Below are 72,089 nucleotides of genomic sequence, written 5' to 3' on the forward strand. Positions count from 1 at the left end.
CCCTGGAAGACCAGAAGTAGTTTCCGATGCACATCTGGAGGCATTCTTTAATCTATGGCCTATCAGAGTGTTGATAAAACACAGAAATAGCATCGGGATTGAATACAACAGTCACCATGCGCACTTTCCTCCATGGGAGTAATGTCTCAAACAGTTTACGCTTTGATCGTTCCCTGGAAGACCAGTAGTGGGTTCCGATGCACATCTTCTGACATTCTGTATTGTGTGGACTATCAGAGTGTTGATGCAACACAGAAATAGCATCGGGATTGAATACAACAGTAACCATGCGCACTTACCTCCATAGGAGTAATGTGTCAAACAGTCTACGCTTTGATCGTTCCCTGGAAGACCAGAAGTAGTTTCCGATGCACTTCTGGAGGCATTCTGTAATCTGTGGATCTTCAAAGTGTTGATGAAACACAGAAAGTGCATCGGGATTGTATACAACAGGCACCATGCAGGCTTTTCTCCATGGGGGTAATGTCTCAAACGGTTTACGCTTTGATCGATCCCTTGAAGACCAGTAGTAGATTCCGATGCACATCTGGAGTCATTCTGTAATCTGTGGACTATCAGAGTGTAGATGAAACACAGAAATTGAATTGGCATTGAATACAACAGTCACCATGCGCAATTTCCTCCATGAGAGTAATCTCTCAAACAGTCTACGCTTTATCGTTCCCTGGAAGTTAATGTAATAGTTTCCGATGCACATCTGGAGGCATTCTGTAATCTGTGGACTATCAGAGTGTTGATGAAACACAGAAACTGCATCGAGATTGAATACAACAATCACCATGAGCACTTTCCTCCATAGGAGTAATATCTCAAACAGTCTACGCTTTGATCGTTCCCTGGAAGACCAGAAGTAGTTTCCGATGCACTTCTGGAGGCATTCTGTAATCTGTGGATCTTCAAAGTGTTGATGAAACACAGATATTATATCGGTATAGAATACAAAAGTTACCATGAGCACTTTCCTAAATGGGAGTGATGTCTCAAACTGTCTACGTTTTGATCGTTCCCTGGAAGACCAGTAGTAGTTTCCGATTCACATCTGGAGGCATTCTGTAACCTGTCGACCTTCAAAGTGTTGATGAAACACAGAAATTGCATCGGGATTGAATACAACAGCCACCTTGCGCACTTTCCTCCATGTGAGTAATGTCTCAAACAATGTACGCTCTGATCGTTCCCTGGAAGACCAGTAGTAGTTTCCGATGCACATCTGGAGTCATTCTGTAATCTGTGGACCTTCAAAGTGTTGATGAAACACAGGAATTGCATCGCGATTGAATACAACAGTCACCATGCGCACTTTCCTACATGGGAGTAATGTCTCAAACAGTCTACGATTTGATCGTTCCCTGGAAGACCTGTAGTAGTTTCCGATGCACATCTGGAGGCATTTTGTAATCTGTGGACTATCAGAGTGTTGATGAAACACAGAAATAGCATCGGGATTGAATACAACAGTCACCATGCGCACTTTCCTACATGGGAGTAATATCTCAAACAGTCTACGGTTTGATCATTCCCTGGAAGACCAGTAGTAGCTTCCGATGCACATCTGGAGGCTTTCTGTAATCTGTGGACCTTCAAAGCGTTGATGAAACACAGAAAATGCGTCGGGATTGAATACAACAGTTATCATTCGCATTTTCCTCCATGGGAGTAATGTATCAAACTGTCTAAGTTTTGATCGTACCCTGGAACACCAGTAGTAGTTTCTGATGCACATCTGGAGGCATTCTGTAATCTGTGGACCTTCAAAGTGTTGATGAAACACAGAAAGTGATTGATTACAACAGTCACCCTGCCCACTTTCCTCCATGGGAGTAATGTCGCAAACAGTCTACGATTTGATCGTTCCCTGGAAGACCAGTAGTAGTTTCCGATGCACATCTGGAGCCATTCTGTAATCTGTGGACTATCTGAGTGTTGATGAAACACAGAAATTGCATCGGGATTGAATACAACAGTCTCCATGCCCACTTTCCTCCATGGGAGTAATGTCGCAAACAGTGTACGCTTTGGTCATTCCCTGGATGACCAGTAGTAGTTTCCGATTCACATCTGGAGGCATTCTGTAATCTGTGGACCTTCAAAGTGTTGATGAATCACAGAAATTGCATCGGCATGGAATACAACAGTCACCGTGCGCACTTTCCTCCATGGGAGTAATGTCTCAAACTGTCTACGCTTTGATCGTTCCCTGGAAGACCAGTAGTAGTTTCCGATGCACATCTGGAGGCATTCTGTAATCTGTGGACTATCAGAGTCTTGATGAAACACAGAAATTGCATCGGGATTGAATACAACAGTCACCATGCGCACTTCCCTCCATTGGTGTAATGTCTCAAACAGTTTACGCTTTGATCGTTCCCTGGAAGACCAGTAGTAGTTTCCGATGCACATCTGGAGGCATTCTGTAATCTGTGGACTATCAGAGTGTTAATGAAACACAGATATTGCATTGGGATTGAATACAACAGTCACCATGCGCACTTTCCTCCATGGTTGTAATGTCTCAAACAGTTTACGATTTGATCGTTCCCTGGAAGACCAGTAGTAGTTTCCGATGCACATCTGGAGGCATTCGGTAATCTGTGGACTATCAGAGTCTTGATGAGACACAGAATTTGCATCGGGATTGAATACAACAGTCACTATGCGCACATTCCTCCATGGATGTAATGTCTCAAACAGTTTACGCTTTGATCTTTCCCTGGAAGACCAGTAGTAGCTTCCGATGCACATCTGGAGGCTTTCTGTAATCTGTGGACCTTCAAAGCGTTGATGAAACACAGAAAATGCGTCGGGATTGAATACAACAGTTATCATTCGCATTTTCCTCCATGGGAGTAATGTATCAAACTGTCTAAGTTTTGATCGTACCCTGGAACACCAGTAGTAGTTTCTGATGCACATCTGGAGGCATTCTGTAATCTGTGGACCTTCAAAGTGTTGATGAAACACAGAAAGTGATTGATTACAACAGTCACCCTGCCCACTTTCCTCCATGGGAGTAATGTCGCAAACAGTCTACGATTTGATCGTTCCCTGGAAGACCAGTAGTAGTTTCCGATGCACATCTGGAGCCATTCTGTAATCTGTGGACTATCTGAGTGTTGATGAAACACAGAAATTGCATCGGGATTGAATACAACAGTCTCCATGCCCACTTTCCTCCATGGGAGTAATGTCGCAAACAGTGTACGCTTTGGTCATTCCCTGGAAGACCAGTAGTAGTTTCCGATTCACATCTGGAGGCATTCTGTAATCTGTGGACCTTCAAAGTGTTGATGAATCACAGAAATTGCATCGGCATGGAATACAACAGTCACCGTGCGCACTTTCCTCCATGGGAGTAATGTCTCAAACTGTCTACGCTTTGATCGTTCCCTGGAAGACCAGTAGTAGTTTCCGATGCACATCGGGAGGCATTCTGTAATCTGTGGACTATCAGAGTCTTGATGAAACACAGAAATTGCATCGGGATTGAATACAACAGTCACCATGCGCACTTCCCTCCATTGGTGTAATGTCTCAAACAGTTTACGCTTTGATCGTTCCCTGGAAGACCAGTAGTAGTTTCCGATGCACATCTGGAGGCATTCTGTAATCTGTGGACTATCAGAGTGTTAATGAAACACAGATATTGCATTGGGATTGAATACAACAGTCACCATGCGCACTTTCCTCCATGGTTGTAATGTCTCAAACAGTTTACGATTTGATCGTTCCCTGGAAGACCAGTAGTAGTTTCCGATGCACATCTGGAGGCATTCGGTAATCTGTGGACTATCAGAGTCTTGATGAGACACAGAATTTGCATCGGGATTGAATACAACAGTCACTATGCGCACATTCCTCCATGGATGTAATGTCTCAAACAGTTTACGCTTTGATCTTTCCCTGGAAGACCAGTAGTAGTTTCCGATGCACATCTGGAGGCATTCAGTAATCTGTGGACCTTCAAAGTGTTGATGAAACACAGAAATTGCATCGGGGTTGAATACAACAGTCACCATGCGCACTTTCCTCCATATGAGTAATGTCACAAACAATCTACGTTTTGATCGTTCCCTGGAAGCCCACTAGTGGTCTCCGATGCACATCTAGAGGCATTCTGTAATGTGTGGACTGTCAGAGTGTTGATGAAACACAGAAATTGCATCAGGATTGAATACAACAGTCACCATGCGCACTTTCCGCAATGCGAGTAATGTGTCAAACAGTTTACGCTTTGATCGTTCCCTGGAAGACCAGTAGTAGTTTCCGATGCACATCTGGAGGCATTCTGTAATCTGTGGACTATCAGAGTCTTGATGAGACACAGAAATTGCATCGGGATTGAATACAACAGTCACCATGCGCACTTTCCTCCATGGGTGTATTGTCTCAAACAGTTTACGCTTTGATCGTTCCCTGGAAGACCAGTAGTAGTTTCCGATGCACATCTGGAGGCATTCTGTAATCTGTGGACTATCAGAGTGTTGATGAAACACAGAAATTGCATCGGGATTGAATACTACAGTCACCATGCCCACTCTCCTCCATGGGAGTAATGTCGCAAACAGTCGACGCTTTGATCGTTCCCTGGAAGACCAGTAGTAGTTTCCGATGCACATCTGGAGGCATTCTGTAATCTGTGGACCTTCAAAGTGTTGATGAAACACAGAAATTGCATCGGGATTGAATACAACAGTCACCATGCGCATTTCCCTCCATATGAGTAATGTCACAAACAGTCTACGTTTTGATCGTTCCCTGGAAGACCAGTACTAGTTTCCGATGCACATCTGGAGGCATTCTGTAATCTGTGGACTATCAGAGTGTTGATGAAACACAGAAATAGCATCGGGATTGAATACAACAGTCACCATGCGCACTTTCCTCCATGGGAGTAATGTCTCAGACAGTTTAAGCTTTGATCGTTCCCTGGAAGACCAGTAGTGGTTTCCGATGCACATCTTCTGACATTCTGTATTGTGTGTACTATCAGAGTGTTGATGCAACACAGGAATAGTATCGGGATTGAATACAACAGTGACCATGCGCACTTTCCTCCATAGGAGTAATGTCTCAAACAGTCTACGCTTTGATCGTTCCCTGGAAGACCAGAAGTAGTTTCCGATGCGCTTCTGGAGGCATTCTGTAATCTGTGGATCTTCAAAGTGTTGATGAAACAAAGAGGGTGCATCGGGATTGTATACAACAGGCACCATGCAGGCTTTTCTCCATGGGGGTAATGTCTCAAACAGTTTACGCTTTGATCGTTCCCTTGAAAACCAGTAGTAGTTTCTGATGCACATCTGGAGGCATACTGTAATCTGTGGACTATCAGAGTGTTGATGAAACACAGAAATTGCATCGGGATTGAATACAACAGTCACCATGCGCACTTTCCTCCGTGGTTGTAATGTCTCAAACAGTTTACGATTTGATCGTTCCCTGGAACACCAGTAGTAGTTTCCGATGCACATCTGGAGGCATTCGGTAATCTGTGGACTATCAGAGTCTAGATGAGACACAGAATTTGCATCGGGATTGAATACAAGAGTCACTATGCGCACATTCCTCCATGGATGTAATGTCTCAAACAGTTTACGCTTTGATCGTTCCCTGGAAGACCAGTAGTAGTTTCCGATGCACATCTGGAGTCATTCTGTAATCTGTGGACCTTCAAAGTGTTGATGAAACGCAGGAATTGCATCGCGATTGAATACAACAGTCACCATGCGCACTTTCCTCCATATGAGTAATGTCACAAACAATCTACGTTTTGATCGTTCCCTGGAAGCCCACTAGTGGTTTCCGATGCACATCTAGAGGCATTCTGTAATGTGTGGACAATCAGAGTGTTGATGAAACACAGAAATTGCATCAGGATTGAATACAACAGTCACCATGCGCACTTTCCGCAATGCGAGTAATGTCTCAAACAGTTTACGCTTTGATCGTTCCCTGGAAGACCAGTAGTAGTTTCCGATGCACATCTGGAGGCATTCTGTAATCTGTGGACTATCAGAGTCTTGATGAGACACAGAAATTGCATCGGGATTGAATACAACAGTCACCATGCGCACTTTCCTCCATGGGAGTAATGTCGCAAACAGTCTACGATTTGATCGATCCCTGGAATACCAGTAGTAGTTTCCGATGCACATCTGGAGCCATTCTGTAATCTGTGGACTATCTGAATGTTGATGAAACACAGAAATTGCATCGGGATTGAATACAACAGTCTCCATGCCCACTTTCCTCCATGGGAGTAATGTCGCAAACAGTCTACGCTTTGATCATTCCCTGGAAGACCAGTAGTAGTTTCCGATGCACATCTGGAGTCATTCTGTAATCTGTGGACCTTCAAAGTGTTGATGAAACACAGGAATTGCATCGCGATTGAATACAACAGTCACCATGCGCACTATCCTACATATGAGTAATGTCTCAAACAGTCTACGCTTCGATCGTTCCCTGGAAGACCTGTAGTAGTTTCCGATGCACATCTGGAGGCATTTTGTAATCTGTGGACTATCAGAGTGTTGATGAAACACAGAAATTGCATCGGGATTGAATACAACAGTCACCATGCGCACTTTCCTCCATGGGAGTAATATCTCAAACGGTCTACGGTTTGATCGTTCCCTGGAAGACCAGTAGTAGTTTCCGATGCACATCTGGAGGCATTCTGTAATCTGTGGACCTTCAAAGTGTTGATGAAACATAGAAAATGCCTCGGGATTGAATACAACAGTCATCATTCGCATTTTCCTCCATGGGAGTAATGTATCAAACTGTCTAAGTTTTGATCGTACCCTGGAAAACCAGTAGTAGTTTCTGATGCACATCTGGAGGCATTCTGTAATCTGTGGACCTTCAAAGTGTTGATGAAACACAGAAAGTGCATCGGGATTGATTACAACAGTCACCATGCCCACTTTCCTCCATGGGAGTAATATCGCAAACAGTCTACGATTTGATCGATCCCTGGAAGACCAGTAGTAGTTTCCGATGCACATCTGGAGCCATTCTGTAATCTGTGGACTATCTGAGTGTTGATGAAACACAGAAATTGCATCGGGATTGAATACAACAGTCTCCATGCCCACTTTCCTCCATGGGAGTAATGTCGCAAACAGTCTACGCTTTGATCATTCCCTGGAAGACCAGTAGTAGTTTCCGATTCACATGAGGAGGCATTCTGTAATCTGTGGATCTTCAAAGTGTTGATGAATCACAGAAATTGCATCGGCATGGAATACAACAGTCACCGTGCGCACTTTCCTCCGTGGGAGTAATGTCTCAAACTGTCTACGCTTTGATCGTTCCCTGGAAGACCAGTAGTAGTTTCCGATGCACATCTGGAGGCATTCTGTAATCTGTGTACCTTCAAAGTGTTGATGAAACACAGAAATTGCATCGGGATTGAATACAACAATCACCATGCGCACTATCCTCCATGTGAGTAATGTCTCAAACAGTCTACGCTTTGATCTTTCCCTGGAAGACCAGTAGTAATTTCCGATGCACATCTGGAGGCATTCTGTAATCTGTGGACTATATGAGTCTTGATGAAACACAGAAATTGCATCGGGATTGAATACAACAGTCACCATGCGCATTTTCCTCCATTGAGGTAATGTCTCAAACAGTTTACGCTTTGATCGTTCCATGGAAGACCAGTAGTAGTTTCCGATGCACATCTGGAGGCATTCTGTAATCTGTGTACCTTCAAAGTGTTGATGACACACAGAAATTGCATCCGGATTGAATGCAACTGTCACCATGCGCACTATCCTCCATGTGAGTAATGTCTCAAACAGTCTACGCTTTGATCGTTTCCTGGAAGACCAGTAGTAGTTTCCGATGCACATCTGGAGGCATTCTGTAATCTGTGGACTATCAGAGTCTTGATGAAACAAAGAAATTGCATCGGGATTGAATACAACAGTCACGATGCGCACTTTCCTCCATTGGTGTAATGTCTCAAACAGTTTACGCTTTGATCGTTCCCTGGAAGACCAGTAGTAGTTTCCGATGCACATCTGGAGGCATTCTGTAATCTGTGGACTATCAGAGTGTTAATGACACACAGATATTGCATTGGGATTGAATACAACAGTCACCATGCGCACTTTCCTCCATGGTTGTAATGTCTCAAACAGTTTACGATTTGATCGTTCCCTGGAAGACCAGTACTAGTTTCCGATGCACATCTGGAGGCATTCGGTAATCTGTGGACTATCAGAGTCTTGATGAGACACAGAAATTGCATCGGGATTGAATACAACAGTCACCATGCGCACATTCCTCCATGGATGTAATGTCTCAAACAGTTTACGCTTTGATCGTTCCCTGGAAGACCAGTAGTAGTTTCCGATGCACATCTGGAGGCATTCTGTAATCTGTGTACCTTCAAAGTGTTGATGAAACACAGTAATTGCATCGGGATTGAATACAACAATCACCATGCGCACTATCCTCCATGTGAGTAATGTCTCAAACAGTCTACGCTTTGATCTTTCCCTGGAAGACCAGTAGTAATTTCCGATGCACATCTGGAGGCATTCTGTAATCTGTGGACTATATGAGTCTTGATGAAACACAGAAATTGCATCGGGATTGAATACAACAGTCACCATGCGCATTTTCCTCCATTGAGGTAATGTCTCAAACAGTTTACGTTTTGATCGTTCCCTGGAAGCCCACTAGTGGTTTCCGATGCACATCTGGAGGCATTCTGTAATGTGTGGACTATCAGAGTTTTGATGAAACACAAAAATTGCATCAGGATTGAAAACAACAGTCACCATGCGCACTTTCCGCAATGCGAGTAATGTCTCAAACAGTTTACACTTTTATCGTTCCCTGGAAGACCAGTAGTAGTTTCCGATGCACATCTGGAGGCATTCTGTAATCTGTGGACTATCAGAGTCTTGATGAGACACAGAAATTGCATCGGGATTGAATACAACAGTCACCATGCGCACTTTCCTCCATGGGTGTAATGTCTCAAACAGTTTACGCTTTGATCGTTCCCTGGAAGACCAGTAGTAGTTTCCGATGCACATCTGGAAGCATTCTGTAATCTGTGGACTATCAGAGTGTTGATGAAACACAGAAATTGCATCGGGATTGAATACTACAGTCACCATGCTAACTCTCCTCCATGGGAGTAATGTCGCAAACAATCGACGCTTTGATCGTTCCCTGGAAGACCAGTAGTAGTTTCCGATGCACATCTGGAGTCATTCTGTAATCTGTGGACCTTCAAAGTGTTGATGAAACACAGTAATTGCATCGCGATTGAATACAACAGTCACCATGCGCACTTTCCGACATGGGAGTAATGTCTCAAACAGTCTACGCTTTGATCGTTCCCTGGAAGACCTGTAGTAGTTTCCGATGCACATCTGGAGGCATTTTGTAATCTGTGGACTATCGGAGTGTTAATGAAACACATAAATTGCATCGGGATTGAATACAACAGTCACCATGCGCACTTTCCTCCATGGGAGTAATATCTCAAACAGTCTACGGTTTGATCGTTCCTTGGAAGACCAGTAGTAGTTTCCGATGCACATCTGGAGGCATTCTGTAATCTGTGGACCTTCAAAGTGTTGATGAAACACAGAAAATGCCTCGGGATTGAATACAACAGTCATCATTCGCATTTTCCTCCATGGGAGTAATGTATCAAACTGTCTAAGTTTTGATCGTACCCTGGAACACCAGTAGTAGTTTCTGATGCACATCTGGAGGCATTCTGTAATCTGTGGACCTTCAAAGTGTTGATGAAACACAGAAAGTGCATCGGGATTGATTACAACAGTCACCATGCCCACTTTCCTCCATGGGAGTAATGTCGCAAACAGTCTACGATTTGATCGTTCCCTGGAAGACCAGTAGTAGTTTCCGATGCACATCTGGAGCCATTCTGTAATCTGTGGACTATCTGAGTGTTGATGAAACACAGAAATTGCATCGAGATTGAATACAACAGTCTCCATGCCCACTTTCCTCCATGGGAGTAATGTCGCAAACAGTCTACGCTTTGATCATTCCCTGGAGGACCAGTAGTAGTTTCCGATTCACATCTGGAGGCATTCTGTAATCTGTGGACCTTCAAAGTGTTGATGAATCACAGAAATTGCATCGGCATGGAATACAACAGTCACCGTGCGCACTTTCCTCCGTGGGAGTAATGTCTCAAACTGTCTACGCTTTGATCGTTCCCTGGAAGACCAGTAGTAGTTTCCGATGCACATCTGGAGGCATTCTGTAATCTGTGTACCTTCAAAGTGTTGATGAAACACAGAAATTGCATCGGGATTCAATACAACAATCACCATGCGCACTATCCTCCATGTGAGTAATGTCTCAAACAGTCTACGCTTTGATCGTTCCCTGAAGACCTGTAGTAATTTCCGATGCACATCTGGAGGCATTCTGTAATCTGTGGACTATGTGAGTCTTGATGAAACACAGAAATTGCATCGGGATTGAATACAACAGTCACCATGCGCACTTTCCTCCATTGGGGTAATGTCTCAAACAGTTTACGGTTTGATCGTTCCCTGGAAGACCAGTAGTAGTTTCCGATGCACATCTGGAGGCATTCTGTAATCTGTGTACCTTCAAAGTGTTGATGAAACACAGAAATTGCATCGGGATTGAATGCAACTGTCACCATGCGCACTATCCTCCATGTGAGTAATGTCTCAAACAGTCTACGCTTTGATCGTTCCCTGGAAGACCAGTAGTAGTTTCCGATGCACATCTGGAGGCATTCTGTAATCTGTGGACCTTAAAAGTGTTGATGAAACACAGAAATTGCATCGGGATTGAATACAACAGTCACCATGCGCACTTTCCTCCATGGGAGTAATATCTCAAACAGTCTACGGTTTGATCGTTCCTTGGAAGACCAGTAGTAGTTTCCGATGCACATCTGGAGGCATTCTGTAATCTGTGGACCTTCAAAGTGTTGATGAAACACAGAAAATGCCTCGGGATTGAATACAACAGTCATCATTCGCATTTTCCTCCATGGGAGTAATGTATCAAACTGTCTAAGTTTTGATCGTACCCTGGAACACCAGTAGTAGTTTCTGATGCACATCTGGAGGCATTCTGTAATCTGTGGACCTTCAAAGTGTTGATGAAACACAGAAAGTGCATCGGGATTGATTACAACAGTCACCGTGCCCACTTTCCTCCATGGGAGTAATGTCGCAAACAGTCTACGATTTGATCGTTCCCTGGAAGACCAGTAGTAGTTTCCGATGCACATCTGGAGCCATTCTGTAATCTGTGGACTATCTGAGTGTTGATGAAACACAGAAATTGCATCGGGATTGAATACAACAGTCTCCATGCCCACTTTCCTCCATGGGAGTAATGTCGCAAACAGTCTACGCTTTGATCATTCCCTGGAGGACCAGTAGTAGTTTCCGATTCACATCTGGAGGCATTCTGTAATCTGTGGACCTTCAAAGTGTGGATGAATCACAGAAATTGCATCGGCATGGAATACAACAGTCACCGTGCGCACTTTCCTCCGTGGGAGTAATGTCTCAAACTGTCTACGCTTTGATCGTTCCCTGGAAGACCAGTAGTAGTTTCCGATGCACATCTGGAGGCATTCTGTAATCTGTGTACCTTCAAAGTGTTGATGAAACACAGAAATTGCATCGGGATTGAATACAACAATCACCATGCGCACTATCCTCCATGTGAGTAATGTCTCAAACAGTCAACGCTTTGATCGTTCCCTGGAAGACCTGTAGTAATTTCCGATGCACATCTGGAGGCATTCTGTAATCTGTGGACTATACGAGTCTTGATTGAACACAGAAATTGCATCGGGATTGAATACAACAGTCACCATGCGCACATTCCTCCATTGGGGTAATGTCTCAAACAGTTTACGCTTTGATCGTTCCCTGGAAGACCAGTAGTAGTTTCCGATGCACATCTGGAGGCATTCTGTAATCTGTGTACCTTCAAAGTGTTGATGAAACACAGAAATTGCATCGGGATTGAATGCAACTGCCACCATGCGCACTATCCTCCATGTGAGTAATGTCTCAAACAGTCTACGCTTTGATCGTTCCCTGGAAGACCAGTAGTAGTTTCCGATGCACATCTGGAGGCATTCTGTAATCTGTGGACCTTAAAAGTGTTGATGAAACACAGAAATTGCATCGGGATTGAATACAACAGTCACCATGCGCACTTTCCTCCATATGAGTAATGTCACAAACAGTCTACGTTTTGATCGTTCCCTGGAAGACCAGTAGTAGTTTCCGATGCACATCTGGAGGCATTCTGTAATCTGTGGACTATCAGAGTGTTGATGAAACACAGAAATAGCATCGGGATTGAATACAACAGTCACCATGCGCACTTTCATCCATGGGAGTAATGTCTCAAACAGTTTACGCTTTGATCGTTCCCTGGAAGACCAGTAGTGGTTTCCGATGCACATCTGGAGGCATTCTGTAATCTGTGGACCTTAAAAGTGTTGATGAAACACAGAAATTGCATCGGGATTGAATACAACAGTCACCATGCGCACTTTCCTCCATATGAGTAATGTCACAAACAGTCTACGTTTTGATCGTTCCCCGGAAGACCAGTAGTAATTTCCGATGCACATCTGGAGGCATTCTGTAATCTGTGGACTATCAGAGTCTTGATGAAACACAGAAATTGCATCGGGATTGAATACAACAGTCACGATGCGCACTTTCCTCCATTGGTGTAATGTCTCAAACAGTTTACGCTTTGATCGTTCCCTGGAAGACCAGTAGTAGTTTCCGATGCACATCTGGAGGCATTCTGTAATCTTTGGACCTTAAAAGTGTTGATGAAACACAGAAATTGCATCGGGATTGAATACAACAGTCACCATGCGCACTTTCCTCCATATGAGTAATGTCACAAACAGTCTACGTTTTGATCGTTCCCTGGAAGACCAGTAGTAGTTTCCGATGCACATCTGGAGGCATTCTGTAATCTGTGGACTATCAGAGTGTTGATGAAACACAGAAATAGCATCGGGATTGAATACAACAGTCACCATGCGCACTTTCCTCCATGGGAGTAATGTCTCAAACAGTTTACGCTTTGATCGTTCCCTGGAAGACCAGTAGTGGTTTCCGATGCACATCTTCTGACATTCTGTATTGTGTGGACTATCAGAGTGTTGATGCAACACAGAAATAGCATTGGGATCGAATACAACAGTGACCATGCGCACTTTCCTCCATAGGAGTAATGTCTCAAACAGTCTACGCTTTGATCGTTCCCTGGAAGACCAGAAGTAGTTTTCGATGCACTTCTGGAGGCATTCTGTAATCTGTGGATCTTCAAAGTGTTGATGAAACACGGAACGTGCATCGGGATTGTATACAACAGGCACCATGCTGGCTTTTCTCCATGGGAGTAATGTCTCAAACTGTTTACGCTTTGATCGTTCCCTTGAAAACCAGTAGTAGTTTCCGATGCACATCTGGAGGCATTCTGTAATCTGTGGACTATCAGAGTGTTGATGAAACACAGAAATTGCATCGGGATTGAATACAACAGTCACCATGCGCAATTTCCTCCATGAGAGAAATCTCTCAAACAGTCTACGCTTTATCGTTCCCTGGAAGTTAATGTAATAGTTTCCGATGCACATCTGGAGGCATTCTGTAATCTGTGGACTATCAGAGTGTTGATGAAACACAGAAACTGCATCGAGATTGAATCCAACAGTCACCATGAGCACTTTCCTCCATAGGAGTAATGTCTGAAACAGTCTACGCTTTGATCGTTCCCTGGAAGACCAGAAGTAGTTTCCGATGCACTTCTGGAGGCATTCTGTAATCTGTGGATCTTCAAAGTGTTGATGAAACACAGAAATTATATCGGTATAGAATACAAAAGTTACCATGCGCACTTTCCTTCATGGGAGTGATGTCTCAAACTGTCTACGTTTTGATCGTTCCCTGGAAGACCAGTAGTAGTTTCCGATTCACATCTGGAGGCATTCTGTAACCTGTCGACCTTCAAAGTGTTGATGAAACACAGAAATTGCATCGGGATTGAACACAACAGCCACCTTGCGCACTTTCCTCCATGTGAGTAATGTCTCAAACAGTTTACGCTCTGATCGTTCCCTGGAAGACCAGTAGTAGTCTCCGATGCACATCTGGAGTCATTCTGTAATCTGTGGACCTTCAAAGTGTTGATGAAACACAGGAATTGCATCGCGATTGAACACAACAGTCATCATTCGCATTTTCCTCCATGGGAGTAATGTATCAAATTGTCTAAGTTTTGATCGTACCCTGGAACACCAGTAGTAGTTTCTGATGCACATCTGGAGGCATTCTGTAATCTGTGGACCTTCAAAGTGTTGATGAAACACAGAAAGTGCATCGGGATTGATTACAACAGTCACCATGCCCACTTTCCTCCATGGGAGTAATGTCGCAAACAGTCTACGATTTCATCGTTCCCTGGAAGACCAGTAGTAGTTTCCGATGCACATCTGGAGCCATTCTGTAATCTGTGGACTATCTGAGTGTTGATGAAACACAGAAATTGCATCGGGATTGAATACAACAGTCTCCATGCCCACTTTCCTCCATGGGAGTAATGTCGCAAACAGTCTACGCTTTGATCGTTCCCTGGAAGACCAGTAGTAGTTTTCGATTCACATCTGGAGGCATTCTGTAATCTGTGGACCTTCAAAGTGTTGATGAATCACAGAAATTGCATCGGCATGGAATACAACAGTCACCGTGCGCACTTTCCTCCGTGGGAGTAATGTCTCAAACTGTCTACGCTTTGATCGTTCCCTGGAAGACCAGTAGTAGTTTCCGATGCACATCTGGAGGCATTCTGTAATCTGTGTACCTTCAAAGTGTTGATGAAACACAGAAATTGCATCGGGATTGAATACAACAATCACCATGCGCACTATCCTCCATGTGAGTAATGTCTCAAACAGTCTACGCTTTGATCGTTCCCTGGAAGACCTGTAGTAATTTCCGATGCACATCTGGAGGCATTCTGTAATCTGTGGACTATACGAGTCTTGATTGAACACAGAAATTGCATCGGGATTGAATACAACAGTCACCATGCGCACTTTCCTCCATTGGGGTAATGTCTCAAACAGTTTACGCTTTGATCGTTCCCTGGAAGACCAGTAGTAGTTTCCGATGCACATCTGGAGGCATTCTGTAATCTGTGTACCTTCAAAGTGTTGATGAAACACAGAAATTGCATCGGGATTGAATGCAACTGCCACCATGCGCACTATCCTCCATGTGAGTAATGTCTTAAACAGTCTACGCTTTGATCGTTCCCTGGAAGACCAGTAGTAGTTTCCGATGCACATCTGGAGGCATTCTGTAAACTGTGGACTATCAGAGTCTTGATGAGACACAGAAATTGCATCGCGATTGAATACAACAGTCACCATGCGCACATGCCTCCATGGATGTAATGTCTCAAACAGTTTACGCTTTGATCGTTCCCTGGAAGACCAGTAGTAGTTTCCGATGCACATCTGGAGGCATTCTGTAAACTGTGGACTATCAGAGTCTTGATGAAACACAGAAATTGCATCAGGATTGAATACTACAGTCACCATGAACACTTTCCTCTATGGGAGTAATGTCTTAAACAGGCTACGTTTTGATCGTTCCCTGGAAGACCAGTAGTAGTCTCCGATGCACATCTGGAGGCATTCTGTAATCTGTGGACTATCAGAGTGTTGACGAAACACAGATATTGCATTGGGATTGAATACAACAGTCACCATGCGCACTTTCCTCCATGGTAGTAATGTCCGAACAGTTTACGCTTTGATCGTTCCCAGGAAGACCAGTATTAGTTTCCGATGCACATCTGGAGGCATTCTGTAATCTGTGGACTATCAGAGTCTTGATGAGACACAGAAATTGCATCGGGATTGAATACAAAAGTCACCATGCGCACTTTCCTACATGGGTGTAATGTCTCAAACAGTTTACGCTTTGATCGTTCCCTGGAAGACCAGTAGTAGTTTCCGATGCACATCTGGAGGCATTCTGTAATCTGTGGACTATCAGAGTGTTGATGAAACACAGAAATTGCATCGGGATTGAATACAACAGTCACCATGCTCACTTTCCTCCAATGGAGTAATGTCTCAAACAGTCGACGCTTTGATCGTTCCCTGGAAGACCAGTAGTAGTTTCCGATGCACATCTTTAGGCATTCTGTAATCTGTGGACCTTCAAAGTGTTGATGAAACACAGAAATTGCATCGGGATTGAATACAACAGTCACCATGCGCACTTTCCTCCATATGAAAAATGTCACAAACAGTCTACGATTTGATCGTTCCGTGGAAGACCAGTAGTAGTTTCCGATGCACATCTGGAGGCATTCTGTAATCTTTGGACTATCAGAGTGTTGATGAAACACAGAAATAGCATCGGGATTGAATACAACAGTCACCATGCGCACTTTCCTCCATGCGAGTAATGTCTCAATCAGTTTACGCTTTGGTCGTTCCCTGGAAGACCAGTAGTGGTTTCTGATGCACATCTTCTGACATTCTGTATTGTGTGGACTATCAGAGTGTTGATGAAACACAGATATAGCATCAGGATTGAATACAACAGTCATCATGCGCACTTTCCTCCATGGTTGTAATGTCTCAAACAGTTTACGCTTTGATCGTTCCCTTTAAGGAGAGTAGTAGTTTCCGATGCACATCTGGAGGCATTCGGTAATCTGTGGACTATCAGAGTCTTGATGAGACACAGAAATTGCATCGGGATTGAATACAACAGTCACCATGCGCACATTCCTCCATGGGTGTAATGTCTCAAACAGTCGACGCTTTGGTCGTTCCATGGAAGACCAGTAGTAGTTTCCGATGCACATGTGGAGGCGTTCTGTAATGTGTGGACTTTCAAAGTGTTGATGAAACACAGAAATTGCCTCGGGATTGAATACAACAGTCACCATGCATACTTTCCTCCATTGGAGTAATGTCTCAAATTGTCTACGATTTGATCGTTCCCTGGAAGACCAGTAGTAGTTTCCGATGAACATCTGGAGGCATTCTGTAATCTGTGGACTATCAGAGTGTTGATGAAACACAGAAATTGCATCGCGATTGAATACAACAATCACCATGCGCACTTTCCTCCATTGGTGTAATGTCTCAAACAGTTTACGCTTTGATCGTTCCCTGGAAGACCAGTAGTAGTTTCCGATGCACATCTGGAGGCATTCTCTAATGTGTGGACTATCAGAGTCTTGATGAGACACAGAAATTGCATCGGGATTGAATACAACTGTCACCATGCTTACTTTCCTCCATGGGTGTAATATCTCAAATTGTCTACGATTTGATCGTTCCCTGGAAGACCAGTAGTAGTTTCCGATGAACATCTGGAGGCATTCTGTAATCTGTGGACTATCAGAGTGTTGATGAAACACAGAAATTACATCGGGATTTAATACAACAGTCACCATGTGCACTTTCCTCCATTGGTGTAATGTCTCAAACAGTTTACGCTTTGATCGTTCCCTGGAAGACCTGTAGTAGTCTCCGATGCACGTCTGGAGGCATTCTGTAATCTGTGGACTATCAGAGTGTTGATGAAACACAGAAATTGCATCGGGATTGAACACTACAGTCACCATGCCACCTCTCCTCCATGGGAGTAATGTCTCAAACAGTCGACGCTTTGATCGTTACCTGGAAGACCAGTAGTAGTTTCCGATGCACATCTGGAGGCATTCTGTAACCTGTGGACCTTCAAAGTGTTGATGAAACACAGAAATTGCATCGGGATTGAATACAACAGTCACCATGCGCACTTTCCTCCATATGAGAAATGTCACAAACAGTCTACGTTTTGATCGTTCCCTGGAAGACCAGTAGTAGTTTCCGATGCACATCTGGAGGCATTCTGCAATCTTTGGACTGTCAGAGTGTTGATGAAACACAGAAATAGCATCGGGATTGAATACAACAGTCACCATGCGCACTTTCCTCCATGGGAGTAATGTCTCAATCAGTTTACGCTTTGGGCATTCCCTGGAAGACCAGTAGTGGTTTCCGATGCACATCTTCTGACATTCTGTATTGTGTGGACTATCAGAGAGTTGATGAAACACAGAAATAGCATCGGGATTGAATACAACAGTCACCATGCGCACTTTCCTCCATGGGAGTAATGTCTCAACAGTTTACGTTTTGATCCTTCCCTGGAAGACCAGTAGTAGTTTCCGATGAACATCTGTAGGCATTCTGTAATCTGTGGACTATCAGAGTGTTGATGAAACACAGATATTGCATTGGGATTGAATACAACAGTCACCATGCGCACTTTCCCCCATGGTTGTAATGTCTCAAACAGTTTACACTTTGATCGTTCCCTTTAAGGCCAGTAGTAGTTTCCGATGCACATCTGGAGGCATTCTGTAATGTGTGGACTATCAGAGTCTTGATGAGACACAGAAATTGCATCGGGATTGAATACAACAGTCACCATGCGAACATTCCTCCATGGGTGTAATGTCTCAAAGAGTCGACGCTTTGATCGTTCCCTGGAAGACCAGTAGTAGTTTCCGATGCACATGTGGAGGCGTTCTGTAATGTGTGGACTTTCAAAGTGTTGATGAAACACAGAAATTGCCTCGGGATTGAATACAACAGTCACCATGCTTACTTTCCTCCATGGGAGTAATGTCTCAAATTGTCTACGTTTTGATCGTTCCCTGGAAGACCAGTAGTAGTTTCCGATGAACATCTGGAGGCATTCTGTAATCTGTGGACTATCAGAGTGTTGATGAAACACAGAAGTTGCATCGGGATTGAATACAAGAGTCACCATGCGCTCTTTCCTCCATTGGTGTAATGTCTCAAACAGTTTACGCTTTGATCGTTCCCTGGAAGACCAGTAGTAGTCTCCGATGCATGTCTGGAGGCATTCTGTAATCTGTGGACTATCAGAGTGTTGATGAAACACAGAAATTGCATCGGGATTGAACACTACAGTCACCATACCACCTCTCCTCCATGGGAGTAATGTCGCAAACAGTCGACGCTTTGATCGTTCCCTGGAAGACCAGTAGTAGTTTCCGATGCACATCTGGAGGCATTCTGTAATCTGTGGACCTTCAAAGTGTTGATGAAACACAGAAATTGCATTGGGATTGAATACAACAGTCACCATGCGCACTTTCCTCCATATGAGTAATGTCACAAACAGTCTACGTTTTGATCGTTCCCTGGAAGACCAGTAGTAGTTTCCGATGCACATCTGGAGGCATTCTGTAATCTGTGGACTATCAGAGTGTTTATGAAACACAGAAATAGCATTGGGATTGAATACAACAGTCACCATGCGCACTTTCCTCCATGGGAGTAATGTCTCAAACAGTTTACGCTTTGATCGTTCCCTGGAAGACCAGTAGTGGTTTCCGATGCACATCTTCTGACATTCTGTATTGTGTGGGCTATCAGAGTGTTGATGAAACACAGAAATATAATCGGGATTGAATACAACATTCGCCATGCGCACTTTCCTCCATGGGAGTAATGTCTCAACTGTTTACGCTTTGATCCTTCCCTGGAAGACCAGTAGTAGTTTCCGATGCACATCTGGAGGCATTCTGTAATCTGTGGACTATCAGAGCGTTGATGAAACACAGATATTGCATTGGGATTGAATACAACAGTCACCATGCGCACTTTCCTCCATGGTTGTAATGTCTCAAACAGTTTACGCTTTCATCGTTCCCTGGAAGACCAGTAGTAGTTTTCGATGGATATCTGAAGGCATTCGTTAATCTGTGGACTATCAGAGTCTTGATGAGACACAGAAATTGCATCGGGATTGAATACAACAGTCACCATGCGCACATTCCTCCATGGGTGTAATGTCTCAAACAGTTTACGCTTTGATCGTTCCCTGGAAGACCAGTAGTAGTTTCCGATGCACATCTAGAGGCATTCTGTAATCTGTGGACTATCTGAGTGTTGATGAAACACAGAAATTGCATCGGGATTGAATACTACAGTCTCCATGCCCACTTTCCTCCATGGGAGTAATGTCGCAAACAGTCTACGCTTTGATCATTCCCTGGAAGACCAGTAGTAGTTTCCGATTCACATCTGGAGGCATTCTGTAAACTGTGGACCTTCAAAGTGTTGATGAATCACAGAAATTGCATCGGCATGGAATACAACAGTCACCGTGCGCACTTTCCTCCGTGGGAGTAATGTCTCAAACTGTCTACGCTTTGATCGTTCCCTGGAAGACCAGTAGTAGTTTCCGATGCACATCTGGAGGCATTCTGTAATCTGTGTACCTTCAAAGTGTTGATGAAACACAGAAATTGCATCGGGATTGAATACAACAATCACCATGCGCACTTTCCTCCATGTGAGTAATGTCTCAAACAGTCTACGCTTTGATCGTTCCCTGGAAGACCTGTAGTAATTTCCGATGCACATCTGGAGGCATTCTGTAATCTGTGGACTATATGAGTCTTGATGAAACACAGAAATTGCATCGGGATTGAATACAACAGTCACCATGCGCACTTTCCTCCATTGGGGTAATGTCTCAAACAGTTTACGCTTTGATCGTTCCCTGGAAGACCAGTAGTAGTTTCCGATGCACATCTGGAGGCATTCTGTAAACTGTGGACTATCAGAGTCTTGATGAAACACAGAAATTGCATCGGGATTGAATACAACAGTCACCATGCGCACTTTCCTCCATTGGTGTAATGTCTCAAACAGTTTACGCTTTGATCGTTCCCTGGAAGACCTGTAGTAGTTTCCGATGCACATCTGAAGGCATTCTGTAATCTGTGGACTATCAGAGTCTTAATGAAACACAGATATTGCATTGGGATTGAATACAACAGTCACCATGCGCACTTTCCTCCATGGTTGTAATGTCTCAAATAGTTTACGATTTGATCGTTCCCTGGAAGACCAGTAGTAGTTTCCGATGCACATCTGGAGGCATTCGGTAATCTGTGGACTATCAGAGTCTTGTTGAGACACAGAAATTGCATCGGGATTGAATACAACAGTCACCATGCGCACATGCCTCCATGGATGTAATGTCTCAAACAGTTTACGCTTTGATCGTTCCCTGGAAGACCAGTAGTAGTTTCCGATGCACATCTGGAGGCATTCTGTAATGTGTGGACTATCAGAGTGTTGATGAAACACAGAAATTGCATCAGGATTGAATACAACAGTCACCATGCGCACTTTCCGCCATGCGAGTAATGTCTCAAACAGTTTACGCTTTGATCGTTCCCTGGAAGACCAGTAGTAGTTTCCGATGCACATCTGTGGGCATTCTGTAATGTGTGGACTATCAGAGTGTTGATGAAACACAGAAATTGCATCGGGATTGAATACAACAGTCACCATGCGCACTTTCCTCCATGGGAGTAATGTCTCAATCAGTCTACGCTTTGATCGTTCCCTGGAAGACTTGTAGTAGTTTCCGATGCACATCTGGAGGCATTCTATAATGTGTGGACTATCAGAGTGTTGATGAAACACAGAAATTGCATCAGGATTGAATACTACAGTCACCATGAACACTTTCCTCCATGGGAGTAATGTCTCAAACAGTCAACGTTTTGATCGTTCCCTGGAAGACCAGTAGTAGTTTCCGATGCACATCTGGAGGCATTCTGTAATCTGTGGACTATCAGAGTGTTGATGAAACACAGATATTGCATTGGGATTGAATACAACAGTCACCATGCGCACTTTCCTCCATGGTTGTAATGTCCGAATAGTTTACGCTTTGATCGTTCCCAGGAAGACCAGTAGTAGTTTCCGATGCACATCTGGAGGCATTCTGTAATCTGTGGACTATCAGAGTCTTGATGAGACACAGAAATTGCATCGGGATTGAACACTACAGTCACCATGCCACCTCTCCTCCATGGGAGTAATGTCTCAAACAGTCGACGCTTTGATCGTTCCCTGGAAGACCAGTAGTAGTTTCCGATGCAGATCTGGAGGCATTCTGTAATCTGTGGACCTTCAAAGTGTTGATGAAACACAGAAATTGCATCGGGATTGAATACAACAGTCACCATGCGCACTTTCCTCCATATGAGAAATGTCACAAACAGTCTACGTTTTGATCGTTCCCTGGAAGACCAGTAGTAGTTTCCGATGCACATCTGGAGGCATTCTGTAATCTTTGGACTATCAGAGTGTTGATGAAACACAGAAATTGCATCAGGATTGAATACTACAGTCACCATGAACACTTTCCTCCATGGGAGTAATGTCTCAAACAGTCAACGTTTTGATCGTTCCCTGGAAGACCAGTAGTAGTTTCCGATGCACATCTGGAGGCATTCTGTAATCTGTGGACTATCAGAGTGTTGATGAAACACAGATATTGCATTGGGATTGAATACAACAGTCACCATGCGCACTTTCCTCCATGGTTGTAATGTCCGAATAGTTTACGCTTTGATCGTTCCCAGGAAGACCAGTAGTAGTTTCCGATGCACATCTGGAGGCATTCTGTAATCTGTGGACTATCAGAGTCTTGATGAGACACAGAAATTGCATCGGGATTGAACACTACAGTCACCATGCCACCTCTCCTCCATGGGAGTAATGTCTCAAACAGTCTACGCTTTGATCGTTCCCTTTAAGGCCAGTCGTAGTTTCCGATGCACATCTGGAGGCATTCTGTAATGTGTGGACTATCAGAGTCTTGATGAGACACAGAAATTGCATCGGGATTGAATACAACAGTCACCATGCGAACATTCCTCCATGGGTGTAATGTCTCAAACAGTCGACGCTTTGATCGTTCCCTGGAAGACCAGTAGTAGATTCCGATGCACATGTGGAGGCGTTCTGTAATGTGTGGACTTTCAAAGTGTTGATGAAACACAGATATTGCCTCGGGATTGAATACAACAGTCACCATGCTTATTTTCCTCCATGGGAGTAATGTCTCAAATTGTCTACGTTTTGATCGTTCCCTGGAAGACCAGTAGTAGTTTCCGATGAACATCTGGAGGCATTCTGTAAACTGTGGACTATCAGAGTGTTGATGAAACACAGAAATAGCATTGGGATTGAATACAACAGTCACCATGCGCACTTTCCTCCATGGGAGTAATGTCTCAAACAGTTTACGCTTTGATCGTTCCCTGGAAGACCAGTAGTGGTTTCCGATGCACATCTTCTGACATTCTGTATTGTGTGGACTATCAGAGTGTTGATGAAACACAGAAATATAATCGGGATTGAATACAACAGTCGCCATGCGCACTTTCCTCCATGGGAGTAATGTCTCAACTGTTTACGCTTTGATCCTTCCCTGGAAGACCAGTAGTAGTTTCCGATGCACATCTGGAGGCATTCTGTAATCTGTGGACTATCAGAGTGTTGATGAAACACAGATATTGCATTGGGATTGAATACAACAGTCACCATGCGCACTTTCCTCCATGGTTGTAATGTCTCAAACAGTTTACGCTTTGATCGTTCCCTGGAAGACCAGTAGTCGTTTCCGATGCACATCTAGAGGCATTCTGTAATCTGTGGACTATCTGAGTGTTGATGAAACACAGAAATTGCATCGGGATTGAATACAACAGTCTCCATGCCCAATTTCCTCCATGGGAGTAATGTCGCAAACAGTCTACGCTTTGATCATTCCCTGGAAGACCAGTAGTAGTTTCTGATTCACATCTGGAGGCATTCTGTAATCTGTGGACCTTCAAAGTGTTGATGAATCACAGAAATTGCATCGGCATGGAATACAACAGTCACCGTGCGCACTTTCCTCCGTGGGAGTAATGTCTCAAACTGTCTACGCTTTGATCGTTCCCTGGAAGACCAGTAGTAGTTTCCGATGCACATCTGGAGGCATTCTGTAATCTGTGTACCTTCAAAGTGTTGATGAAACACAGAAATTGCATCGGGATTGAATACAACAATCACCATGCGCACTATCCTCCATGTGAGTAATGTCTCAAACAGTCTACGCTTTGATCGTTCCCTGGAAGACCTGTAGTAATTTCCGATGCACATCTGGAGGCATTCTGTAATCTGTGGACTATATGAGTCTTGATGAAACACAGAAATTGCATCGGGATTGAATACAACAGTCACCATGCGCACTTTCCTCCATTGGGGTAATGTCTTAACAGTTTACGCTTTGATCGTTCCCTGGAAGACCAGTAGTAGTTTCCGATGCACATCTGGAGGCATTCTGTAATCTGTGTACCTTCAAAGTGTTGATGAAACACAGAAATTGCATCGGGATTGAATGCAACTGCCACCATGCGCACTGTCCTCCATGTGAGTAATGTCTCAAACAGTCTACGCTTTGATCGTTCCCTGGAAGACCAGTAGTAGTTTCCGATGCACATCTGGAGGCATTCTGTAAACTGTGGACTATCAGAGTCTTGATGAAACACAGAAATTGCATCGGGATTGAATACAACAGTCACCATGCGCACTTTCCTCCATTGGTGTAATGTCTCAAACAGTTTACGCTTTGATCGTCCCCTGGAAGACCAGTAGTAGTTTCCGATGCACAACTGAAGGCATTCTGTAATCTGTGGACTATCAGAGTGTTAAAGAATCACAGATATTGCATTGGGATTGAATACAACAGTCACCATGCGCACTTTCCTCCATGGTTGTAATGTCTCAAACAGTTTACGATTTGATCGTTCCCTGGAAGACCAGTAGTAGTTTCCGATGCACATCTGGAGGCATTCAGTAATCTGTGGACTATCAGAGTCTTGATGAAACACAGAAATAGCATCGGGATTGAATACAAAAGTCACCATGCGCACATGCCTCCATGGATGTAATGTCTCAAACAGTTTACGCTTTGATCGTTCCCTGGAAGACCAGTAGTAGTTTCCGATGCACATCTGGAGGCATTCAGTAATCTGTGGACCTTCAAAGTGTTGATGAAACACAGAAATTGCATCGGTAATGAATACAACAGTCACCATGCGCACTTTCCTCCATATGAGTAATGTCACAAACAATCTACGTTTAGATCGTTCCCTGGAAGCCCACTAGTGGTTTCCGATGCACATCTGGAGGCATATTGTAATGTGTGGACTATCAGAGTGTTGATGAACACAGAAATTGCATCAGGATTGAATACAACAGTCACCATGCGCACTTTCCGCCATGCGAGTAATGTCTCAAACAGTTTACGCTTTGATCGTTCCCTGGAAGACCAGTAGTAGTTTCCGATGCACATCTGTGGGCATTCTGTAATGTGTGGACTATCAGAGTGTTGGTGAAACACAGAAATTGCATCGGGATTGAATACAACAGTCACCATGCGCACTTTCCTCCATGGGAGTAATGTCTCAATCAGTCTACGCTTTGATCGTTCCCAGGAAGACTTGTAGTAGTTTCCGATGCACATCTGGAGGCATTCTATAATGTGTGGACTATCAGAGTGTTGATGAAACACAGAAATTGCATCAGGATTGAATACTACAGTCACCATGAACACTTTCCTCCATGGGAGTAATGTCTCAAACAGTCTACGTTTTGATCGTTCCCTGGAAGACCAGTAGTAGTTTCCGATGCACATCTGGAGGCATTCTGTAATCTGTGGACTATCAGAGTGTTGATGAAACACAGATATTGCATTGGGATTGAATGCAACAGTCACCATGCGCACTTTCCTCCGTGGTTGTAATGTCCGAACAGTTTACGCTTTGATCGTTCCCAGGAAGACCAGTAGTAGTTTCCGATGCACATCTGGAGGCATTCTGTAATCTGTGGACTATCAGAGTCTTGATGAGACACAGAAATTGCATCGGGATTGAATACAAAAGTCACCATGCGCACTTTCCTACATGGGTGTAATGTCTCAAACAGTTTACGCTTTGATCGTTCCCTGGAAGACCAGTAGTAGTTTCCGATGCACATCTGGAGGCATTCTGTTATCTGTGGACTATCAGAGTGTTGATGAAACACAGAGATTGCATCGGGATTGAATACAACAGTCACCATGCTCACTTTCCTCCATTGGAGTAATGTCTCAAACAGTCGACGCTTTGATCGTTCCCTGGAAGACCAGTAGTAGTTTCCGATGCACATCTTTAGGCATTCTGTAATCTGTGGACCTTCAAAGTGTTGATGAAACACAGAAATTGCATCGGGATTGAATACAACAGTCACCATGCGCACTTTCCTCCATATGAGAAATGTCACAAACAGTCTACGTTTTGATCGTTCCGTGGAAGACCAGTAGTAGTTTCCGATGCACATCTGGAGGCATTCTGTAATCTTTGGACTATCAGAGTGTTGATGAAACACAGAAATAGCATCGGGATTGAATACAACAGTCACCATGCGCACTTTCCTCCATGGGAGTAATGTCTCAATCAGTTTACGCTTTGGTCGTTCCCTGGAAGACCAGTAGTGGTTTCCGATGCACATCTTCTGACATTCTGTATTGTGTGGACTATCAGAGAGTTGATGAAACACAGAAATAGCATCGGGATTGAATACAACAGTCATCATGCGCACTTTCCTCCATGGTTGTAATGGCTCAAACAGTTTACGCTTTGATCTTTCCCTTTAAGGCCAGTAGTAGTTTCCGATGCACATCTGGAGGCATTCGGTAATCTGTGGACTATCCGAGTCTTGATGAGACACAGAAATTGCATCGGGATTGAATACATCAGTCACCATGCGCACATTCCTCCATGGGTGTAATGTCTCAAACAGTCGACGCTTTGATCGTTCCATGGAAGACCAGTAGTAGTTTCCGATGCACATGTGGAGGCGTTCTGTAGTGTGTGGACTTTCAAAGTGTTGATGAAACACAGAAATTGCCTCGGGATTGAATACAACAGTCACCATGCTTACTTTTCTCCATGGGAGAAATGTCTCAAATTGTCTACGATTTGATCGTTCCCTGGAAGACCAGTAGTAGTTTCCGATGAACATCTGGAGGCATTCTGTAATCTGTGGACTATCAGAGTGTTGATGAAACACAGAAATTGCATCGGGATTGAATACAACAATCACCATGCGCACTTTCCTCCATTGGTGTAATGTCTCAAACAGTTTACGCTTTGATCGTTCCCTGGAAGACCAGTAGTAGTTTCCGATGCACATCTGGAGGCATTCTCTAATGTGTGGACTATCAGAGTCTTGATGAGACACAGAAATTGCATCGGGATTGAATACAACTGTCACCATGCTTACTTTCCTCCATGGGGTAATGTCTCAAATTGTCTACGATTTGATCGTTCCCTGGAAGACCAGTAGTAGTTTCCGATGAACATCTGGAGGCATTATGTAATCTGTGGACTATCAGAGTGTTGATGAAACACAGAAATTGCATCGGGATTGAATACAACAGTCACCATGTGCACTTTCTTTCATTGGTGTAATGTCTCAAACAGTTTACGCTTTGATCGTTCCCTGGAAGACCAGTAGTAGTCTCCGATGCACGTCTGGAGGCATTCCGTAATATGTGGACTATCAGAGTGTTGATGAAACACAGAAATTGCATCGGGATTGAACACTACAGTCACCATGCCACCTCTCCTCCATGGGAGTAATGTCTCAAACAGTCGACGCTTTGATCGTTCCCTGGAAGACCAGTAGTAGTTTCCGATTCACATCTGGAGGCATTCTGTAATCTGTGGACCTTCAAAGTGTTGATGAAACACAGAAATTGCATCGGGATTGAATACAACAATCACCATGCGCACTATCCTCCATGTGAGTAATGTCTCAAACAGTCTACGCTTTGATCGTTCCCTGGAAGACCTGTAGTAATTTCCGATTCACATCTGGAGGCATTCTGTAATCTGTGGACTATATGAGTCATGATGAAACACAGAAATTGCATCGGGATTGAATACAACAGTCACCATGCGCACTTTCCTCCATTGGGGTAATGTCTCAAACAGTTTACGCTTTGATCGTTCCCTGGAAGACCAGTAGTAGTTTCCGATGCACATCTGGAGGCATTCTGTAATCTGTGTACCTTCAAAGTGTTGATGAAACACAGAAATTGCATCGGGATTGAATGCAACTGTCACCATGCGCACTATCCTCCATGTGAGTTATGTCTCAAACAGTCTACGCTTTGATCGTTCCCTGGAAGACCAGTAGTAGTTTCCGATGCACATCTGGAGGCATTCTGTAAACTGTGGACTATCAGAGTCTTGATGAAACACAGAAATTGCATCGGGATTGAATACAACAATCACCATGCGCACTTTCCTCCATATGAGTAATGTCACAAACAATCTACGTTTTGATCGTTCCCTGGAAGCAGACTAGTGGTTTCCGATGCACATCTGGAGGCATTCTGTAATGTGTGGACTATCAGAGTGTTGATGAATCATAGAAATTGCATCAGGATTGAATACAACAGTCACATGCGCACTTTCCGCAATGCGAGTAATGTCTCAAACAGTTTACGCTTTGATCGTTCCCAGGAAGACCAGTAGTAGTTTCCGATGCACATCTGTGGGCATTCTGTAATGTGTGGACTATCAGAGTGTTGATGAAACACAGAAATTGCATCGGGATTGAATACAACAGTCACCATGCGCACTTTCCTCCATGCGAGTAATGTCTCAATCAGTCTACGCTTTGATCGTTCCCTGGAAGACTTGTAGTAGTTTCCGATGCACATCTGGAGGCATTCTATAATGTGTGGACTATCAGAGTGTTGATGAAACACAGAAATTGCATCAGGATTGAATACTACAGTCACCATGAACACTTTCCTCCATGGGAGTAATGTCTCAAACAGTCTACGTTTTGATCGTTCCCTGGAAGACCAGTAGTAGTTTCCGATGCACATCTGGAGGCATTCTGTAACCTGTGGACTATCAGGGTGTTGATGAAACACAGATATTGCATTGGGATTGAATACAACAGTCACCATGCGCACTTTCCTCCATGGTTGTAATGTCCGAACAGTTTACGCTTTGATCGTTCATAGGAAGACCAGTAGTAGTTTCCGATGCACATCTGGAGGCATTCTGTAATCTGTGGACTATCAGAGTCTTGATGAGACACAGAAATTGCATCGGGATTGAATACAACAGTCACCATGCGCACATTCCTCCATGGGTGTAATGTCTCAAACAGTTTACGCTTTGATCGTTCCCTGGAAGACCAGTAGTAGTTTCCGATGCACATCTAAAGGCATTCTGTAATCTGTGGACTATCTGAGTGTTGATGAAACACAGAAATTGCATCGGGATTGAATACTACAGTCTCCATGCCCACTTTCCTCCATGGGAGTAATGTCGCAAACAGTCTACGCTTTGATCATTCCCTGGAAGACCAGTAGTAGTTTCCGATTCACATCTGGAGGCATTCTGTAAACTGTGGACCTTCAAAGTGTTGATGAATCACAGAAATTGCATCGGCATGGAATACAACAGTCACCGTGCGCACTTTCCTCCGTGGGAGTAATGTCTCAAACTGTCTACGCTTTGATCGTTCCCTGGAAGACCAGTAGTAGTTTCCGATGCACATCTGGAGGCATTCTGTAATCTGTGTACCTTCAAAGTGTTGATGAAACACAGAAATTGCATCGGGATTGAATACAACAATCACCATGCGCACTATCCTCCATGTGAGTAATGTCTCAAACAGTCTACGCTTTGATCGTTCCCTGGAAGACCTGTAGTAATTTCCGATGCACATCTGGAGGCATTCTGTAATCTGTGGACTATATGAGTCTTGATGAAACACAGAAATTGCATCGGGATTGAATACAACAGTCACCATGCGCACTTTCCTCCATTGGGGTAATGTCTCAAACAGTTTACGCTTTGATCGTTCCCTGGAAGACCAGTAGTAGTTTCCGATGCACATCTGGAGGCATTCTGTAAACTGTGGACTATCAGAGTCTTGATGAAACACAGAAATTGCATCGGGATTGAATACAACAGTCACCATGCGCACTTTCCTCCATTGGTGTAATGTCTCAAACAGTTTACGCTTTGATCGTTCCCTGGAAGACCTGTAGTAATTTCCGATGCACATCTGAAGGCATTCTGTAATCTGTGGACTATCAGAGTGTTAATGAAACACAGATATTGCATTGGGATTGAATACAACAGTCACCATGCGCACTTTCCTCCATGGTTGTAATGTCTCAAACAGTTTACGATTTGATCGTTCCCTGGAAGACCAGTAGTAGTTTCCGATGCACATCTGGAGGCATTCGGTAATCTGTGGACTATCAGAGTCTTGATGAGACACAGAAATTGCATCGGGATTGAATACAACAGTCACCATGCGCACATGCCTCCATGGATGTAATGTCTCAAACAGTTTACGCTTTGATCGTTCCCTGGAAGACCAGTAGTAGTTTCCGATGCACATCTGGAGGCATTCTGTAATGTGTGGACTATCAGAGTGTTGATGAAACACAGAAATTGCATCAGGATTGAATACAACAGTCACCATGCGCACTTTCCGCCATGCGAGTAATGTCTCAAACAGTTTACGCTTTGATCGTTCCCTGGAAGACCAGTAGTAGTTTCCGATGCACATCTGTGGGCATTCTGTTATGTGTGGACTATCAGAGTGTTGATGAAACACAGAAATTGCATCGGGATTGAATACAACAGTCACCATGCGCACTTTCCTCCATGGGAGTAATGTCTCAATCAGTCTACGCTTTGATCGTTCCCTGGAAGACTTGTAATAGTTTCCGATGCACATCTGGAGGCATTCTATAATGTGTGGACTATCAGAGTGTTGATGAAACACAGAAATTGCATCAGGATTGAATACTACAGTCACCATGAACACTTTCCTCCATGGGAGTAATGTCTCAAACAGTCAACGTTTTGATCGTTCCCTGGAAGACCAGTAGTAGTTTCCGATGCACATCTGGAGGCATTCTGTAATCTGTGGACTATCAGAGTGTTGATGAAACACAGATATTGCATTGGGATTGAATACAACAGTCACCATGCGCACTTTCCTCCATGGTTGTAATGTCCGAACAGTTTACGCTTTGATCGTTCCCAGGAAGACCAGTAGTAGTTTCCGATGCACATCTGGAGGCATTCTGTAATCTGTGGACTATCAGAGTCTTGATGAGACACAGAAATTGCATCGGGATTGAATACAAAAGTCACCATGCGCACTTTCCTACATGGGTGTAATGTCTCAAACAGTTTACGCTTTGATCGTTCCCTGGAAGACCAGTAGTAGTTTCCGATGCACATCTGGAGGCATTCTGTAATCTGTGGACTATCAGAGTGTTGATGAAACACAGAAATTGCATCGGGATTGAATACAACAGTCACCATGCTCACTTTCCTCCATTGGAGTAATGTCTCAAACAGTCGACGCTTTGATCGTTCCCTGGAAGACCAGTAGTAGTTTCCGATGCACATCTTTAGGCATTCTGTAATCTGTGGACCTTCAAAGTGTTGATGAAACACAGAAATTGCATCGGGATTGAATACAACAGTCACCATGCGCACTTTCCTCCATATGAAAAATGTCACAAACAGTCTACGTTTTGATCGTTCCGTGGAAGACCAGTAGTAGTTTCCGATGCACATCTGGAGGCATTCTGTAATCTTTGGTCTATCAGAGTGTTGATGAAACACAGAAATAGCATCGGGATTGAATACAACAGTCACCATGCGCACTTTCCTCCATGCGAGTAATGTCTCAATCAGTTTACGCTTTGGTCGTTCCCTGGAAGACCAGTAGTGGTTTCCGATGCACATCTTCTGACATTCTGTATTGTGTGGACTATCAGAGAGTTGATGAAACACAGAAATAGCATCGGGATTGAATACAACAGTCATCATGCGCACATGCCTCAATGGTTGTAATGTCTCAAACAGTTTACGCTTTGATCGTTCCCTTTAAGGCCAGTAGTAGTTTCCGATGCACATCTGGAGGCATTCGGTAATCTGTGGACTATCAGAGTCTTGATGAGACACAGAAATTGCATCGGGATTGAATACAACCGTCACCATGCGTACATTCCTCCATGGGTGTAATGTCTCAAACAGTCGACGCTTTGATCGTTCCATGGAAGACCAGTAGTAGTTTCCGATGCACATGTGGAGGCGTTCTGTAATGTGTGGACTTTCAAAGTGTTGATGAAACACAGAAATTGCCTCGGGATTGAATACAACAGTCACCATGCATACTTTCCTCCATGGGAGTAATGTCTCAAATTTTCTACGATTTGATCGTTCCCTGGAAGACCAGTAGTAGTTTCCGATGAACATCTGGAGGCATTCTGTAATCTGTGGACTATCAGAGTGTTGATGAAACACAGAAATTGCATCGGGATTGAATACAACAATCACCATGCGCACTTTCCTCCATTGGTGTAATGTCTCAAACAGTTTACGCTTTGATCGTTCCCTGGAAGACCAGTAGTAGTTTCCGATGCACATCTGGAGGCATTCTCTAATGTGTGGACTATCAGAGTCTTGATGAGACACAGAAATTGCATCGGGATTGAATACAACTGTCACCATGCTTACTTTCCTCCATGGGAGTAATGTCTCAAATTGTCTACGATTTGATCGTTCCCTGGAAGACCAGTTGTAGTTTCCGATGAACATCTGGAGGCATTCTGTAATCTGTGGACTATCAGAGTGTTGATGAAACACAGAAATTGCATCCGGATTGAATACAACAGTCACCATGTGCACTTTCCTCCATTGGTGTAATGTCTCAAACAGTTTACGCTTTGATCGTTCCCTGGAAGACCAGTAGTAGTCTCCGATGCACGTCTGGAGGCATTCTGTAATCTGTGGACTATCAGAGTGTTGATGAAACACAGAAATTGCATCGGGATTGAACACTACAGTCACCATGCTACCTCTCCTCCATGGGAGTAATGTCTCAAACAGTCGACGCTTTGATCGTTCCCTGGAAGACCAGTAGTAGTTTCCGATGCAGATCTGGAGGCATTCTGTAATCTGTGGACCTTCAAAGTGTTGATGAAACACAGAAATTGCATCGGGATTGAATACAACAGTCACCATGCGCACTTTCCTCCATATGAGAAATGTCACAAACAGTCTACGTTTTGATCGTTCCCTGGAAGACCAGTAGTAGTTTCCGATGCACATCTGGAGGCATTCTGTAATCTTTGGACTATCAGAGTGTTGATGAAACACAGAAATAGAATCGGGATTGAATACAACAGTCACCATGCGCACTTTCCTCCATGGGAGTAATGTCTCAATCAGTTTACGCTTTGGGCGTTCCCTGGAAGGCCAGTAGTGGTTTCCGATGCACATCTTCTGACATTCTGTATTGTGTGGACTATCAGAGAGTTGATGAAACACAGAAATAGCATCGGGATTGAATACAACAGTCACCATGCGCACTTTCCTCCATGGGAGTAATGTCTCAAGAGTTTACGTTTTGATCCTTCCCTGGAAGACCAGTAGTAGTTTCCGATGCACACCTGGAGGCATTCTGTAATCTGTGGACTATCAGAGTGTTGATGAAACACAGATATTGCATTGGGATTGAATACAACAGTCACCATGCGCACTTTCCCCCATGGTTGTAATGTCTCAAACAGTTTACACTTTGATCGTTCCCTTTAAGGCCAGTAGTAGTTTGCGATGCACATCTGGAGGCATTCTGTAATGTGTGGACTATCAGAGTCTTGATGAGACACAGAAATTGCATCGGGATTGAATACAACAGTCACCATGCGAACATTCCTCCATGGGTGTAATGTCTCAAACAGTCGACGCTTTGATCGTTCCCTGGAAGACCAGTAGTAGTTTCCGATGCACATGTGGAGGCGTTCTGTAATGTGTGGACTTTCAAAGTGTTGATGAAACACAGATATTGCCTCGGGATTGAATACAACAGTCACCATGCTTACTTTCCTCCATGGGAGTAATGTCGCAAACAGTCGACGCTTTGATCGTTCCCTGGAAGACCAGTAGTAGTTTCCGATGCACATCTGGAGGCATTCTGTAATCTGTGGACCTTCAAAGTGTTGATGAAACACAGAAATTGCATTGGGATTGAATACAACAGTCACCATGCGCACTTTCCTCCATATGAGTAATGTCACAAACAGTCTACGTTTTGATCGTACCCTGGAAGACCAGTAGTAGTTTCCGATGCACATCTGGAGGCATTCTGTAATCTGTGGACTATCAGAGTGTTGATGAAACACAGAAATAGCATTGGGATTGAATACAACAGTCACCATGCGCACTTTCCGCCATGGGAGTAATGTCTCAAACAGTTTACGCTTTGATCGTTCCCTGGAAGACCAGTAGTGGTTTCCGATGCACATCTTCTGACATTCTGTATTGTGTGGACTATCAGAGTGTTGATGAAACACAGAAATATAATCGGGATTGAATACAACAGTCGCCATGCGCACTTTCCTCCATGGGAGTAATGTCTCAACTGTTTACGCTTTGATCCTTCCCTGGAAGACCAGTAGTAGTTTCCGATGCACATCTGGAGGCATTCTGTAATCTGTGGACTATCAGAGTGTTGATGAAACACAGATATTGCATTGGGATTGAATACAACAGTCACCATGCGCACTTTCCTCCATGGTTGTAATGTCTCAAACAGTTTACGCTTTCATCGTTCCCTGGAAGACCAGTAGTAGTTTCCGATGCATATCTGAAGGCATTCGTTAATCTGTGGACTATCAGAGTCTTGATGAGACACAGAAATTGCATCGGGATTGAATACAACAGTCACCATGCGCACATTCCTCCATGGGTGTAATGTCTCAAACAGTTTACGCTTTGATCGTTCCCTGGAAGACCAGTAGTAGTTTCCGATGCACATCTAGAGGCATTCTGTAATCTGTGGACTATCTGAGTGTTGATGAAACACAGAAATTGAATCGGGATTGAATACAACAGTCTCCATGCCCAATTTCCTCCATGGGAGTAATGTCGCAAACAGTCTACGCTTTGATCATTCCCTGGAAGACCAGTAGTAGTTTCCGATTCACATCTGGAGGCATTCTGTAATCTGTGGACCTTCAAAGTGTTGATGAATCACAGAAATTGCATCGGCATGGAATACAACAGTCACCGTGCGCACTTTCCTCCGTGGGAGTAATGTCTCAAACTGTCTACGCTTTGATCGTTCCCTGGAAGACCAGTAGTAGTTTCCGATGCACATCTGGAGGCATTCTGTAATCTGTGTACCTTCAAAGTGTTGATGAAACACAGAAATTGCATCGGGATTGAATGCAACTGTCACCATGCGCACTGTCCTCCATGTGAGTAATGTCTCAAACAGTCTACGCTTTGATCGTTCCCTGGAAGACCAGTAGTAGTTTCCGATGCACATCTGGAGGCATTCTGTAAACTGTGGACTATCAGAGTCTTGTTGAAACACAGAAATTGCATCGGGATTGAATACAACAGTCACCATGCGCACTTTCCTCCATTGGTGTAATGTCTCAAACAGTTTACGCTTTGATCGTTCCCTGGAAGACCAGTAGTAGTTTCCGATGCACATCTGCAGGCATTCTGTAATCTGTGGACTATCAGAGTGTTAATGAATCACAGATATTGCATTGGGATTGAATACAACAGTCACCATGCGCACTTTCCTCCATGGTTGTAATGTCTCAAACAGTTTACGATTTGATCGTTCCCTGGAAGACCAGTAGTAGTTTCCGATGCACATCTGGAGGCATTCGGTAATCTGTGGACTATCAGAGTCTTGATGAAACACAGAAATAGCATCGGGATTGAATACAACAGTCACCATGCGCACATGCCTCCATGGATGTAATGTCTCAAACAGTTTACGCTTTGATCGTTCCCTGGAAGACCAGTAGTAGTTTCCGATGCACATCTGGAGGCATTCAGTAATCTGTGGACCATCAAAGTGTTGATGAAACACAGAAATTGCATCGGGAATGAATACAACAGTCACCATGCGCACTTTCCTCCATATGAGTAATGTCACAAACAATCTACGTTTAGATCGTTCCCTGGAAGCCCACTAGTGGTTTCCGATGCACATCTGGAGGCATATTGTAATGTGTGGACTATCAGAGTGTTGATGAACACAGAAATTGCATCAGGATTGAATACAACAGTCACCATGCGCACTTTCCGCCATGCGAGTAATGTCTCAAACAGTTTACGCTTTGATCGTTCCCTGGAAGACCAGTAGTAGTTTCCGATGCACATCTGTGGGCATTCTGTAATGTGTGGACTATCAGAGTGTTGATGAAACACAGAAATTGCATCGGGATTGAATACAACAGTCACCATGCGCACTTTCCTCCATGGGAGTAATGTCTCAATCAGTCTACGCTTTGATCGTTCCCTGGAAGACTTGTAGTAGTTTCCGATGCACATCTGGAGGCATTCTATAATGTGTGGACTATCAGAGTGTTGATGAAACACAGAAATTGCATCAGGATTGAATACTACAGTCACCATGAACACTTTCCTCCATGGGAGTAATGTCTCAAACAGTCTACGTTTTGATCGTTCCCTGGAAGACCAGTAGTAGTTTCCGATGCACGTCTGGAGGCATTCTGTAATCTGTGGACTATCAGAGTGTTGATGAAACACAGATATTGCATTGGGATTGAATGCAACAGTCACCATGCGCACTTTCCTCCGTGGTTGTAATGTCCGAACAGTTTACGCTTTGATCGTTCCCAGGAAGACCAGTAGTAGTTTCCGATGCACATCTGGAGGCATTCTGTAATCTGTGGACTATCAGAGTCTTGATGAGACACAGAAATTGCATCGGGATTGAATACAAAAGTCACCATGCGCACTTTCCTACATGGGTGTAATGTCTCAAACAGTTTACGCTTTGATCGTTCCCTGGAAGACCAGTAGTAGTTTCCGATGCACATCTGGAGGCATTCTCTAATGTGTGGACTATCAGAGTCTTGATGAGACACAGAAATTGCATCGGGATTGAATACAACTGTCACCATGCTTACTTTCCTCCATGGGAGTAATGTCTCAAATTGTCTACGATTTGATCGTTCCCTGGAAGACCAGTAGTAGTTTCCGATGAACATCTGGAGGCATTATGTAATCTGTGGACTATCAGAGTGTTGATGAAACACAGAAATTGCATCGGGATTGAATACAACAGTCACCATGTGCACTTTCTTTCATTGGTGTAATGTCTCAAACAGTTTACGCTTTGATCGTTCCCTGGAAGACCAGTAGTAGTCTCCGATGAACGTCTGGAGGCATTCTGTAATATGTGGACTATCAGAGTGTTGATGAAACACAGAAATTGCATCGGGATTGAACACTACAGTCACCATGCCACCTCTCCTCCATGGGAGTAATGTCTCAAACAGTCGACGCTTTGATCGTTCCCTGGAAGACCAGTAGTAGTTTCCGATGCACATCTGGAGGCATTCTGTAATCTGTGGACCTTCAAAGTGTTGATGAAACACAGAAATTGCATCGGGATTGAATACAACAGTCACCATGCGCACTTTCCTCCATATGAGAAATGTCACAAACAGTCTACGTTTTGATCGTTCCCTGGAAGACCAGTAGTAGTTTCCGATGCACATCAGGAGGCATTCTGTAATCTTTGGACTATCTGAGTGTTGATGAAGCACAGAAATTGCATCGGGATTGAATACAACAGTCACCGTGCGCACTTTCCTCCGTGGGAGTAATGTCTCAAACTGTCTACGCTTTGATCGTTCCCTGGAAGACCAGTAGTAGTTTCCGATGCACATCTGGAGGCATTCTGTAATCTGTGTACCTTCAAAGTGTTGATGAAACACAGAAATTGCATCGGGATTGAATACAACAATCACCATGCGCACTATCCTCCATGTGAGTAATGTCTCAAACAGTCTACGCTTTGATCGTTCCCTGGAAGACCTGTAGTAATTTCCGATTCACATCTGGAGGCATTCTGTAATCTGTGGACTATATGAGTCATGATGAAACACAGAAATTGCATCGGGATTGAATACAACAGTCACCATGCGCACTTTCCTCCATTGGGGTAATGTCTCAAACAGTTTACGCTTTGATCGTTCCCTGGAAGACCAGTAGTAGTTTCCGATGCACATCTGGAGGCATTCTGTAATCTGTGTACCTTCAAAGTGTTGATGAAACACAGAAATTGCATCGGGATTGAATGCAACTGTCACCATGCGCACTTTCCTCCATGGGAGTAATGTCTCAATCAGTCTACGCTTTGATCGTTCCCTGGAAGACTTGTAGTAGTTTCCGATGCACATCTGGAGGCATTCTATAATGTGTGGACTATCAGAGTGTTGATGAAACACAGAAATTGCATCAGGATTGAATACTACAGTCACCATGAACACTTTCCTCCATGGGAGTAATGTCTCAAACAGTCTACGTTTTGATCGTTCCCTGGAAGACCTGTAGTAGTTTCCGATGCACATCTGGAGGCATTCTGTAACCTGTGGACTATCAGGGTGTTGATGAAACACAGATATTGCATTGGGATTGAATACAACAGTCACCATGCGCACTTTCCTCCATGGTTGTAATGTCCGAACAGTTTACGCTTTGATCGTTCATAGGAAGACCAGTAGTAGTTTCCGATGCACATCTGGAGGCATTCTGTAATCTGTGGACTATCAGAGTCTTGATGAGACACAGAAATTGCATCGGGATTGAATACAAAAGTCACCATGCGCACTTTCCTACATGGGTGTAATGTCTCAAACAGTTTACGCTTTGATCGTTCCCTGGAAGACCAGTAGTAGTTTCCGATGCACATCTGGAGGCATTCTGTAATCTGTGGACTATCAGAGTGTTGATGAAACACAGAAATTGCATCGGGATTGAATACAACAGTCACCATGCTCACTTTCCTCCATTGGAGTAATGTCTCAAACAGTCGACGCTTTGATCGTTCCCTGGAAGACCAGTAGTAGTTTCCGATGCACATCTTTAGGCATTCTGTAATCTGTGGACCTTCAAAGTGTTGATGAAACACAGATATTGCATCGGGATTGAATACAACAGTCACCATGCGCACTTTCCTCCATATGAGAAATGTCACAAACAGTCTACGTTTTGGTCGTTCCCTGGAAGACCAGTAGTGGTTTCCGATGCACATCTTCTGACATTCTGTATTGTGTGGACTATCAGAGAGTTGATGAAACACAGAAATTGCATCGGGATTGAATACAACAGTCATCATGCGCACTTTCCTCCATGGTTGTAATGTCTCAAACAGTTTACGCTTTGATCGTTCCCTTTAAGGCCAGTAGTAGTTTCCGATGCACATCTGGAGGCATTCGGTAATCTGTGGACAATCAGAGTCTTGATGAGACACAGAAATTGCATCGGGATTGAATACAACAGTCACCATGCGCACATTCCTCCATGGGTGTAATGTCTCAAACAGTCGACGCTTTGATCGTTCCATGGAAGACCAGTAGTAGTTTCCGATGCACATGTAGAGGCGTTCTGTAATGTGTGGACTTTCAAAGTGTTGATGAAACACAGAAATTGCCTCGGGATTGAATACAACAGTCACCATGCGCACTTTCCTCCATATGAGAAATGTCACAAACAGTCTACGTTTTGATCGTTCCCTGGAAGACCAGTAGTAGTTTCCGAAGCACATCTGGAGGCATTCTGTAATCTTTGGACTATCAGATTGTTGATGAAACACAGAAATAGCATCGGGATTGAATACAACAGTCACCATGCGCACTTTCCTCCATGGGAGTAATGTCTCAAACAGTTTACGCTTTGGGCGTTCCCTGGAAGACCAGTAGTGGTTTCCGATGCACATCTTCTGACATTCTGTATTGTGTCGACTATCAGAGAGTTGATGAAACACAGAAATAGCATCGGGATTGAATACAACAGTCACCATGCGCACTTTCCTCCATGGGAGTAATGTCTCAACAGTTTACGCTTTGATCCTTCCCTGGAAGACCAGTAGTAGTTTCCGATGCACATCTGGAGGCATTCTGTAATCTTTGGACTATCAGAGTGTTGATGAAACACAGAAATAGCATCGGGATTGAATACAACAGTCACCATGCGCACTTTCCTCCATTGGAGTAATGTCTCAATCAGTTTACGCTTTGGTCGTTCCCTGGAAGACCAGTAGTGGTTTCCGATGCACATCTTCTGACATTCTGTATTGTGTGGACTATCAGAGAGTTGATGAAACACAGAAATAGCATCGGGATTGAATACAACAGTCATCATGCGCACTTTCCTCCATGGGTGTAATGTCTCAAACAGTCGACGCTTTGATCGTTCCATGGAAGACCAGTAGTAGTTTCCGATGCACATGTGGAGGCGTTCTGTAATGTGTGGACTTTCAAAGTGTTGATGAAACACAGAAATTGCCTCGGGATTGAATACAACAGTCACCATGCTTACTTTCCTCCATGGGAGTAATGTCTCAAATTGTCTACGATTTGATCGTTCCCTGGAAGACCAGTAGTAGTTTCCGATGAACATCTGGAGGCATTCTGTAATCTGTGTACTATCAGAGTGTTGATGAAAGACAGAAATTGCATCGGGATTGAATACAACAATCACCATGCGCACTTTCCTCCATTGGTGTAATGTCTCAAACAGTTTACGCTTTGATCGATCCCTGGAAGACCAGTAGTAGTTTCCGATGCACATCTGGAGGCATTCTCTAATGTGTGGACTATCAGAGTCTTGATGAGACACAGAAATTGCATCGGGATTGAATACAACTGTCACCATGCTTACTTTTCTCCATGGGAGTAATGTCTCAAATTGTCTACGATTTGATCGTTCCCTGGAAGACCAGTAGTAGTTTCCGATGAACATCTGGAGGCATTCTGTAATCTGTGGACTATCAGAGTGTTGATGAAACACAGAAATAGCATTGGGATTGAATACAACAGACACCATGCGCACTTTCCTCCATGGGAGTAATGTCTCAAACAGTTTACGCTTTGATCGTTCCCTGGAAGACCAGTAGTGGTTTCCGATGCACATCTTCTGACATTCTGTATTGTGTGGACTATCAGAGTGTTGATGAAACACAGAAATTGCATCGGGATTGAACACTACAGTCACCATGCCACCTCTCCTCCATGGGAGTAATGTCTCAAACAGTCGACGCTTTGATCGTTCCCTGGAAGACCAGTAGTAGTTTCCAATGCACATCTGGAGGCATTCTGTAATCTGTGGACCTTCAAAGTGTTGATGAAACACAGAAATTGCATCGGGATTGAATACAACAGTCACCATGCGCACTTTCCTCCATATGAGAAATGTCACAAACAGTCTACGTTTTGATCGTTCCCTGGAAGACCAGTAGTAGTTTCCGATGCACATCTGGAGGCATTCTGTAATCTTTGGACTATCAGAGTGTTGACGAAACACAGAAATAGCATCGGGATTGAATACAACAGTCACCATGCGCACTTTCCTCCATGGGAGTAATGTCTCAATCAGTTTACGCTTTGGGCGTTCCCTGGAGGACCAGTAGTGGTTTCCGATGCACATCTTCTGACATTCTGTATTGTGTGGACCATCAGAGAGTTGATGAAACACAGAAATAGCATCGGGATTGAATACAACAGTCACCATGCGCACTTTCCTCCATGGGAGTAATGTCTCAACAGTTTACGTTTTGATCCTTCCCTGGAAGACCAGTAGTAGTTTCCGATGCACATCTGGAGGCATTCTGTAATCTGTGGACTATCAGAGTGTTGATGAAACACAGAAATAGCATTGGGATTGAATACAACAGTCACCATGCGCACTTTCCTCCATGGGAGTAATGTCTCAAACAGTTTACGCTTTGATCGTTCCCTGGAAGACCAGTAGTGGTTTCCGATGCACATCTTCTGACATTCTGTATTGTGTGGACTATCAGAGTGTTGATGAAACACAGAAATATAATCGGGATTCAATACAACAGTCGCCATGCGCACTTTCCTCCATGGGAGTAATGCCTCAACTGTTTACGCTTTGATCCTTCCCTGGAAGACCAGTAGTAGTTTCCGATGCACATCTGGAGGCATTCTGTAATCTGTGGACTATCAGAGTGTTGATGAAACACAGATATTGCATTGGGATTGAATACAACAGTCACCATGCGCACTTTCCTCCATGGTTGTAATGTCTCAAACAGTTTACGCTTTCATCGTTCCCTGGAAGACCAGTAGTAGTTTCCGATGCATATCTGGAGGCATTCGGTAATCTGTGGACTATCAGAGTCTTGATGAGACACAGAAATTGCATCGGGATTGAATACAACAGTCACCATGCGCACATTCCTCCATGGGTATAATGTCTCAAACAGTTTACGCTTTGATCGTTCCCTGGAAGACCAGTAGTAGTTTCCGATGCACATCTAGAGGCATTCTGTAATCTTTGGACTATCAGAGTGTTGATGAAACACAGAAAATGCATCGGGATTGAATAGTACAGTCACCATGCCCACTTTCCTCCATGGGAGTAATGTCGCAAACAGTCGACACTTTGATCGTTTCCTGGAAGACCAGTAGTAGTATCCGATCCACATGTGGAGTCATTCTGTAATCTGTGGACTATCAGAGTGTTGATGAAACACAGATAATGCATTGGGATTGAATACAACAGTCACCATGCGCACTTTCCTCCATGGTTGTAATGTCTCAAACAGTTTACGCTTTGATCGTTCCCTGGAAGACCAGTAGTAGTTTCCGATGCACATCTGGAGGCATTCTGTAATCTGTGGACTATCAGAGTGTTGATGAAACACAGAAATTGCATCGGGATTGAATACAACAGTCACCATGCGCACTTTCCTCCATGGGAGTAATGTCTCCAACTGTCTACGCTTCGATCATTCCCTGGGAGACCAGTAGTAGTTTCCGATGGACATCTGGAGGCATTCTGTAATCTGTGGACCTTTAAAGTGTTGATGACACACAGAAATTGCATCGGGATTGAATACAACAGTCACCATGTGCACTTTCCTCCATGAGAGTAATGTCTCAAACAGTCTACGCTTTGATCGTTCCCTGGAAGACCAATAGTAGTTTCCGATGCACATCTGGAGGCATTCTTTAATCTGTGGACTATCAGAGTCTTGATGATACACAGAAATTGCATCGGGATTGAATACAACAGTCACCATGCGCACTTTCCTCGATGGGTGTTATGTCTCAAACTGTTTACGCTTTGATCGTTCCCTGGAAGACCAGTAGTAGTTTCCGATGCACATCTGGAGGCATTCTGTAATCTGTGGACTATCAGAGTGTTGATGAAACACAGATATTGCATTGGGATTGAATACAACAATCACCATGCGCACTTTCCTCCATTGGTGTAATGTCTCAAACAGTTTACGCTTTGATCGATCCCTGGAAGACCAGTAGTAGTTTCCGATGCACATCTGGAGGCATTCTCTAATGTGTGGACTATCAGAGTCTTGATGAGACACAGAAATTGCATCGGGATTGAATACAACTGTCACCATGCTTACTTTTCTCCATGGGAGTAATGTCTCAAATTGTCTACGATTTGATCGTTCCCTGGAAGACCAGTAGTAGTTTCCGATGAACATCTGGAGGCATTCTGTAATCTGTGGACTATCAGAGTGTTGATGAAACACAGAAATAGCATTGGGATTGAATACAACAGACACCATGCGCACTTTCCTCCATGGGAGTAATGTCTCAAACAGTTTACGCTTTGATCGTTCCCTGGAAGACCAGTAGTGGTTTCCGATGCACATCTTCTGACATTCTGTATTGTGTGGACTATCAGAGTGTTGATGAAACACAGAAATTGCATCGGGATTGAACACTACAGTCACCATGCCACCTCTCCTCCATGGGAGTAATGTCCCAAACAGTCGACGCTTTGATCGTTCCCTGGAAGACCAGTAGTAGTTTCCAATGCACATCTGGAGGCATTCTGTAATCTGTGGACCTTCAAAGTGTTGATGAAACACAGAAATTGCATCGGGATTGAATACAACAGTCACCATGCGCACTTTCCTCCATATGAGAAATGTCACAAACAGTCTACGTTTTGATCGTTCCCTGGAAGACCAGTAGTAGTTTCCGATGCACATCTGGAGGCATTCTGTAATCTTTGGACTATCAGAGTGTTGACGAAACACAGAAATAGCATCGGGATTGAATACAACAGTCACCATGCGCACTTTCCTCCATGGGAGTAATGTCTCAATCAGTTTACGCTTTGGGCGTTCCCTGGAGGACCAGTAGTGGTTTCCGATGCACATCTTCTGACATTCTGTATTGTGTGGACTATCAGAGAGTTGATGAAACACAGAAATAGCATCGGGATTGAATACAACAGTCACCATGCGCACTTTCCTCCATGGGAGTAATGTCTCAACAGTTTACGTTTTGATCCTTCCCTGGAAGACCAGTAGTAGTTTCCGATGCACATCTGGAGGCATTCTGTAATCTGTGGACTATCAGAGTGTTGATGAAACACAGAAATAGCATTGGGATTGAATACAACAGTCACCATGCGCACTTTCCTCCATGGGAGTAATGTCTCAAACAGTTTACGCTTTGATCGTTCCCTGGAAGACCAGTAGTGGTTTCCGATGCACATCTTCTGACATTCTGTATTGTGTGGACTATCAGAGTGTTGATGAAACACAGAAATATAATCGGGATTCAATACAACAGTCGCCATGCGCACTTTCCTCCATGGGAGTAATGCCTCAACTGTTTACGCTTTGATCCTTCCCTGGAAGACCAGTAGTAGTTTCCGATGCACATCTGGAGGCATTCTGTAATCTGTGGACTATCAGAGTGTTGATGAAACACAGATATTGCATTGGGATTGAATACAACAGTCACCATGCGCACTTTCCTCCATGGTTGTAATGTCTCAAACAGTTTACGCTTTCATCGTTCCCTGGAAGACCAGTAGTAGTTTCCGATGCATATCTGGAGGCATTCGGTAATCTGTGGACTATCAGAGTCTTGATGAGACACAGAAATTGCATCGGGATTGAATACAACAGTCACCATGCGCACATTCCTCCATGGGTATAATGTCTCAAACAGTTTACGCTTTGATCGTTCCCTGGAAGACCAGTAGTAGTTTCCGATGCACATCTAGAGGCATTCTGTAATCTTTGGACTATCAGAGTGTTGATGAAACACAGAAAATGCATCGGGATTGAATAGTACAGTCACCATGCCCACTTTCCTCCATGGGAGTAATGTCGCAAACAGTCGACACTTTGATCGTTTCCTGGAAGACCAGTAGTAGTATCCGATCCACATGTGGAGTCATTCTGTAATCTGTGGACTATCAGAGTGTTGATGAAACACAGATAATGCATTGGGATTGAATACAACAGTCACCATGCGCACTTTCCTCCATGGTTGTAATGTCTCAAACAGTTTACGCTTTGATCGTTCCCTGGAAGACCAGTAGTAGTTTCCGATGCACATCTGGAGGCATTCTGTAATCTGTGGACTATCAGAGTGTTGATGAAACACAGAAATTGCATCGGGATTGAATACAACAGTCACCATGCGCACTTTCCTCCATGGGAGTAATGTCTCTAACTGTCTACGCTTCGATCATTCCCTGGGAGACCAGTAGTAGTTTCCGATGGACATCTGGAGGCATTCTGTAATCTGTGGACCTTTAAAGTGTTGATGACACACAGAAATTGCATCGGGATTGAATACAACAGTCACCATGTGCACTTTCCTCCATGAGAGTAATGTCTCAAACAGTCTACGCTTTGATCGTTCCCTGGAAGACCAATAGTAGTTTCCGATGCACATCTGGAGGCATTCTTTAATCTGTGGACTATCAGAGTCTTGATGAAACACAGAAATTGCATCGGGATTGAATACAACAGTCACCATGCGCACTTTCCTCGATGGGTGTTATGTCTCAAACTGTTTACGCTTTGATCGTTCCCTGGAAGACCAGTAGTAGTTTCCGATGCACATCTAGAGGCATTTGGTAATCTGTGGAGTATCAGAGTCTTGATGAGACACAGAAATTGCATCGGGATTGAATACAACAGTCACCAAGCGCACATTCCTCCATGGGTGTAATGTCTCAAACAGTTTACGCTTTGATCGTTCCCTGGAAGACCAGTAGTAGTTTCCGATGCACATCTGGAGGCATTCTGTAATCTTTGGACTATCAGAGTGTTGATGAAACACAGAGAATGCATCGGGATTGAATACTACAGTCACCATGCCCACTTTCCTCCATGGGAGTAATGTCGCAAGCCGTCGACGCTTTGATCGTTCCCTGGAAGACCAGTAGTAGTTTCCGATGCACATCTGGAATCATTCAGTAATCTGTGGACCTTCAAAGTGTTGATGAAACACAGAAATAGCATCGGGATTGAATACAACAGTCACCATGCGCACTTTCCTCAGTATGAGTAATGTCACAAACTGTCTACGTTTTGATCGTTCCCTGGAAGCCCAGTAGTAGTTTCCGATGCACATCTGGAGGCATTCTGTAATCTGTGGACTATCAGAGTGTTGATGAAACGCAGAAATTGCATCGGGATTGAATACAACAGTCACCATGCGCACTTTCCTCCATATGAGTAATGTCACAAACAGTCTACATTTTGATCGTTCCCTGGAAGACCAGTAGTAGTTTCCGATGCACATCTGGAGACATTCTGTAATCTGAGCACTATCAGAATGTTGATGAAACACAGAAATTGCATCGGGATTGAATACAACAGTCACCATGCGCACTTTCCTCCATGGGAGTAATGTCTCAAACTGTCTACGCTTCGATCTCTCCCTGGAAGACCAGTAGTAGTTTCCGATGCACATCTGGAGGCATTCTGTAATCTTTGGACTATCAGAGTGTTGATGAAAGACAGAGAATGCATCGGGATTGAATACTACAGTCACCATGCCCACTTTCCTCCATGGGAGTAATGTCGCTAGCCGTCGACGCTTTGATCGTTCCCTGGAAGACCAGTAGTAGTTTCCGTTGCACATCTGGAATCATTCAGTAATCTGTGGACCTTCAAAGTGTTGATGAAACACAGAAATAGCATCGGGATTGAATACAACAGTCACCATGCGCACTTTCCTCCATATGAGTAATGTCACAAACTGTCTACGTTTTGATCGTTCCCTGGAAGCCCAGTAGTAGTTTCCGATGCACATCTGGAGGCATTCTGTAATCTGTGGTGTATCAGAGTGTTGATGAAACGCAGAAATTGCATCGGAATTGAATACAACAGTCACCATGCGCACTTTCCTCCATGGGAGTAATATCTCAAACAGTTTACGCTTTGATCGTTCCCTGGAAGACCAGTAGTAGTTTCCGATGCACATTTTCTGACATTCTGTAATGTGAGGACTATCAGAGTGTTGGTGAAACACAGAAATTGCATCAGGATTGAATACAACAGTTACCATGCGCACTTTCCGCCATGCGAGTAATGTCTCAAACAGTTTACGCTTTGATCGTTCCCTGGAAGACCAGTAGCAGTTTCCGATGCACATCTGTGGGCATTATGTAATGTGTGGACTATCAGAGTGTTGATGAAACACAGAAATTGCATCGGGATTGAATACAACAGTCACCATGCGCACTTTCCGCCATGCGAGTAATGTCTCAAACAGTTTACGCTTTGATCGTTCCCTGGAAGACCAGTAGTAGTTTCCGATGCACATCTGTGGGCATTCTGTAATGTGTGGACTATCAGAGTGTTGATGAAACACAGAAATTGCATCGGGATTGAGTACAACAGTCACCATGCGCACTTTCCTCCATGGGAGTAATGTCTCAAACTGTCTACGCTTCGATCTTTCCCTGGAAGACCAGTAGTAGTTTCCGATGGACATCTGGAGGCCTTCTGTAATCTGTGGACCTTCAAAGTGTTGATGACACACAGAAATTGCATCGGGATTGAATACAACAGTCACCATGTGCACTTTCCTCCATGTGAGTAATTTCTCAAACAGCCTACGCTTTAATCGTTCCCTGGAAGACCAATAGTAGTTTCCGATGCACATCCGGAGGCATTCTTTAATCTGTGGACTATCAGACTCTTGATGAAACACAGAAATTGCATCAGGATTGAATACAACAGTCACCATGCGCACTTTCCTCCATGGGTGTTATGTCTCAAACAGTTTTCGCTTTGATCGTTCCCTGGAAGACCAGTAGTAGTTTCCGATGCACACCTGGAGGCATTCTGTAATCTTTGGACTATCAGAGTGTTGATGAAAGACAGAGAATGCATCGGGATTGAATACTACAGTCACCATGCCCACTTTCCTCCATGGGAGTAATGTCGCTAGCCGTCGACGCTTTGATCGTTCCCTGGAAGACCAGTAGTAGTTTCCGATGCACATCTGGAATCATTCAGTAATCTGTGGACCTTCAAAGTGTTGATGAAACACAGAAATAACATCGGGATTGAATACAACAGTCACCATGCGCACTTACCTCCATATGAGTAATGTCACAAACTGTCTACGTTTTGATCGTTCCCTGGAAGCCCAGTAGTAGTTTCCGATGCACATCTGGAGGCATTCTGTAATCTGTGGAGTATCAGAGTGTTGATGAAACGCAGAAATTGCATCGGAATTGAATACAACAGTCACCATGCGCACTTTCCTCCATGGGAGTAATGTCTCAAACAGTCTACGCTTTGATCGTTCATTGCAAGACTAGTAGTAGTTTCCGATGCACATCTGGAGGCATTCTGTAATCTGTGGACCTTCAAAGTGTTGATGAAACACAGAAATTGCATCGGGATTGTATACAACAGTCACCATGAACACTTTCCTCCATGGGAGTAATGTCTCAAACAGTCTACGGTTTGATCGTTCCCTGCAAGACCAGTAGTAGTTTCCGTTGCACATCTGGAGGCATTCTGTAATCTGTAAACTATCAGAGATTTGCTCAAACACAGAAATTGCATCGGGATTGAATACAACAGTCACCATGCGCACTTTCCTCCATGGGAGTAATGTCTCAACAGTTTACGCTTTGATCCTTCCCTGGAAGACCAGTATTAGTTTCCGATGCACATTTGGGGGCATTCTGTAATGTGTGGACTATCAGAGTGTTGATGAAACACAGAAATTGCATCGGGATTGAATACAACAGACACCATGCGCACTTTCCTCCATGGGAGTAATGTCTCAAACAGTCTACGCTTTGATCGTTCCCTGCTTGACCAGTAGTAGTTTCCGATGCACATCTGGAGGCGTTCTTTAATGTGTGGACTTTCAAAGTGTTGATGAAACACAGAAATTGCCTCGGGATTGAATACAACAGTCACCATGCGCACTACCTTCTATGGGAGTAATGTCTCAAACTGTCTACGATTTGATCGTTCCCTGGAAGACCAGTAGTAGTTTCCGATGCACATCTGGAGGCACTTTGTAATCTGTGGACCTTCAAAGTGTTGATGAAACACAGAAATTGCATCGGGATTGAATACAACAGTCACCATGCGCACTTTCCTCCATGGCAGTAATGTCTCAATCAGTCTACGCTTTGATCATTCCCTGGAAGACCTGTAGTAGTTTCCGATGCACATCTGGAGGCATTCTATAATCTGTGGAATGTCAGAGTGTTGATGAAACACAGAAATTGCATCGGGATTGAATACAACAGTCACCATGCGCACTTTCCTCCATTGGTGTAATGTCTCAAACAGTTTACGCTTTGATCGCTCCCTGGAAGACCAGTAGTAGTTTCCGATGCACATCTGGAGGCATTCTGTAATATGTGGACTATCAGAGTGTTGATGAAACACAGATATTGCATTGGGATTGAATACAACAGTCAACATGCGCACTCTCCTCCATGGTTGTAATGTCTCAACAGTTTACGCTTTGATCCTTCCCTGGAAGACCAGTATTAGTTTCCGAAGCACATATGGGGGCATTCTGTAATGTGTGGACTATCAGAGTGTTGATGAGACACAGAAATTGCATCGGGATTGAATGCAACAGTCACCATGCGCACTTTCCTCCATGGGAGTAATGTCTCAAACAGTCTACGCTTTGATCGTTCCCTGCTTGACCAGTAGTAGTTTCCGATGCACATCTGGAGGCGTTCTGTAATGTGTGGCCTTTCAAAGTGTTGATGAAACACAGAAATTGCCTCGGGATTGAATACAACAGTCACCATGCGCACTTTCCTCCATTGGTGTAATGTCTCAAACAGTTTACGCTTTGATCGTTAGCTGGAAGACCAGTAGTAGTTTCCGATGCACATCTGGAGGCATTCTGTAATCTGTGGACTATCAGAGTGTTTATGTAACACAGATATTGCATTGGGATTGAATACAACAGTCACCATGCGCACTTTCCTCCACGGTTGTAATGTCTCAAACAGTTTACGCTTTGATCGTTCCCTGGAAGACCAATAGTAGTTTCCGATGCACATCTGGAGCATTCTGTAATCTGTGGACCTTCAAAGTGTTGATGAAACACAGAAATTGCATCGGGATTTAATACAACAGTCACCATGCGCACTTTCCTCCATGGGAGTAATGTCTCAACAGTTTACGCTTTGATCCTTCCCTGGAAGACCAGTATTAGTTTCCGATGCACATTTGGGGGCATTCTGTAATGTGTGGACTATCAGAGTGTTGATGAAACACAGAAATTGCATCGGGATTGAATACAACAGACACCATGCGCACTTTCCTCCATGGGAGTAATGTCTCAAACAGTATACGCTTTGATCGTTCCCTGCTTGACCAGTAGTAGTTTCCGATGCACATCTGGAGGCGTTCTGTAATGTGTGGACTTTCAAAGTGTTGATGAAACACAGAAATTGCCTCGGGATTGAATACAACAGTCACCATGCGCACTACCCTCCATGGGAGTAATGTCTCAAACTGTCTACGATTTGATCGTTCCCTGGAAGACCAGTAGTAGTTTCCGATGCACATCTGGAGGCATTCTGTAATCTGTGGACCTTCAAAGTGTTGATGAAACACAGAAATTGCATCGGGATTGAATACAACAGTCACCATGTGCACTTTCCTCCATGGCAGTAATGTCTCAATCAGTCTACGCTTTGATCATTCCCTGGAAGACCTGTAGTAGTTTCCGATGCACATCTGGAGGCACTCTATAATCTGTGGAATGTCAGAGTGTTGATGAAACACAGAAATTGCATCGGGATTGAATACAACAGTCACCATGCGCACTTTCCTCCATTGGTGTAATGTCTCAAACAGTTTACGCTTTGATCGCTCCCTGGAAGACCAGTAGTAGTTTCCGATGCACATCTGGAGGCATTCTGTAATCTGTGGACTATCAGAGTGTTGATGAAACACAGATATTGCATTGGGATTGAATACAACAGTCAACATGCGCACTTTCCTCCATGGTTGTAATGTCTCAACAGTTTACGCTTTGATCCTTCCCTGGAAGACCAGTATTAGTTTCCGAAGCACATATGGGGGCATTCTGTAATGTGTGGACTATCAGAGTGTTGATGAGACACAGAAATTGCATCGGGATTGAATGCAACAGACACCATGCGCACTTTCCTCCATGGGAGTAATGTCTCAAACAGTCTACGCTTTGATCGTTCCCTGCTTGACCAGTAGTAGTTTCCGATGCACATCTGGAGGCGTTCTGTAATGTGTGGCCTTTCAAAGTGTTGATGAAACACAGAAAATGCCTCGGGATTGAATACAACAGTCACAATGCGCACTTTCCTCCATTGGTGTAATGTCTCAAACAGTTTACGCTTTGATCGTTAGCTGGAAGACCAGTAGTAGTTTCCGATGCACATCTGGAGGCATTCTGTAATCTGTGGACTATCAGAGTGTTTATGTAACACAGATATTGCATTGGGATTGAATACAACAGTCACCATGCGCACTTTCCTCCACGGTTGTAATGTCTCAAACAGTTTACGCTTTGATCGTTCCCTGGAAGACCAATAGTAGTTTCCGATGCACATCTGGAGCATTCTGTAATCTGTGGACCTTCAAAGTGTTGATGAAACACAGAAATTGCATCGGGATTTAATACAACAGTCACCATGCGCACTTTCCTCCATGGGAGTAATGTCTCAAACAGTTTACGCTTTGATCGTTCCCTGGAAGACCAGTAGTAGTTTCCGATGCACATCTGGATGCATTCTGTAATCTGTGGACTATCAGAGTGTTGATGAAACACAGATATTACATTGGGATTGAATACAACAGTCACCATGCGCACTTTCCTCCACGGTTGTAATGTCTCAAACAGTTTACGCTTTGATCGTTCCCTGGAAGACCAGTAGTAGTTTCCGATGCACATCTGGAGGCATTCTGTAATCTGTGGTTTATCAGAGTCTTGATGAGACACAGAAATTGCATCGGGATTGAATACAACAGTCACCATGCGCACTTTCCTCCATGGGTGTAATGTCTCAAACAGTTTACGCTTTGATCGTTCCCTGGAAGACCTGTAGTAGTTTCCGATGCACATCTGGAGGAATTCCGTAATATGTGGACTATCAGAGTGTTGATGAAACACAGAAATTGCATCGGGGTTGAATACTACAGTCACCATGCCCACTTTCCTCCATATGAGTAATGTCACAAACAGTCTACGTTTTGATCGTTCCCTGGAAGACCAGTAGTAGTTTCCGATGCACATCTGGAGGCATTCTGTAATCTGTGGACTATCAGAGTGTTGATGAAACACAGAAATTGTATCGGGATTGAATACAACAAACACCATGCGCACTTTCCACCATGGGAGTAATGTCTCAAACAATTTACGCTTTGATCGTTTCCTGGAAGACCAGTAGTAGTTTCCGATGCACATCTGTGGGCATTCTGTAATATGTGGACTATCAGAGTGTTGATGAAACACAGAAATTGCATCGGGATTGAATACAACAGTCACCATGCGCACTTTCCTCCATGGGAGTAATGTCTCAAACAGTCTACGCTTTGATCGTTCATTGCAAGACCAGTAGTAGTTTCCGATGCACATCTGGAGGCATTCTGTAATCTGTGGACCTTCAAAGTGTTGATGAAACACAGAAATAGCATCGGGATTGAATACAACAGTCACCATGCGCACTTTCCTCCATATGAGTAATGTCACAAACTGTCTACGTTTTGATCGTTCCCTGGAAGCCCTGTAGTAGTTTCCGATGCACATCTGGAGGCATTCTGTAATCTGTGGAGTATCCGAGTGTTGCTGAAACGCAGAAATTGCATCGGAATTGAATACAACAGTCACCATGCGCACTTTCCTCCATGGGAGTAATATCTCAAACAGTTTACGCTTTGATCGTTCCCTGGAAGACCAGTAGTAGTTTCCGATGCACATCTTCTGACATTCTGTAATGTGAGGACTATCAGAGTGTTGGTGAAACACAGAAATTGCATCAGGATTGAATACAACAGTTACCATGCGCACTTTCCGCCATGCGAGTAATGTCTCAAACAGTTTACGCTTTGATCGTTCCCTGGAAGACCAGTAGTAGTTTCCGATGCACATCTGTGGGCATTCTGTAATGTGTGGACTATTAGAGTGTTGATGCAACACAGAAATTGTATCGGGATTGAGTACAACAGTCACCATGCGCACTTTCCGCAATGCGAATAATGTCTCAAACAGTTTACGCTTTGATCGTTCCCTGGAACACCAGTAGTAGTTTCCGATGCACATCTGTGGGCATTCTGTAATCTGTGGACTATCAGAGTGTTGATGAAACACAGAAATTGCATCGGGATTGAATACAACAGTCACCATGCGCACTTTCCTCCATGGGAGTAATGTCTCAAACAGTCTACGCTTTGATCGTTCCCTGCTTGACCAGTAGTAGTTTCCGATGCACATCTGGAGGCGTTCTGTAATGTGTGGACTTTCAAAGTGTTGATGAAACACAGAAATTGCCTCGGGATTGAATACAACAGTCACCATGCGCACTACCCTCCATGGGAGTAATGTCTCAAACTGTCTACGATTTGATCGTTCCCTGGAAGACCAGTAGTAGTTTCCGATGCACATCTGGAGGCATTCTGTAATCTGTGGACCTTCAAAGTGTTGATGAAATACAGAAATTGCATCGGGATTGAATACAACAGTCACCATGCGCACTTTTCTCCATGGCAGTAATGTCTCAATCAGTCTACGCTTTGATCATTCCCTGGAAGACCTGTAGTAGTTTCCGATGCACATCTGGAGGCATTCTATAATCTGTGGACTGTCAGAGTGTTGATGAAACACAGAAATTGCATCGGGATTGAATACAACCGTCACCATACCCACTTTCCTCCATTGTTGTAATGTCTCAAACAGTTTACGATTTGATCGCTCCCTGGAAGACCAGTAGTAGTTTCCGATACACATCTGGAGGCATTCTGTAATCTGTGGACTATCAGAGTGTTGATGAAACACAGATATTGCATTGGGATTGAATACAACAGTCAACATGCGCACTTTCCTCCATGGTTGTAATGTCTCAAACAGTTTACGCTTTGATCGTTCCCTGGAAGACCAGTAGTAGTTTCCGATGCACATCTGTGGGCATTCTGTAATCTGTGGACTATCAGAGTGTTGATGAAACACAGAAATTGCATCGGGATTGAATACAACAGTCACCATGCGCACTTTCCTCCATGGGAGTAATGTCTCAAACAGTCTACGCTTTGATCGTTCATTGCAAGACCAGTAGTAGCTTCCGATGCACATCTGGAGGCATTCTGTAATGTATGGACTATCGGAGTGTTGATGAAACACAGAAATTGCATCGGGATTGAATACAACAGACACCATGCGCACTTTCCTCCATGGGAGTAATGTCTCAAACAGTCTACGCTTTGATCGTTCCCTGCTTGACCAGTAGTAGTTTCCGATGCACATCTGGAGGCGTTCTGTAATGTGTGGACTTTCAAAGTGTTGATGAAACACAGAAATTGCATCGGGATTTAATACAACAGTCACCATGCGCACTTTCCTCCATGGGAGTAATGTCTCAACAGTTTACGCTTTGATCCTTCCCTGGATGACCAGTATTAGTTTACGATGCACATATGGCGGCATTCTGTAATGTGTGGACTATCAGAGTGTTGATAAAATACAGAAATTGCATCGGGATTGAATACAACAGTCACCATGCGCACTTTCCTCCATATGAGTAATGTCACAAACAGTCTACGTTTTGATCGTTCCCTGGAAGACCAGTAGTAGTTTCCGATGCACATCTGGAGGCATTCTGTAATCTGTGGACTATCAGAGTGTTGATGAAACACAGAAATTGTATCGGGATTGAATACAACAAACACCATGCGCACTTTCCTCCATGGGAGTAAGGTCTCAAACAATATACGCTGTGATCGTTCCCCGGAAGACCAGTAGTGGTTTCCGATGCACATCTCCTGACATTCTGTATTTTGTGGACTATCAGAGTGTTGATGAGTCACAGAAATTGCATCAGGATTGAATACAAGTCACCATGCGCACTTTCCACCATGGGAGTAATGTCTCAAACAATTTACGCTTTGATCGTTTCCTGGAAGACCAGTAGTAGTTTCCGATGCACATCTGTGGGCATTCTGTAATATGTGGACTATCAGAGTGTTGATGAAACACAGCAATTGCATCGGGATTGAATACAACAGTCACCATGCGCACCTTCCTCCATGGGAGTAATGTCTCAAACAGACTACGCTTTGATCGTTCATTGCAAGACCAGTAGTAGTTTCCGATGCACATCTGGAGGCATTCTGTAATCTGTGGACCTTCAAAGTGTTGATGAAACACAGAAATTGCATCGGGATTTAATACAACAGTCACCATGCGCACTTTCCTCCATGGGAGTAATGTCTCAACAGTTTACGCTTTGATCCTTCCCTGGATGACCAGTATTAGTTTACGATGCATATATGGCGGCATTCTGTAATGTGTGGACTATCAGAGTGTTGATAAAATACAGAAATTGCATCGGGATTGAATACAACAGTCACCATGCGCACTTTCCTCAGTATGAGTAATGTCACAAACTGTCTACGTTTTGATCGTTCCCTGGAAGCCCAGTAGTAGTTTCCGATGCACATCTGGAGGCATTCTGTAATCTGTGGACTATCAGAGTGTTGATGAAACGCAGAAATTGCATCGGGATTGAATACAACAGTCACCATGCGCACTTTCCTCCATGGGAGTAATATCTCAAACAGTTTACGCTTTGATCGTTCCCTGGAAGACCAGTAGTAGTTTCCGATGCACATCTTATGACGTTCTGTAATATGAGGACTATCCGAGTGTTGGTGAAACACAGAAATTGCATCAGGATTGAATACAACAGTCACCATGCGCACTTTCCGCCATGCGAGTAATGTCTCAAACAGTTTACGCTTTGATCGTTCCCTGGAAGACCAGTAGTAGTTTCCGATGCACATCTGGAGGCATTCGGTAATCTGTGGACTATCAGAGTCTTGATGAGACACAGAAATTGCATCGGGATTGAATACAACAGTCACCATGCGCACATTCCTCCATGGGTGTAATGTCTCAAACAGTTTACGCTTTGAGCGTCCTGGAAGACCAGTAGTAGTTTCCGATGCACATCTGGAGGCATTCTGTAATCTGTGGACTATCAGAGTGTTGATGAAACACAGAAATTGCATCGGGATTGAATACAACAGTCACCATGTGCACTTTCCTCCATGTGAGTAATGTCTCAAACAGTCTACGCTTTGATCGTTCCCTGGAAGACCAATAGTAGTTTCCGATGCACATCTGGAGGCATTCTGTAATCTTTGGACTATCGGAGTGTTGATGAAAGACAGAGAACGCATTGGGATTGAATACTACACTCACCATGCCCTTTTTCCTCCATGGGAGTAATGTCGCTAGCCGTCGACGCTTTGATCGTTCCCTGGAAGACCAGTAGTAGTTTCCGATGCATATCTGGAATCATTCAGTAATCTGTGGACCTTCAAAGTGTTGATGAAACACAGAAATAGCATCGGGATTGAATACAACAGTCACCATGCGCACTTTCCTCCATATGAGTAATGTCACAAACTGTCTACGTTTTGATTGTTCCCTGGAAGCCCAGTAGTAGTTTCCGATGCACATCTGGAGGCATTCTGTAATCTGTGGAGTATCCAAATGTTGCTGAAACGCAGAAATTGCATCGGAATTGAATACAACAGTCACCATGCGCACTTTCCTCCATGGGAGTAATATCTCAAACAGTTTACGCTTTGATCGTTCCCTGGAAGACCAGTAGTAGTTTCCGATGCACATCTTCTGACATTCTGTAATGTGAGGACTATCAGAGTGTTGGTGAAACACAGAAATTGCATCAGGATTGAATACAACATTTACCATGCGCACTTTCCGCCATGCGAGTAATGTCTCAAACAGTTTACGCTTTGATCGTTCCCTGGAAGACCAGTAGTAGTTTCCGATGCACATCTGTGGGCATTCTGTAATGTGTGGACTATCAGAGTGTTGATGAAACACAGAAATTGTATCGGGATTGAGTACAACAGTCACCATGCGCACTTTCCGCAATGCGAATAATGTCTCAAACAGTTTACGCTTTGATCGTTCCCTGGAACACCAGTAGTAGTTTCCGATGCACATCTGTGGGCATTCTGTAATCTGTGGACTATCAGAGTGTTGATGAAACACAGAAATTGCATCGGGATTGAATACAACAGTCACCATGCGCACTTTCCTCCATGGGAGTAATGTCTCAAACAGTCTACGCTTTGATCGTTCCCTGCTTGACCAGTAGTAGTTTCCGATGCACATCTGGAGGCGTTCTGTAATGTGTGGACTTTCAAAGTGTTGATGAAACACAGAAATTGCCTCGGGATTGAATACAACAGTCACCATGCGCACTACCCTCCATGGGAGTAATGTCTCAAACTGTCTACGATTTGATCGTTCCCTGGAAGACCAGTAGTAGTTTCCGATGCACATCTGGAGGCATTCTGTAATCTGTGGACCTTCAAAGTGTTGATGAAATACAGAAATTGCATCGGGATTGAATACAACAGTCACCATGCGCACTTTCCTCCATGGCAGTAATGTCTCAATCAGTCTACGCTTTGATCATTCCCTGGAAGACCTGTAGTAGTTTCCGATGCACATCTGGAGGCATTCTATAATCTGTGGACTGTCAGAGTGTTGATGAAACACAGAAATTGCATCGGGATTGAATACAACCGTCACCATACCCACTTTCCTCCATTGTTGTAATGTCTCAAACAGTTTACGATTTGATCGCTCCCTGGAAGACCAGTAGTAGTTTCCGATACACATCTGGAGGCATTCTGTAATCTGTGGAAAATCAGAGTGTTGATGAAACACAGATATTGCATTGGGATTGAATACAACAGTCAACATGCGCACTTTCCTCCATGGTTGTAATGTCTCAAACAGTTTACGCTTTGATCGTTCCCTGGAAGACCAGTAGTAGTTTCCGATGCACATCTGTGGGCATTCTGTAATCTGTGGACTATCAGAGTGTTGATGAAACACAGAAATTGCATCGGGATTGAATACAACAGTCACCATGCGCACTTTCCTCCATGGGAGTAATGTCTCAAACAGTCTACGCTTTGATCGTTCATTGCAAGACCAGTAGTAGCTTCCGATGCACATCTGGAGGCATTCTGTAATGTATGGACTATCGGAGTGTTGATGAAACACAGAAATTGCATCGGGATTGAATACAACAGACACCATGCGCACTTTCCTCCATGGGAGTAATGTCTCAAACAGTCTACGCTTTGATCGTTCCCTGCTTGACCAGTAGTAGTTTCCGATGCACATCTGGAGGCGTTCTGTAATGTGTGGACTTTCAAAGTGTTGATGAAACACAGAAATTGCATCGGGATTTAATACAACAGTCACCATGCGCACTTTCCTCCATGGGAGTAATGTCTCAACAGTTTACGCTTTGATCCTTCCCTGGATGACCAGTATTAGTTTACGATGCACATATGGCGGCATTCTGTAATGTGTGGACTATCAGAGTGTTGATAAAATACAGAAATTGCATCGGGATTGAATACAACAGTCACCATGCGCACTTTCCTCCATATGAGTAATGTCACAAACAGTCTACGTTTTGATCGTTCCCTGGAAGACCAGTAGTAGTTTCCGATGCACATCTGGAGGCATTCTGTAATCTGTGGACTATCAGAGTGTTGATGAAACACAGAAATTGTATCGGGATTGAATACAACAAACACCATGCGCACTTTCCTCCATGGGAGTAAGGTCTCAAACAATATACGCTGTGATCGTTCCCCGGAAGACCAGTAGTGGTTTCCGATGCACATCTCCTGACATTCTGTATTTTGTGGACTATCAGAGTGTTGATGAGTCACAGATATTGCATCAGGATTGAATACAACAGTCACCATGCGCACTTTCCACCATGGGAGTAATGTCTCAAACAATTTACGCTTTGATCGTTTCCTGGAAGACCAGTAGTAGTTTCCGATGCACATCTGTGGGCATTCTGTAATATGTGGACTATCAGAGTGTTGATGAAACACAGCAATTGCATCGGGATTGAATACAACAGTCACCATGCGCACTTTCCTCCATGGGAGTAATGTCTCAAACAGACTACGCTTTGATCGTTCATTGCAAGACCAGTAGTAGTTTCCGATGCACATCTGGAGGCATTCTGTAATCTGTGGACCTTCAAAGTGTTGATGAAACACAGAAATTGCATCGGGATTTAATACAACAGTCACCATGCGCACTTTCCTCCATGGGAGTAATGTCTCAACAGTTTACGCTTTGATCCTTCCCTGGATGACCAGTATTAGTTTACGATGCACATATGGCGGCATTCTGTAATGTGTGGACTATCAGAGTGTTGATAAAATACAGAAATTGCATCGGGATTGAATACAACAGTCACCATGCGCACTTTCCTCAGTATGAGTAATGTCACAAACTGTCTACGTTTTGATCGTTCCCTGGAAGCCCAGTAGTAGTTTCCGATGCACATCTGGAGGCATTCTGTAATCTGTGGACTATCAGAGTGTTGATGAAACGCAGAAATTGCATCGGGATTGAATACAACAGTCACCATGCGCACTTTCCTCCATGGGAGTAATATCTCAAACAGTTTACGCTTTGATCGTTCCCTGGAAGACCAGTAGTAGTTTCCGATGCACATCTTATGACGTTCTGTAATATGAGGACTATCCGAGTGTTGGTGAAACACAGAAATTGCATCAGGATTGAATACAACAGTCACCATGCGCACTTTCCGCCATGCGAGTAATGTCTCAAACAGTTTACGCTTTGATCGTTCCCTGGAAGACCAGTAGTAGTTTCCGATGCACATCTGGAGGCATTCGGTAATCTGTGGACTATCAGAGTCTTGATGAGACACAGAAATTGCATCGGGATTGAATACAACAGTCACCATGCGCACATCCCTCCATGGGTGTAATGTCTCAAACAGTTTACGCTTTGAGCGTCCTGGAAGACCAGTAGTAGTTTCCGATGCACATCTGGAGGCATTCTGTAATCTGTGGACTATCAGAGTGTTGATGAAACACAGAAATTGCATCGGGATTGAATACAACAGTCACCATGTGCACTTTCCTCCATGTGAGTAATGTCTCAAACAGTCTACGCTTTGATCGTTCCCTGGAAGACCAATAGTAGTTTCCGATGCACATCTGGAGGCATTCTGTAATCTTTGGACTATCGGAGTGTTGATGAAAGACAGAGAACGCATTGGGATTGAATACTACAGTCACCATGCCCTTTTTCCTCCATGGGAGTAATGTCGCTAGCCGTCGACGCTTTGATCGTTCCCTGGAAGACCAGTAGTAGTTTCCGATGCATATCTGGAATCATTCAGTAATCTGTGGACCTTCAAAGTGTTGATGAAACACAGAAATAGCATCGGGATTGAATACAACAGTCACCATGCGCACTTTCCTCCATATGAGTAATGTCACAAACTGTCTACGTTTTGATTGTTCCCTGGAAGCCCAGTAGTAGTTTCCGATGCACATCTGGAGGCATTCTGTAATCTGTGGAGTATCCAAATGTTGCTGAAACGCAGAAATTGCATCGGAATTGAATACAACAGTCACCATGCGCACTTTCCTCCATGGGAGTAATATCTCAAACAGTTTACGCTTTGATCGTTCCCTGGAAGACCAGTAGTAGTTTCCGATGCACATCTTCTGACATTCTGTAATGTGAGGACTATCAGAGTGTTGGTGAAACACAGAAATTGCATCAGGATTGAATACAACAGTTACCATGCGCACTTTCCGCCATGCGAGTAATGTCTCAAACAGTTTACGCTTTGATCGTTCCCTGGAAGACCAGTAGTAGTTTCCGATGCACATCTGTGGGCATTCTGTAATCTGTGGACTATCAGAGTGTTGATGAAACACAGAAATTGCATCGGGATTGAATACAACAGTCACCATGCGCACTTTCCTCCATGGGAGTAATGTCTCAAACAGTCTACGCTTTGATCGTTCCCTGCTTGACCAGTAGTAGTTTCCGATGCACAACTGGAGGCGTTCTGTAATGTGTGGACTTTCAAAGTGTTGATGAAACACAGAAATTGCCTCGGGATTGAATACAACAGTCACCATGCGCACTACCCTCCATGGGAGTAATGTCTCAAACTGTCTACGATTTGATCGTTCCCTGGAAGACCAGTAGTAGTTTCCGATGCACATCTGGAGGCATTCTGTAATCTGTGGACCTTCAAAGTGTTGATGAAATACAGAAATTGCATCGGGATTGAATACAACAGTCACCATGCGCACTTTCCTCCATGGCAGTAATGTCTCAATCAGTCTACGCTTTGATCATTCCCTGGAAGACCTGTAGTAGTTTCCGATGCACATCTGGAGGCATTCTATAATCTGTGGACTGTCAGAGTGTTGATGAAACACAGAAATTGCATCGGGATTGAATACAACCGTCACCATACCCACTTTCATCCATTGTTGTAATGTCTCAAACAGTTTACGATTTGATCGCTCCCTGGAAGACCAGTAGTAGTTTCCGATACACATCTGGAGGCATTCTGTAATCTGTGGAATATCAGAGTGTTGATGAAACACAGATATTGCATTGGGATTGAATACAACAGTCAACATGCGCACTTTCCTCCATGGTTGTAATGTCTCAAACAGTTTACGCTTTGATCGTTCCCTGGAAGACCAGTAGTAGTTTCCGACGCACATCTGTGGGCATTCTGTAATCTGTGGACTATCAGAGTGTTGATGAAACACAGAAATTGCATCGGGATTGAATACAACAGTCACCATGCGCACTTTCCTCCATGGGAGTAATGTCTCAAACAGTCTACGCTTTGATCGTTCATTGCAAGACCAGTAGTAGCTTCCGATGCACATCTGGAGGCATTCTGTAATGTATGGACTATCGGAGTGTTGATGAAACACAGAAATTGCATCGGGATTGAATACAACAGACACCATGCGCACTTTCCTCCATGGGAGTAATGTCTCAAACAGTCTACGCTTTGATCGTTCCCTGCTTGACCAGTAGTAGTTTCCGATGCACATCTGGAGGCGTTCTGTAATGTGTGGACTTTCAAAGTGTTGATGAAACACAGAAATTGCCTCGGGATTGAATACAACAGTCACCATGCGCACTTTCCTCCATTGTTGTAATGTCTCAAACAGTTTACGCTTTGATCGTTAGCTGGAAGACCTGTAGTAGTTTCCGATGCACATCTGGAGGCATTCTGTAATCTGTGGACTATCAGAGTGTTTATGTAACACAGATATTGCATTGGGATTGAATACAACAGTCACCATGCGCACTTTCCTCCACGGTTGTAATGTCTCAAACAGTTTACGCTTTGATCGTTCCCTGGAAGACCAGTAGTAGTTTCCGATGCACATCTGGAGGCATTCTGTAATCTGTGGACCTTCAAAGTGTTGATGAAACACAGAAATTGCATCGGGATTTAATACAACAGTCACCATGCGCACTTTCCTCCATGGGAGTAATGTCTCAAACAATTTACGCTTTGATCGTTTCCTGGAAGACCAGTAGTAGTTTCCGATGCACATCTGTGGGCATTCTGTAATGTGTGGACTATCAGAGTGTTGATGAAACACAGAAATTGCATCGGGATTGAATACAACAGTCACCATGCGCACTTTCCTCCATGGGAGTAATGTCTCAAACAGTCTACGCTTTGATCGTTCATTGCAAGACCAGTAGTAGTTTCCGATGCACATCTGGAGGCATTCTGTAATCTGTGGACCTTCAAAGTGTTGATGAAACACAGAAATTGCATCGGGATTTAATACAACAGTCACCATGCGCACTTCCCTCCATGGGAGTAATGTCTCAACAGTTTACGCTTTGATCCTTCCCTGGATGACCAGTATTAGTTTACGATGCACATATGGCGGCATTCTGTAATGTGTGGACTATCAGAGTGTTGATAAAATACAGAAATTGCATCGGGATTGAATACAACAGTCACCATGCGCACTTTCCTCAGTATGAGTAATGTCACAAACTGTCTACGTTTTGATCGTTCCCTGGAAGCCCAGTAGTAGTTTCCGATGCACATCTGGAGGCATTCTGTAATCTGTGGACTATCAGAGTGTTGATGAAACGCAGAAATTGCATCGGGATTGAATACAACAGTCACCATGCGCACTTTCCTCCATGGGAGTAATATCTCAAACAGTTTACGCTTTGATCGTTCCCTGGAAGACCAGTAGTAGTTTCCGATGCACATCTTCTGACGTTCTGTAATATGAGGACTATCCGAGTGTTGGTGAAACACAGAAATTGCATCAGGATTGAATACAACAGTCACCATGCGCACTTTCCGCCATGCGAGTAATGTCTCAAACAGTTTACGCTTTGATCGTTCCCTGGAAGACCAGTAGTAGTTTCCGATGCACATCTGGAGGCATTCGGTAATCTGTGGACTATCAGAGTCTTGATGAGACACAGAAATTGCATCGGGATTGAATACAACAGTCACCATGCGCACATTCCTCCTTGGGTGTAATGTCTCAAACAGTTTACGCTTTGATCGTTCCCTGGAAGACCAGTAGTAGTTTCCGATGCACATCTGGAGGTATTCTGTAATCTGTGGACTATCAGAGTGTTGATGAAACACAGAAATTGCATCGGGATTGAATACAACAGTCACCATGTGCACTTTCCTCCATGTGAGTAATGTCTCAAACAGTCTACGATTTGATCGTTCCCTGGAAGACCAATAGTAGTTTCCGATGCACATCTGGAGGCATTCTTTAATCTGTGGACTATCAGAGTCTTGATGAAACACAGATATTGCATCGGGATTGAATACAACAGTCACCATGCGCACTTTCCTCCATGGGTGTTATGTCTCGAACAGTTTACGCTTTGATCGTTCCCTGGAAGACCAGTAGTAGATTCCGATGCACACCTGGAGGCATTTGGTAATCTGTGGACCATCAGAGTCTTGATGAGACACAGAAATTGCATCGGGATTGAATACAACAGTCACCATGCGCACTTTCCTCCATGGGTGTAATGTCTCAAACAGTTTACGCTTTGATCGTTCCCTGGAAGACCAGTAGTAGTTTCCGATGCACATCTGGAGGCATTCTGTAATCTTTGGACTGTCAGAGCGTTGATGAAAGACAGAGAACGCATTGGGATTGAATACTACAGTCACCATGCCCTTTTTCCTCCATGGGAGTAATGTCGCTAGCCGTCGACGCTTTGATCGTTCCCTGGAAGACCAGTAGTAGTTTCCGATGCACATCTGGAATCATTCAGTAATCTGTGGACCTTCAAAGTGTTGATGAAACACAGAAATAGCATCGGGATTGAATACAACAGTCACCATGCGCACTTTCCTCCATATGAGTAATGTCACAAACTGTCTACGTTTTGATCGTTCCCTGGAAGCCCAGTAGTAGTTTCCGATGCACATCTGGAGGCATTCTGTAATCTGTGGAGTATCCGAGTGTTGCTGAAACGCAGAAATTGCATCGGAATTGAATACAACAGACACCATGCGCACTTTCCTCCATGGGAGTAATATCTCAAACAGTTTACGCTTTGATCGTTCCCTGGAAGACCAGTAGTAGTTTCCGATGCACATCTTCTGACATTCTGTAATGTGAGGACTATCAGAGTGTTGGTGAAACACAGAAATTGCATCAGGATTGAATACAACAGTTACCATGCGCACTTTCCGCCATGCGAGTAATGTCTCAAACAGTTTACGATTTGATCGTTCCCTGGAAGACCAGTAGTAGTTTCCGATGCACATCTGTGGGCATTCTGTAATGTGTGGACTATCAGAGTGTTGATGAAACACAGAAATTGTATCGGGATTGAGTACAACAGTCACCATGCGCACTTTCCGCCATGCGAATAATTTCTCAAACAGTTTACGCTTTGATCGTTCCCTGGAACACCAGTAGTAGTTTCCGATGCACATCTGGAGGCGTTCTGTAATGTGTGGACTTTCAAAGTGTTGATGAAACACAGAAATTGCCTCGGGATTGAATACAACAGTCACCATGCGCACTTTCCTCCATGGCAGTAATGTCTCAATCAGTCTACGCTTTGATCATTCCCTGGAAGACCTGTAGTAGTTTCCGATGCACATCTGGAGGCATTCTATAATCTGTGGACTGTCAGAGTGTTGATGAAACACAGAAATTGCATCGGGATTGAATACAACCGTCACCATACGCACTTTCCTCCATTGGTGTAATGTCTCAAACAGTTTACGCTTTGATCGCTCCCTGGAAGACCAGTAGTAGTTTCCGATGCACATCTGGAGGCATTCTGTAATCTGTGGACTATCAGAGTGTTGATGAAGCACAGATATTGCATTGGGATTGAATACAACAGTCAACATGCGCACTTTCCTCCATGGTTGTAATGTCTCAAACAGTTTACGCTTTGATCGTTCCCTGGAAGACCAGTAGTAGTTTCCGATGCACATCTGGAGGCATTCTGTAATCTGTGGACTATCAGAGTGTTGATGAAACACAGATATTGCATTGGGATTGAATACAACAGTCAACATGCGCACTTTCCTCCATGGTTGTAATGTCTCAACAGTTTACGCTTTGATCCTTCCCTGGAAGACCAGTATTAGTTTCCGAAGCACATATGGGGGCATTCTGTAATGTGTGGACTATCAGAGTGTTGATGAAACACAGAAATTGCATCGAGATTGAATACAACAGACACCATGCGCACTTTCCTCCATGGGAGTAATGTCTCAAACAGTCTACGCTTTGATCGTTCCCTGCTTGACCAGTAGTAGTTTCCGATGCACATCTGGAGGCGTTCTGTAATGTGTGGACTTTCAAAGTGTTGATGAAACACAGAAATTGCCTCGGGATTGAATACAACAGTCACCATGCGCACTCTCCTCCATTGTTGTAATGTCTCAAACAGTTTACGCTTTGATCGTTAGCTGGAAGACCAGTAGTAGTTTCCGATGCACATCTGGAGGCATTCTGTAATCTGTGGACTATCAGAGTGTTTATGTAACACAGATATTGCATTGGGATTGAATACAACAGTCACCATGCGCACTTTCCTCCACGGTTGTAATGTCTCAAGCAGTTTACGCTTTGATCGTTCCCTGGAAGACCAGTAGTAGTTTCCGATGCACATCTGGAGGCATTCTGTAATCTGTGGACCTTCAAAGTGTTGATGAAACACAGAAATTGCATCGGGATTTAATACAACAGTCACCATGCGCACTTTCCTCCATGGGAGTAATGTCTCAAACAGTTTACGCTTTGATCGTTCCCTGGAAGACCAGTAGTAGTTTCCGATGCACATCTGGAGGCATTCTGTAATCTGTGGACTATCAGAGTGTTGATGAAACACAGATATTACATTGGGATTGAATACAACACTCACCATGCGCACTTTCCTCCACGGTTGTAACGTCTCAAACAGTTTACGCTTTGATCGTTCCCTGGAAGACCAGTAGTAGTTTCCGATGCACATCTGGAGGCATTCTGTAATCTGTGGTTTATCAGAGTCTTGATGAGACACAGAAATTGCATCGGGATTGAATACAACAGTCACCACGCGCACTTTCCTCCATGGGTGTAATGTCTCAAACAGTTTACGCTTTGATCGTTCCCTGGAAGACCAGTAGTAGTTTCCGATGCACATCTGGAGGAATTCTGTAATATGTGGGCTATCAGAGTGTTGATGAAACACAGAAATTGCATCGGCGTTGAATACTACAGTCATCATGCCCACTTTCCTCCATGGGAGTAATGTCGCAAACAGTCGACGCTTTGATCGTTCCCTGGACGACCAGTAGTAGTTTCCGATGCACATCTGGAGGCATTCTGTAATCTGTGGACCTTCAAAGTGTTGATGAAACACAGAAATTGCATCGGGATTGAAAACAACAGTCACCATGCCCACTTTAATCCATATGAGTAATGTCACAAACAGTCTACGTTTTGATCGTTCCCTGGAAGACCAGTAGTAGTTTCCGATGCACATCTGGAGGCATTCTGTAATCTGTGGACTATCAGAGTGTTGATGAAACACAGAAATTGTATCGGGATTGAATACAACAAACACCATACGCACTTTCCTCCATGGGAGTAATGTCTCAAACAGTATACGCTGTGATCGTTCCCCGTAAGACCAGTAGTGGTTTCCGATGCACATCTCCTGACATTCTGTATTTTGTGGACTATCAGAGTGTTGATGAGACACAGAAATTGCATCAGGATTGAATACAACAGTCACCATGCGCACTTTCCAACATGGGAGTAATGTCTCAAACAATTTACGCTTTGATCGTTTCCTGGAAGACCAGTAGTAGTTTCCGATGCACATCTGTGGGCATTCTGTAATGTGTGGACTATCAGAGTGTTGATGAAACACAGAAATTGCATCGGGATTGAATACAACAGTCACCATGCGCACTTTCCTCCATGGGAGTAATGTCTCAAACAATTTACGCTTTGATCGTTTCCTGGAAGACCTGTAGTAGTTTCCGATGCACATCTGTGGGCAGTCTGTAATGTGTGGACTATCAGAGTCTTGATGGAACACAGAAATTTTATCGGGATTGAATACAACAGTCACCAGGCGCAATTTCCTCCATGGGAGTAATGTCTCAAAGGGTCTACGTTTTGATCGTTCATTGCAAGACCAGTAGTAGTTTCCGATGCACATCTGGAGGCATTCTGTAATCTGTATACCTTCAAAGTGTTGATGAAACACAGAAATTGCATCGGGATTTAATACAACAGTCGACATGCGCACTTTCCTCCATGGGAGTAATGTCTCAACAGTTTAAGCTTTGATCCTTCCCTGGATGACCAGTATTAGTTTACGATGCACATATGGAGGCATTCTGTAATGTGTGGACTATCAGAGTGTTGATGAAACATAGAAATTGCAACAGGATTGAATACAACAGTCACCATGCCCACTTTCCTCCATGGGAGTAATGTCTCAAACAGTCTACGCTTTGATCGTTCCCTGGAAGACCCGTAGAAGTTTCCTATGCACATCTGGAGGCATTCTGTAATCTGTGGACTTTCAAAGTGTTGATGAGACACAGGAAATGCATTGGGAATGTATACAATAGGCACCATGCAGGCTTTTCTCCATGGGAGTAATGTCTCAAACAGTTTACGCTTTGATCGTTCCCTTGAAGACCAGTAGTAGTTTACGATGCACATCTGGAGGCATTCTGTAATCTGTGGACTATCAGAGTGTTGATGAAACACAGAAATTGCATCGGGATTGAATACAACAGTCACCATGCCCACTTTCCTCCATGGGAGTAATGTCGCAAACAGTCTACGATTCGATCGTTCCCTGGAAGACCACTAGTAGTTTCCGATGCACATCTGGAGGCATTCTGTAATCTGTGGACTATCTGAGTGTTGATGAAACACAGAAATTGCATCGGGATTGAATACAACAGTATCCATGCCCACTTTCCTCCATGGGAGTAATGTCGCAAACAGTCTACGCTTTGATCATTCCCTGGAAGACCAGTAGTAGTTTCCGATGCACATCTGGAGGCATTCTGTAATCTGTGGACCTTCAAAGTGTTGATGAAACACAGAAATTGCATCGGGATGGAATACAACAGTCACCATGCGCACTTTCCTCCGTGGGAGTAATGTCTCAAACTGTCTACGCTTTTATCGGTCCCTGCTAGACCAGTAGTAGTTTCGGATGCACATCTGGAGGCGTTATGTAATCTGTGGACCTTCAAAGTGTTGATGAAACACAGAAATTGCCTCGGGATTGAATACAACAGTCACCATGCGCACTTTCTTCCATGGTAGTAATGTCTCAAACTGTCGACGCTTTGATCGTTCCCTGGAACACCAGTAGTAGTTTCCGATGCACATCTGGAGGCATTCTGTAATCTGTGAACTATCAGAGTGTTGATGAAACATAGAAATTGCAACAGGATTGAATACAACAGTCACCATGCCCACTTTCCTCCATGGGAGTAATGTCTCAAACAGTCTACGCTTTGATCGTTCCCTGGAAGACCCGTAGAAGTTTCCTATGCACATCTGGAGGCATTCTGTAATCTGTGGACTATCAGAGTGTTGATGAAACATAGAAATTGCAACAGGATTGAATACAACAGTCACCATGCCCACTTTCCTCCATGGGAGTAATGTCTCAAACAGTCTACGCTTTGATCGTTCCCTGGAAGACCCGTAGAAGTTTCCTATGCACATCTGGAGGCATTCTGTAATCTGTGGACTTTCAAAGTGTTGATGAGACACAGGAAATGCATTGGGAATGTATACAATAGGCACCATGCAGGCTTTTCTCCATGGGAGTAATGTCTCAAACAGTTTACGCTTTGATCGTTCCCTTGAAGACCAGTAGTAGTTTACGATGCACATCTGGAGGCATTCTGTAATCTGTGGACTATCAGAGTGTTGATGAAACACAGAAATTGCATCGGGATTGAATACAACAGTCACCATGCCCACTTTCCTCCATGGGAGTAATGTCTCAAACAGTCTACGCTTTTATCGGTCCCTGCTAGACCAGTAGTAGTTTCGGATGCACATCTGGAGGCGTTATGTAATCTGTGGACCTTCAAAGTGTTGATGAAACACAGAAATTGCCTCGGGATTGAATACAACAGTCACCATGCGCACTTTCTTCCATGGTAGTAATGTCTCAAACTGTCGACGCTTTGATCGTTCCCTGGAACACCAGTAGTAGTTTCCGATGCACATCTGGAGGCATTCTGTAATCTGTGAACTATCAGAGTGTTGATGAAACATAGAAATTGCAACAGGATTGAATACAACAGTCACCATGCCCACTTTCCTCCATGGGAGTAATGTCTCAAACAGTCTACGCTTTGATCGTTCCCTGGAAGACCCGTAGAAGTTTCCTATGCACATCTGGAGGCATTCTGTAATCTGTGGACTTTCAAAGTGTTGATGAGACACAGGAAATGCATTGGGAATGTATACAATAGGCACCATGCAGGCTTTTCTCCATGGGAGTAATGTCTCAAACAGTTTACGCTTTGATCGTTCCCTTGAAGACCAGTAGTAGTTTACGATGCACATCTGGAGGCATTCTGTAATCTGTGGACTATCAGAGTGTTGATGAAACACAGAAATTGCATCGGGATTGAATACAACAGTCACCATGCCCACTTTCCTCCATGGGAGTAATGTCGCAAACAGTCTACGATTCGATCGTTCCCTGGAAGACCACTAGTAGTTTCCGATGCACATCTGGAGGCATTCTGTAATCTGTGGACTATCTGAGTGTTGATGAAACACAGAAATTGCATCGGGATTGAATACAACAGTATCCATGCCCACTTTCCTCCATGGGAGTAATGTCGCAAACAGTCTACGCTTTGATCATTCCCTGGAAGACCAGTAGTAGTTTCCGATGCACATCTGGAGGCATTCTGTAATCTGTGGACCTTCAAAGTGTTGATGAAACACAGAAATTGCATCGGGATGGAATACAACAGTCACCATGCGCACTTTCCTCCGTGGGAGTAATGTCTCAAACTGTCTACGGTTTGATCGTTCCCTGGAAGAACAGTAGTAGTTTCCGATGCACATCTGGAGTCATTCTGTAATCTGTGTACCTTCAAAGTGTTGATGAAACACAGAAATTGCATCGGGATTGAATACAACAATCACCATGCGCACTATCCACAATGTGAGTAATGTCTCAAACAGTCTACGCTTTGATCGTTCCCTGGAAGACCAGTAGTAGTTTCCGATGCACATCTGGAGGCATTCTGTAATCTGTGTACCTTCAAAGTGTTGATGAAACACAGAAATTGCATCGGGATTGAATACAACAGTCACCATGCGCACTATCCTCCATGTGAGTAATGTCTCAAAGAGTCTATGCTTTGATCGTTCCCTGGAAGACCAGTAGTAGTTTCCGATTCACATCTGTAGACATTCTGTTATCTGTGGACTATCAGAGTGTTGATGAAACACAGAAATTGCATCGGGATTGAATACAACAATCACCATGCGCACTATCCTCCATGTGAGTAATGGCTCAAACATTCTACGCTTTGATAGTTCCCTGGAATACCAGTAGTAGTTTCCGATGCACATCTGGAGGCATTCTGTAATCTGTGGACTATATGAGTCTTGATGAAACACAGAAATTGCATCGAGATTGAATACAACAGTCACCATGCGCACTTTTCTCCATTGGTGTAATGTATCAAAAAGTTTAGGCTTTGATCGTTCCCTGGAAGACCAGTAGTAGTTTCTGATGCACATCTGGAGGCATTCTGTAATCTGTGTACCTTCAAAGTGTTGATGAAACACAGAAATTGCATCGGGATTGAATACAACAGTCACAATGCGCACTATCCTCAATGTGAGTAATGTCTCAAACAGTCTACGCTTTGATCGTTCCCTGGAAGACCAGTAGTAGTTTCCGATGCACATCTGGAGGCATTCTGTAATCTGTGTACCTTCAAAGTGTTGATGAAACACAGAAATTGCATCGGGATACAATACAACAGACACCATGCGCACTTTCCTCCATGGGGGTAATGTCTCAAACCGT

The sequence above is a fragment of the Schistocerca gregaria genome, chromosome 9 (assembly GCF_023897955.1).
Source record: "Schistocerca gregaria isolate iqSchGreg1 chromosome 9, iqSchGreg1.2, whole genome shotgun sequence".
Taxonomy (NCBI): domain Eukaryota; kingdom Metazoa; phylum Arthropoda; class Insecta; order Orthoptera; family Acrididae; genus Schistocerca; species Schistocerca gregaria.